Source organism: Sus scrofa, chromosome 11 (genome assembly GCF_054392235.1).
Source record: "Sus scrofa isolate SSC_HxYL_T2T_F1_AM1 chromosome 11, Sscrofa_HxYL_maternal_Yorkshire_Landrace_v2.0, whole genome shotgun sequence".
Lineage (NCBI taxonomy): Eukaryota > Metazoa > Chordata > Mammalia > Artiodactyla > Suidae > Sus > Sus scrofa.
The window spans coordinates 47,623,236-47,695,324 of record NC_139393.1 but is presented as its reverse complement, the minus strand read 5'-3'; positions in this window follow the sequence as shown (position 1 = coordinate 47,695,324).

Genomic DNA, 72,089 nt, shown 5'->3' with positions numbered 1-72,089 from the left:
CCACAGTAGCAGTGATAATAGTTTGATGTCCTGCCATCTATCACAGTATTTGTATCATGCTGATGTTAGTGCTCTGTGTCAAACATTTTTATAGCATCTATGATAAATGCAAGGTTCAAACACAATAGATTTGTCTTTTTGCTTTATGGAAATTAACATACTGAATATTCCTAGTGTCTTAGATCATAGAATAGCTCTATTTATTTAAGTTACTGGCTTACATTCTTTGTAAAAGTAAATAATTATTGACATTAAATACTCTGCCAAGTTAAAAGTCCTACTGGAGTGTTAGAAGGGGGCTTTATTGATCAGCACTATAGTGACAGCTGGCTACATAGTGACATAACCCTGTCAGTCAGATAATTAATGTGCACTGAAGCAAATTGACAAAATTATTGAAGAATGTTACCAAGGAAAAATTCAGATATCTTGCCTAAAGAAACTTTAATATAATTAAGCTAGGTTTGCAAATGCCAAAAGATTTACTGAAAGCTTGTTATAAACTCTTACATTCACAAAACCAAGTGCAAAGGTATTTTATTGTTCCAAGATGCCTTAGAACGGATTGTATTAGTCATAACTATAATACCTTAATGTCATGTTCTAGAATTTTATAGATCTTCATGCTTGCAGTTTTAGAATACAGAGGGAAAAACTTTCTCTTCTCTTCTTTGAGAACACAGTGCCCATTAACCCATTACAGAAAAATTAGATTGAAGAAGTGGTGATTAATAAAAACAACATAATATTGAAAAAGATATAAAATATTTTACATTCTTTCATAAGTTGAAACAGGAAATATCTTTCAGTAAATATGAAATACATGATAAATATTCATGTATAGTTATATATGCATATGCAAATGCATGTATAATTATACATGTTCATATCATTTTATCTGTTAAATTTTTCTACTTTCAGAGCGCTTGCTGTGGTTCAGTGTGTTAATTCTCCAGGATTGCTGCCACTGTGGCATAGGTAGCAGCTGGAGCTTAGATTTAATCTCCGGCCCTCAGATTCCATAATGCCATGGCTGCAGCCAAAAAAAAGAGAAGTAAAATTTTCTACTCTCAATAATATTATCTCGCATTTCTTCTTACCCAAACTAAATTATCTTTTATTCATAGCATTTTCATACATATCTTTTCAACTGCTTTGCCCTTTATTCATGTCAGTTAACTTCAATCCTAGTTGATGCCAACCTCAGCCTACTCCATGCACAAATTCATGCATATGAATGAAACTGTAGTATAAGTCACCTTGTTGACTTGCCTCTTTTTAATTTCATGATCACTATCTTCAAGTGTGATCTTAATGTTTCCAGGCAATCTGTCATATTTCTTCCATGTGAATCTCTTAATTTTATTCTTTTTTTTCAACTTGTATGAGAAAACTTCCACTTTAAAACTAGTAAATATTATTTTTAGATTATTAACAAAATAAAAGAATGAACTTAAAATAGTAGTCTCAGAGGAATTATGGATTCTCGAATATACTTTCTTATGTCTCAGGTTAAGAAATACCATAACAAATAAACTGTAATGCTGCCAAATAAATTCATCCCATTTGAGGGGTCAGAAGAAAGATGATGTTTACTGTGAGTTCTTTAAAGATGGAAAGAGAGAGTAAAGGGAATAAATATGGTGGGATGAGGGAACAGCCATCACTTGTAATAGCAGCCATTTTTGAGAGAATATTATGTGCTGTAGCAGGAGCTTATCTGCAGGTCCATATTTTATATCACGGCATGTTCTAGGAAGTATGAGTAGTGCAGTCCAGCATGGCTGGCCTGTAATGTGTATTACTAGAGAAGTAACTGAAGAAGAGCTTGAAATAAGGGATTAGCTTTGATTCAAGCACTAGCTTGAATGTAACTAAGGAATTAGGATAGTCTAGATCAGTGTTTCTCAAACTATCTCTTTTCTCTCTCTATCAAATATTTATGAACAAGATCTCATTCAGAAGACAACTGTGTGACAAATAACAGGGGGTGTGCCCCAGGGGAAGCCAGAGAGATGGAAGCCAGGGTGATGGCTAGGAGCCCTACCTCTTTTTCCCATTCCACCTGCTCCTTCTTATACAAAGGTCCTTGAAGGCATACCTGCCTAGGATTTAATAAAGCATGGCCTGAAAACCTGCTCTAGGTAATGGGAAATCACTAGATCTATGCTTAAGAATTATCACAGTTCTCTGGAGAGAGATGGAAGACCAAATAGACTATTGGAGTCAGAAAAGGGAGAAGTTATGAGAGCTAGTATTAAAAATATGATGATCAAAGTAAAGAAGAGGTACAAGTGTATAGTTAGGACTGAGCTAGAGCTGGTAAAATGTTGTGACTTCTTAAAAACGGGCTGTGAGGGAAGTGAGAGTACCAAGACTGTGTGGGGTTTTCTAGTCAGCCTAAATTGGTTAGGGCATTCTGGGCGACACTAGGAAACAAACATAAATAATTATATTCCACTCATTTCAGAGCATGGGGTCCACCACACTGAAAATAGAGGACAGTCCTCAAGAAAGAAGAAAGGCACTTGGAAAGAGAAAGGTGATGATAAAAGAGCATCTAAAATAGAATATAGTCCCATTACCCAATTAACCAAACATAATTGCCACAAAACCTAATGACTTACCATGGAGAGCTCTAAAATTCATATGGTTTGGAAAGGGTGAAGAGAAGACTTCATATTACTATGGACCTGCGCTGGGTATGTGGTGATTGTGAGTTAAGAATAAAAAGCCAAACAACAAAAAAGTATCCATTCCCAAACTGATACATAGATTCTGAACAATACCATAGACAACAACTGGAAACAAATCAGGAAGTTAATAGAAACCACTTATGTAAAGGGACTTGCTAAATGAACAAAAATTACTCACCATTGTCCACACCCTGAACACACCAAACACATAATCATATATGTTCCTCTTTCTGAGTAACTTTCCTTTATTCTTATATTGTTGCCTGCTCCCTCTTCAAACTTTTAAAACTCTGCCACTCTGTTCACAGTTCATGACTTTGCTCTCTATTTCACATATAGAAGTAATTCACAGGAGTCTTGCTGATATTTATTTCATCTTAAAAAGAAAAACAAAAACAAAAACAAAAAACAGCTCTCCTCTTAAAATCATATCCATTATATCAAAACAAATTTTGTTAAATTTAACATATATATATTGATAAATTCAACGGTCAGTATTTGCTATCTCACTTAAATTAACATTAGTTTTTATTTTGTTGTTATTTTTGCTTTGTACACATCCAAAGCATGCAGAAGTTCATGGGCCAGGGATGGAACCTACACCACAGCAGTCACCTGAGCCATGGCACTGACAAGGCTGGATCATTAACCCACTGAGCCACCAGGCAACTACAACATTAGTTTTTAATATATGTGATTTCATGTCCTCCTTCAAACAACTTCCTTATGTAGCTTTCAGAAATCATATACTCCAGGCTGTCCTGCTGTCCCAGAGTACATTCCTTTTCAGTATTTTTTCCTAATCCTTGTTCATTTATTGAACTGTTAAACTAAATAATTATATACATAAAGTTAAAAAAAATTCACTTTCTGTAATGGTAAATTGTATGTGTCAAATTTGACTGGCAAGGAAGTACCAAGATATTTAGTTAAATATTATCCTGAGTGTGTCTGTGAGGTGTTAAATGGATGAAATTAACTTTTGACTCAGTGGACTGGGTACAGCATATTGCCTTCCCCAATATTTCCCAATATTGCCTTTATACAAGCTGTTGAAGGCTTGACTAGAACAACAAAAGGAGAATTTACTCTCTGGGTCTGACTGTCTTCCAGCCAGAACATTAGTCTTGTCCTGCTCTCTGAATCTGATTTGGACTTGAGCTTACACCATTGGCTCCTATAGCATTCTCTCTTGAGATAATTTTTTTTAATTGCTTTAAAGTAATCAAGCGACAACCCAAGTGATACATTAGCTGGGCTTCTTTTAATAAAGGGAATCCTTAGACAAATTGAAATATATAATAAATTATTTGGGGAAGATATTACAGACAATTGAGGTGGAAAAATTTGGTGTGTTTTAACAAAAAATGAGAATCAATCCAAATTTGCTTATTTGAGCTGGTTATCACAGCAAACGTCTGATGTTCAATCCTGCTGGGGACCATATAAGGATATGTTTTTTTGTTTGTTTGTTTGTTTTGTTTTGTTTTGTTTTTTTTGTCTTTTTGCCTTTTCTAGGGCCACTCCTGTGGCATATGGAGGTTCCCAGGCTAGGGGTTGAATCGGAGCTGTAGCGGCCGGCTTACACCACAGCCACAGCAACACCAGATCTGAGCCGCATCTGCGACCCACACCACAGCTCACAGCAATGCTGGATATTTAACCCACTGAGCAAGGCCAGGGATTGAACCAACAAACTCGTGGTTCCTAGACAGATTTGTTAATCACTGAGATACTATGGGAACTCTATTTTTTTTTTTTCTTTAACTGTAGAGTTTTTGCGTTTTTAGATTTATTTGTATATATTACAGTCCTTTACCAGATTTTTTTTTTGTTTTGCAAATATTTTTTTCCCAGTCTGTGGCTTCTATTATAATTATCTTGATATTGTCTTTTTTTTTGTCTTTTGTCTTTTCAAGGCCACACCCACAGCACATGGTGGGTCTCAGGCTAGGGGTCTAATTGGAGCTACAGGTGCTGGCCCACACCACAGCCACAGCTATGCCAGATCTGAGGTGCATCTGCGACCTACATCACAGCTCACAGCAATGCTGGATCCTTAACCCACTGAGCGAGGCCAAGGATCAAACCCTCAACCTCATGGCTCCTAGTTGGATTTGTTTCCACTGCGCATGATGGGAACTCTGATATTGTCTTTTAGTAAGCAGATGTATTTAATTTCAATAAATTCCATGTTATCAATTCCTTCTTTTGTGGTTGTGTTATTGGTGTTGTACCTAAAGTATATCACCACATCCAATGTCACCAAGTTCTTTTCCGAGATATCTTCTAGGAGTTTTATAATTTTGCATTTTATTTTGAGTCTGTGATCCATTTTGAGTTATTGTTTGTTAAAAGTATAAGGTCTATACCTGGATTCATTTTTTTTCATGTGTAAATCTCCAGTTGTTCCCACACCACTTGTTGAAGAAACCATCTTTGCCCATTGTATTGCCCTTGTTCCTTTGTCAAAAATCAGTTCGCTATATTTATGGGGCTCTATTTCAGGGACCTCTGTTCTGTTCCATTGACACATTTTCCTTTTATTTTGTAAGCACTATACTGTCTTAATTACTGTAGCTCTATAGTAATTATTGGCATCTAGTAGCATCAGTCCTTCACCTTTGGCCCTCTTCAAAATTGCATGGCTACCTTGTGTCTTTTGTCTTTCCACAAAAATTTTTTTAGTTTGTCTATATCCATAAAATCTGTGGTGGGAATTTCATTGAAATTGCTTTGAGTCTATATATCAAGTAAGGAAAAATTGACATCTTGAGATTCTTGAAACTTTTTATCCTTGAACACACATACAAAAATCTCTCCATTTATTTAGTTCTTCTTTGATTTTATTCATCAGAGTAAATAATGCTTTTCTTATTTTAAAGAAAAGACACCAATGCAAAGACACCTTCAAGGTTTCTGGTCATTAAAACATGTACTTCTATGTTTCTGTGAAGTAATGATTAAAGGATAGGTGTTCTTCTAATGTCAGATGAATGGTCTGGCTAAATTCTGATGATATTGCAATAGTAAGCCAAAAATCTGTGCTTCAGGCCAGTTCAATTGTCTTTGATTTTAGTTGATATTATTTTTATGTCTGACAATTTATTGACTATCTACTGCATATTTTAGTGTTAATGTCATCTTTCATCATTTTTTAATGACTCTTCATCATATACAGTGAGAACATGAGGATATTATGTTAGAAATGTGATATTGCACGCTAAATAATTATGTCTCATTTTTATGGTATTAAAAGATGGTTTCTTCTGGAGATTAGAAAGATTGCATTTAATTTATTAAGAAATAATTTTATCTTGAAATTACAAAACCATGTTCTGCCTCAAACACAGATTTAAAGAAATCTTTAAACAAATTTATTGTTTCTTTGTAACTTTAGCATGCACAATGCTACTGAATGTAGCAATGGAATGGAATGATATTTTTCTTTGTCTTTATCTTATGATACTGCCCAGCTCATGTCACAACTAAGCACTTAAATTTACTTAGTATCCAAAAAGGCTCTTGAAGCAGTGTAGAATATGGCTAAGACGGGAAATAGTTAGAATATTTTATCTAATAGGCTACTAACTTTTTAATTTAAAAGAATAACTGTTTATTGGCCCCTCTCAAAAAAAAAAAAAGTCAACCTTGTATTTGTAGCAATTAGGAAGGGAAGACAGGGATTAGGTTGCCATGTTGCTCTTATTATTGCTTGTGGTAGAATAAGACAAAAGAGCTGGCCTGCCTTAAGCCCAAGGAAGATAATTCAAAGCAATAAGATTTGTGAAGTTCGTTGAAATACAGGTATACCTGGAGATACCAGATTTTCAGCTCCAGACCACCACAATAAAGCGAATACCCCAACAAAGTAAGCCACACAAATATTTTAGTTTCCCAGTGCATACAAAAATTATGTTTTTACTATAGCTTATAAAGTGTGCAATAGTATTATTTTAAAAAAACATTCATACCTTAAATTAAAAAAAGCCTTATTGCTAAAAAAATGTTAACTGTCATCTGAGTCTTCAGTGAGTCATAATCTTTTTGCTTTTTGCCTCAATGTTCATGGCTGATTACTGATCAGGGTGGTAGTTGCTGAAGATTGGGATGATTGTGTCAATTTTGTAAAATAAGACAATAAGGAAGTTTGCCACTTTGATGAGCTCTTCCTTTCACAGTTTTCTGTAGCCTGCAATGCTGTTTGATACCTTCTTTTTTTTTCCTTTTTTTTTATTACTCAAATGAATGTATCACATCTGTAGTTATATAATGATCATAACAATCTGATTTCACAGGATTTCCATCCCACAGCCCAAGCACATCCCCCCACCCCTCAAACTGTCTCCTCTGGAGACTATAAGTTTTTCAGTGTTCGTGAGTCAGCATCTGTTCTGCAAAGTTCAGTCTGTCCTTTTTTCAGATTCCACTTGTCAGTGAAAGCATTTGATGTTGGTGTCTCATTGTATGGCTGACTTCACTTACTTTGATACCTTTTTGCCTGCAATGGAATTACTTTCATTTCAAACTCCACTGCTGCTTTATCAACTATGTTCATGTAACATTCTAAATCTTTTGCTGTTACTTCAACAATCTTGACAGCATTTTCACCAGGAGCAGATTCCACCTTCAAGAAACCACTTCCTTTGCTCATCTGTGAGAAACAATGTCTCATTCATGAAACCTTTTTTTTTTTTTTTTTTGTCTTTTTGCTATTTCTTGGGCCGATCCCTCGGCATATGGAGGTTCCCAGGCTAGGGGTCGAATCGGAGCTGTAGCCACCGGCCTATGCCAGAGCCACAGCAACGCGGGATCCGAGCCGCGTCTGCAACCTACACCACAGCTCACGGCAACGCCGGATCGTTAATCCACTGAGCAAGGGCAGGGACCGAACCCGCAACCTCATGGTTCCTAGTCGGATTCGTTAACCACTGTGCCACGACGGGAACTCCTCGTTCATGAAACCTTTATCATGAGGTTGCAACAATTCAGTCATGTCTTCTGGCATCAGTTCTAACTATAGTTCTTTTTCTATTCCCACCAGTTACTGACTCCGTGGCCATCTTGAACCCTCAAAATCATTCACGAAGACTAGAAACAAACTCTAGTTAAGTTGATATATTGATATCTTCTTGTGAATCATGACTATTCTTAATGGCATGTAGAATGCTGAATCCTTTCAAGAAAGTTTTCCTATTTTTTTAGGGCCACCCTCATGGCATGTGGAAGTCCCCCAGGCTAGGGGTCAAAATCTGAGCTACATCTGCCTGCCTACACCACAGTCACAGCTACAAAAGATCCAAGGAGAGTCTGTGACCTACACCACAGCCCATCACAATGCTGGATCCCTGACCTGCTGAGGGATCGAACCTATATCTTCATGATACTAGTCAGATTCATTTCTACTGAGCCCCAGTGGAAACTCCCCAGAAAGTTTTCAATAACACTTTGTCTAGATCTATTAGAGGAATCATAAGGTAGTTACAGACTTAAAATATATTCCTTAAATAATAAGACTTGAATGTTGAAATTACTCTTTGATTCATGGCTTACAAAATGAATTTTGTTTTAGCAGGCATGAAAATAACATAAATGTCATTGGTCATCTCCATTAGAGCTCTTAGGTGACTAGGTGCATTTTCAAGAGCAGTGCTATTTTGAAAGGAATCTTTTTTCTAAGTAACGGATCCCAACAGTGGGCTTTAAATATTCAGTAAGTCATACTGTAAAGAGATGTATTTTATTCAGGGTTTGTTTTTCCATTTATAGAGCACAGAGAGAGTAAACTTAGCATAATTCTTAAGGGAACTTGAGTTTTCAGAATGGTTAATGAGCATTGGCTTGAACAGCTGCATTAGCCCCTAACAAGAGAGTCAGCCTGTATTTTGAAGTTTTGAAGCCAGGCATTGACTTCTCCTTTCTAACCATGAAAATTTTAGATGACATATATGCTCTACTGTCCAAAATAGATGATTAACAAGAACCTACTGCATGTCATAGGAAAATCTACTCTATAGTTTTTAATAACCTATATGGGAAAATATTTATATGTTGCTGTACACTGGAAACTAATACAAGATTGTAAGTCAATATACGCCAATGAAATTAAATTAAAAATAAAGAACTGGAGTTCCTGTTGTGGCGCAGTGGTTAATGAATCCGACTAGGAACCATGAGGTTGAGGGTTCAATCCCTGGCCTTGCCGTGAGCTGTGGTGTAGGTCGCAGATGCAGCTCGGATCCCGTGTTGCTGTGGCTCTGGCGTAGGCCGGCAGCTACAGCTCTGATTAGACCCCTAGCCTGGGAACCTCCATATGCCAAGGGAGCGGCCCAAGAAATGGCAAAAAGACAAAAAAAAAAAAAAAAAAAAAAAAAAACTGTAAAAAGACGTCTTCTAATAGAAGGCTATTTTATCTACATTGAAACTCTTTTGTGTAGTGTAATCACCTTTATTTATTGTCTTAGTTAGATCTTCTGGATACCTTACAGCAACTTCTATATCAGCACTTGCACATTGCATTTTTTGGTTAAGGAGAAAGCCTCTACAAGGTGATGCCACAGCCCAACTCAATTCTGGATCCCTGACCAGGTAATGCTGTGGCTGGTTTGGTGTTCTACCCAGAACACAACAAATTTCTCCTAATCACCATTAAAGGCTTTTTTCTTTGTTTGTTTTTTCTTTTACTTATCATTCCTGTGTTCAATGAGATAGCATTTTTAATCTCCTTCAAGGACTCTTTTTACTTATATTCATTATGAAATGATTATAATAACATATCTAATGAACATCATCCTTATAGATACAAAATTAAAGAAATAGAAAAAAATTCCTTACGATGAGAACTCAGAGTTAACTATCAACTTTCATATATAACAGACAGCTGTACAAATTGTATTAATCATTCTGTACATTACATCCCTATATCAATCATATATAACTGGGATTTGTATCTTTTGACTGCCTTCATCCAATTCGCCATTTTCCCCCACACCCTGCTTCTGGTAAACACAAATCTGATCTGATATCTGTTTCTATTTGTTTGCTTTTGAAGTATAATTCACCTAGAACACTATGTTAGTTCATGTTACATGAGCTAGTTATTCAATTCTTCTATATATTTCTGCTTCATTTTAAAGGTTCAATATGTTAGAAACAAGAGACCCTTCTTTTGTTTTTTGGTGGGTATTGCAATAGCTCAAGTTTTTGGTTTGTCTTACCTGAGTTGCCTTTGGTTATATTTGAGAGTAGTCATTTTCCACCCTCCATCAAAGGTTTCACCCCATATCCTTGTTATTGCTTCTTGGGTATCCAGGGTCATGAATCCCCTGCTATTGCCAGTGTCCTTGGCATCAAAGCCTGGGGTGCCAGGATAATGTGCTCTTCCACCACATCTGGGAAGCCCTGATTCACAGACTCTGTCCCTACAGCATGGTGGAAAGTGGGGGCCAGATGTAGCCATGGGCACCTCTGCTATGTCTGCCAATGTAAGATTCAAGGGCTCTGCTGCAGTTGGTGAGGGATCAGGCGGCCAGAGTCATTTATGGCTGGAAGGATCAGGTCTCAGGCATCATTGCTGCCCATTTACCTCTATCCACATGTGCCACTGTTGCCATAAGACATTACATCCCTTCCACTTATGCTACCAGATTCTCTGAGGCTGTAGATGCACCTGCCAAAGAAAGTCAGGATTACAGGCAACATCGTCATGGTCTCCCCAGTTCCACCTCCTCTATTAGTTTCAGCCCACCCACCTTTAGATGTGCAGATATGTGGAATTTTCTGGCATTTGGTATGTTTGGCAGAAGTATCTTTGTTAAGTTGTGGGCTTTTATTGGCTGTACATTAAGGGGGAGAGACAAGTGGAATGTTTCAACTCTCCCATGATTCTGACATAACATTGCATTTAAAACTTGGTTAATTGGTGCAAGAGGCCTAGCTTTCATCCTGTCTCAGCTTTTGATACACCTTCCTTGCTAAACAATCATTTCTAGCTTTCAATTGTTCAAAGTGAGGAACAAAGATCACTGATTACAGATTGCTATAATAAATATAATGGTAATGAAAAAGTTTGACGTACTGTGAGGCTTAGAAAAATGTGAAACAGAGAAATACAGTGAGGAAATGTTGTTGGAAAAATGGTGCCAATTGACTTGTTTGAATCCACAAACTTTCAAATTGTAAAAAAAAAAAAAATGCAATATCTGAAAAAGCACAATTAAGTGAAGCACAGTAAAACAAGGTATGCCTATAGATTAATTATAAGTTTTTCCAGGCTTTGAGATATTGATTTTCAAAAGAAGATTATGCTTTAAATAAAAATGTCTGCTAATGAGTATGCCTAAATATTTTTGTCACATAAGTAAACAAATCAACCATGGGAATGGTTTAAAATACAGCTAAATGTAATTCAACTAAGGAAAACAAATAGGCATATAAATACAACTCTATATAAAACAGAATTCTACTTTTTTTTTATTCTGTTTGTCTCATTTTTCTCCTCAAAAATTCTAAATTCTTACTTTATGATGAAGCAATTCATATCTCTATGTGTAAAACCATGGTCTAATTCTTCTAACAAAGGAAAAGGGCACTCTAATTTTATAAATAATTGGGAACAAAACTATGTTTCCATGAAATAAGTCAATTATCCAGACAAGAATTAATCCAAATCCTCTAAAACTTAGATGAGGCAGTCTGGTACTGATTTTAAAAAGATACGTTTCATCTTCATCTTCCACTACTTGCTTCCCTGTTTATAACTTTGGGATGATAGTATTATATCTATAATATCAGGAGGTATTAAACACATACTCCTACGATGTATGGCTAAATCACAGTCTTATTGAACTATTGTTTTTCGTACTCCACATACACACACACACATACACGTAAGTAAATTCTTTTATTCTTTTTTTAAATTTTTTTTAAATTTTTTAGGCTGAATCCATGGCATGTGGAAATTCCTAGCCAACAGCTGAATCTGAGCCTCAGCTGTGATCTACACCACAGCTGCGGCAATGTCAGAAATTTTAACCCACCTGTGCAGGCTGGGGATTGAACCCACACCTCTGCAGCTACCCAAGCTACTGTAGTCAGATTCTTAACCCACTGCACCACAGCAGGAATTTCCTATATAAATACTTAATTAATAAGGCAAATATTTCCTACACAATCTATCAAGAGCAACTCACATTCAGAGTAAGCAAATTTGGAATATTCTAAATTTCAGATCTCATCTGATCATTTATTATATTGTTAAGTTTTCAAAAAGATAAATTGTCAACACATCATCCCCTGTGGACTGTAGCATACCTACATGACATTGTCACTGCTATGACCCTAGTTCAATAACTGGCCCTGGGACTTCCACATGCCATGTGTGTGGCCAACTAGTTTCATAATATTGTAAATTAATTATACTTCAGTAAAACTATGATTCCACCACCTTAAGAAGTAGCAAATGTATGGAGTTCCTGTCGTAGTTCAGTGGAAACAAATCTGACTAGCATCCTTGAGGATGCAGGTGCGATCCCTAGCCTTGCCCAGTGAGTTAAGGATCCAGTGTTGCCCTGAGCTGTGGTGTAGGTCGCAGACACAGCTTGGATCCCGTGGTTGCTATGGCTGTGGTATAGGCCAGCAACTAGAGCTCCAATTTGACCCCTAGCCTGAGAACTTCCATATGTCATGGGGTGTGGCTTTAAAAAGCGCCCCCCCCAAAAAAAGTGGCAAATGTATCTAAAGTGCCAAACACAAAAAGAAAATATAACTCCAGTGCCATGGCTAAATGACAAAATGCCATTGGTACAGCATACTGTAGATTCAGGCATAAGGTCCCTGAATGAACCATACCCAAATCTGAGAAGTCAGCTTTTGCAGTATCAAGTTTATCTTAAATAATGGAATAATTAGTCACTAAATTTTATTCTGGTTACAAAAAGACACTGTGCATGTGTGTGTGTATATGTACTTATTTCCAAATATTTTGAAATGTTTTCCTAGCATATATTTCTATTCTACATGTTAACTTAGACACTAACAATCATGTTGAAGAAAATGTACTGAAACTTGGCCCTAAACTTATTTAAGTTTTCATGTCACTCTCATTTCAAATTAAAGACCTCAGTGGGGAGGAATGATTATGATTCAGCATAATTTTATATTCACCATAGTTAATATAATATAGTATACATTTATTCTGAGGTAGTAGTTACAGTTTTAAACTAATTTTTAGAAAATTCTATATCATGCAGTCTTTTAACTTACTCTAACATATTAAGGATACAGTTAGTCAGTTTATTCAGAGAATGTAATTTTATTTTAAGGTCAATTTAAAACAAGACAATTAGGTAAATAAATCTTAACAGATATCAATTAATGTATTACGACCACATACTGATGACTCTGGAAATGATCATACTGCTATAGGCATGTTTAATTTATTTTTTTGTTTGTTTGTTTTTTATATTTACTATAACATCATTTCAATTTTCTATTACATTCTAATTGATTGTGTGGCACCCTAAAGAGATTTATATTCCTCCTTTGGAAAGAAATAAAAAGAATAGGATGGGTGTGGGGCAACTAGTAGTTACATGGGACTTGAAAAAAATAACCAGTAAAATGAGCAATGCACTCCTCCTCAGGGTCATTCTGTAAAATTTAATTTTCTTCACTTATGTTTATTGGACTTCTATAAAATATGATAAAATGAAATTCTTGTGTGAAAAATTTTAGATCTAATAACTAATAAATAAATAAACTAATCCACCAGGTTTACGAATGACTTCCTGGACACTACTTAATAAATATTTTTATTTTTCAACTTTTTCTTATCTAAATCTGTAAAGCATTTAACATAAGTAATACATTTTAATATGTCAATATGCAGTCTGTGGTATTTGAGAACCAGTTAGCATTTTTATTGAACTCCTGTGTTAACATTTTCAGAAATGGATTATTATTAATTACCAATTTAAATCCATACTTTGATACCATGGGTCACTATTAAATGGGTCATTTCAGAAGTAATAGTGCTTACTAAGAGCAATGCTTCAATTTCAGCAATTTTCAGTGTTAATAATTAAAGTGTGCATGTACCACAACCTATTTGTCAAGGTAACTAGACAGCATAAGACATTAACATGATTCTGTTCTTGATGAAAGACACCATTCCATTCCACTGCTATTTTCCAAAGCATTTCACTTGTCTTAATCTAGTCTAATTAAAGGAAGCTGGTTATTTACCTGTCATGTAAAAATAATAATTTCATATCTTAACAGTAATCTGGGGAGGTATGATTGCTAAATTGCTAGTAGGAAATATTGCATATAATTTATTGTCATTTCATTAGTTCTGCAAAACCTGCGATCACTGGCATCATTAAGGACTAAGAGCATTCCTCTGTGCATATTCATCTTCAAGAAATCTCCAGTGGAAAATCTTGTGCAAATTTCTTTCTCTCCAGCTCTTATTTTTCTGCAGCCTACTTTGTACTCCAAAGAGATAACCAGTAAATTTGTGCAGCAGGTTATGGGATAGCAGCTCTAAGATTACAGTTTTATCTCAATTAGTCTAGCTGTGGGATCTAGAAAAAATTACTTATACTCCCTGAGCCACGGTTTTCACTTGAGTTTTGCTTAAACTTTTCTCCTTCTGGCTTTGAAATTCTATGGTATTTTTTAATCTAAGATAAAAGCCAGAATAACCCTAGAATTAAACAAAAAAAAAAGTAGTCTCAACTCTAGAAAATGTACTTTGACTTTTATGATTAACATATTATAAATATATTAACAAAATGTATTTTAACCTCATGCATAACACTATTCTAGATTATTTAAAAGGAAATATAGAATACTTCAAATCTCCTTTACTCATAAACAATTTTATATTTTATATGAAAAGCACAGAAAATCTGTGAAGAGTGGTAAGAGGTTTAACAATAAGAAAGGTCCATTTCCTCAAAAAGTTCATACCCCAGGCTCTTTGTAGAGAAGAACTATTTTCTTTTAAGTTCATACATATCCACACATCCACACATAGTTTTTTATATGAAAATATTTTTGTGTTATAAAATGATAAAGAAAATTATTGTTATTTTCTAACCCAATTGTCAATACTTTATTAGAACTATGAAGAAAACACTATATTTTAATGGTATTCTAAATGTACTTGAAAATTATTTTTATCATCAAGCAATCAGCCATGACTAAAATATCATGAGGTCAGTTATCATGACATTTTTAAATCAGATCCCTGAAGGAAGAAAGTCTTATCTCTACTGGAAGGAAAATATAAGACTGTGAAATTGTGCCTATCACTAGAAAGTGAGGGTTAACAGCATTGTTGCCTATCTGGTTTCATTACCTGGCTTTGTTCCTAAAAGGACTATAATTTTCTTTATGTATTGATTCTTCCTTCACTGATCCATGAGCCTCACCAGCAGCTGATGTCCACCCTAGCTTGAGCATGGGCCTGATTAAGACAGGATTTCTTAGCCTCAGCAATATTGACATTTTGGACTGTCCTGTAGCTTTTAAGTTGTTCTCACTCTTTCTGGCCTCTACCCACTAGGTGCCAGCAGGGCTGCTCTCATTGTCACAAACGAAAAATGGCTCAGATATTGATAAAGGTCCTCTCAAGGGCAAAATCACCCTAAAAAACACACTACCTGAACAATTAATTGTTCAGAAATACTCAGTCAGAATAAGATGGCTTCTTGAAAGATTCTGGGAAAAAAAAGTTATAGTGCTTCTAACAGGGCACAATAGAGAGAGAGGCCATTTTTCTTCCTCCTCTGAATGTTGTAATGTCTGGAGATGGTGCCTGCTTCTTATAAATCTGAAGATGAAGCCAAGGTTAAAGATGGTAAGGGAAGAGATGGAAGATCCTGATATACTAAAGCCACCAGGTAGTTAATGAATCAGCCTTTATTCAAGCACACATTTGAAATTTTACTGATGTGATGGAAGTTACTTTCTCAGTCTATAAGCCATCATGAATGTCTGTTTTGTTATTTAGAGAAAATATTTTATATATTAACACAAGAAAATATTATAAAATATATATTGGGTTCTACGGACTTTTTTTAATTGTTATTTCTTCAATACAATTTTTTTTTTTCTACTGTATAGATCTTCTTTTTTGGCTTTCCCGCACCAACTCCCATGCTCCTGATGGTTTACAAATTTTAAAAATTTTAACCAAAAGTATCCCTTTTTGGCTCATTTTATTTTTTTTAAGATTTAACAAAATGAAAAAATACTCTTTTGTTACCAAAAATTAAGTGGATAAACATTAACTTGAAAATTCATGACTCAGGTACAAAACTAATTTAAAAATATGTCTTCTCCATAATGTCTGAGGAGCAACATATATTAGTTTCAGTGAAAGCCAATTACGTAACAATGTAGTATTTACTTGTGGCATAGAGGTGATTTTTTTCCCTATAGCTTTGACTTTTTTTTTTTTTTTTTTTTTTTTTTTTTTTTTTTTTTTTTGGCAAATGACAGCTGTTTTCAGTCTGCTTTGAGCTTTGTAATGTATTTTTCTGGATTAGTTCTAAAATACTTTGTTGAAATTCAGATACATCACAAGCCACTGTACCGTAGCAACATGAATCATAGCTCTTCATGGTCTCTAAGCTCAAAAAAAGAGTTTTGAGGAAGAAGAAACTCCCTTGTCTATTGAGTAAATTGTGACCTTTAACTTAAAATAAGTGCTGTCCTCCATATTAATATCATCTTCTTGATTCCAAATTGAATAAAGAATAGGAAAATTTACTTTTCTATTCCAGGCCTATACAAGCCTATTTTTTTGTTTTGTTTTTCAATAAAATAGTTTAATTTTATTGCTTCAACAAATTATCCCTTTTCGAAGAGAGAGCCGATTCCTCATCTTAGTGTTGCAGAAATCTAACATAAAATCTCAGGAATGTGGGTATCAATATGCATGATCTCTTCGTCTTTATGACTCACCTTCATCAAATATGCGTGTGCAAACCCAGGTATGTTCACAAATATAGTCACAAAAGAGACCAACAAAAACCTAGTATTTACTTTATTATTACTATATTGCTGAAAAGCTCCTCTAAATGATAATCACTTTTAAGAATCAGTGTAGATCTATAGATTGAAAATTGCTGGGTACTGAATTGTTATCATTTCTCTGAATGCAGCTCCTATCCTTCCATAAAATAACCTTTAGTGCCTCAACACCAAGACAATGTTTAACACATAGGACTTTTATGTATAGATTTTTACATTTTTTTTACTGTCTCTCCCCTCTTTGAAAATCTCTTTTCTCTCATACCTAGTAGATATTCTGATCATTAGTTACAAAAATTTCCTTTAAATATGGCAAATAGAAGTTCCCTTTGTGGCTCAGCTGGTTAAGAATCTAACATAGTGTCCTTGAGGATGCAATTTCAATCCTTGGTTTCACTCAGTGGCTTAAGGATCCAGCATTGTCACGTGGGTCACAGATGCAGCTCAGATCTGGGGTTGCTGTGGCTGTGGCATAGGCTAGCAGCTGTACCTCTGATTCGACCTCTAGCCTGGGAACTTCCATGTACTGCAGGTAAGGCCATAAAATAGAAAAAAAATGGCAAATATTTATTTTTATTAATTACTAAATCTTTCCTGAATAGATAGTATGTGCCAGAATAGCACTAAATTCTGAGAATATATTGGTTTACAGTACAAAGCTTCTGATCTCAAGGAAAATTTTATGAAAGAGATAATATAATAATTATGGTAGAATATATCAAAAGTATTTAAATGCATGTATTTCAGTGGAGGTAATGAATTGGTTTTGAAAGCTTCTAAAATATATTCTTTTGATTCCACACTACAGAATGACTGACTTCTTTGGGCAGACAGAGGAAGAAGAAGAGGAAGGGCATCACCAGCAGGCAGCAAACAAATGAATCTATTTGGAGATGATGACACAGTATATAGGGGAGAGACAGGGCCTGAGATGAGAGAAGCAGGCTGCTCCAGCTCATATCTATTCTCTAGCAACCATCCAAGACTAAACAGGATAATGGAAACTCTTCTTTCACTGTTTCCTATCTAATTTCTTTATTGTTTTCAGAGATAATAGCCCACATTTCTTCTCTATGAATATTTTTGGTTATCTATTACATGATACATCCATTTGTTTCAGATTACAGCTATAACAGTGGTTTTCTACTTTCACAGTGAAACACATTGTTCTTCCCATAATCTTTACTGTTAATGCTTATAATTAGTCACTTTCTTCTTAATGGATTCACTGAAAACTAGCACTTTAATCACTGCAAAAGAAGTGCCTACAAATAGCCCAAAGCAAAGGGGAAGAATAGTAATTTACAACCATTTTAACTGATACAGAGGCCACAAGGGAAATACAATCCTTACAATTGTGAATAGCTTATATTTCTCATATTGCCTTTTATTATTATTTACTCAATACATATTAATGACTAAATGATTATATTTATATCATATCATAATTGCATGCTATGTTATTATGCCACATCTTACTACTACATATAAACTACATATAAAACCTCCACTTATTCAAGAAAGCGAAACCACCATTTCTTGCACGAAATAAATCCTTAGAAGAGAATATTGCATCACATAATTTTTTTTCTACTCTGCATATTCTGAAATGTGAGGGTCAGATATAGTGCCTTATAAAATACGCACTAAGAAACAAGAGACAAGATCCTATACTGTTCACTGGAAAGTGACCAAAAAGCTTGGGTTCAGTTTCTGATTCTCTGATTACATGTATTAGCTTTGATGATCCCCTTGCATTTATGAATGTTTTGAATTTGTAAATAATAATAATAAATCTATCATGGTGTTTTATACAATCCCTCATTTACTTTGTTGCACATATTTTTCTTTTATGGTCATGTGGACCCATTCCACTTGCTTTTACCTCTTCTTCTGTTCACTAAATAAATTTGATAGAGTTTGTCAGGTGAAACAAATATATCAATTACTGTTTTCCAGAAAAATTAGCATAAAACACATTTGGTTCATATCCAAAAATATATTTTGGTAATTTTTTCTTATAAAGGAAAGTAAAATATTTGCACATCTTTCTTTGAAATGCATATTTTGACATGTTATATCTTTTGTTATTTAGCATCTCTAGGACTTATGGAACAAATATTACTATAATAACCTCTAAATTCTGATAAAGAAAAATATATCTTGGATTTCTAATGAAGAAGTTTGATTATGTAAGCCAAGTAGCATTTATTCTTGACATTATTACATAAGGAATATGTATATATTGATCAATATTTTGAACATCATGTTGCATATTCTCAAATTTTTTAAGCAATTTCAATATCAAATATTATTGGGTCCTTCTTTGTATAATCTTAATAAAAACTAATGTTGGTTCTTTCTCAACAGTATTTATTGAATGTATTATGATTACGAATTATCTAAAAATGTCATGTACCACTTGAATGATAAAAAATGGCACTGAGAAGTGATAATGCATTTTAACTTGGATGCTCTTAAGCATATTCTTAAAACAGCTCTTTCATTAGCAATTTTAGTTAACATATTTTAAGAGAAATACTCAGAAAAAAAAGTTGTAAAAGTCTTAAAATTAATATATCTTATTAACCATAAACTTTGGAGTAATACAGAGCCCAATGTTAGTCATAAGACCTATAACCAAGGCAGAATATTTTTATTAAGATGTGTTAGCTGAGGGTCCATGCAGATGCATAATCAACATTCTTTTTGCTTTTAATTCTCAATTTACTGAAGCAAAAATATGTCTGCTAATGTTTGAAGATGTACTCATTTAAACTCCTGTTTTCATGTAAAGCAGTCTGAAGGGAAAAAAGCAACAAAAAATTGTGACAGGTTCTTGGGACATCACTTCTGTCTACCTAATATTTTATAGAGATTTAGTGAAATGACACTTCTGTATTTTCCTTTTTCTTTTTCCCTTGTGATTGCTCTTTAACTTTTATCCTTTAAGGAGTCTTGTATGAATCAAAGTGAGATCAAATTGAAAATCCAATTTGAATGATTGGCACCATTATAATTTCAAAACTGCTCTTCTCAAATGATACTTAGTGCTCTTGGATTGGGTCAAGATGATCATGTCTGGCTCCAGAATCTTTACAAGTCTTATCTCAGTACTCATACAGTGAAAGTTGAGTGTACCTTGTGATATTATTATTGTTATTACTATTATTAGAACTGCATAGAGGTATTGAACTATGAATTGCTTCTTGGATGTGACTACTAATATAATCTGATTAAGAGTGTAAGAATTGTTATGCATATCTTTTTAAAATGTTTTTAATAGAACATTTTAATAGAACATTTCTCTTAAGAAATATAATCTCACTTAAACACAACTTAATTCACACAGAAAAGGAAAATAAATTTAAAAATAATTTGTAGTAGATAGCAAAGTAGGCATTACCAACCCACTATAAGTAGGTACCTGCTACCAAGTCCAAGTTGGTCACTACAAGATAGGCCAATACATCGAGAGATGAGATGTTGGGGCAAGGAATAGGGACTTTATTCAGAAAGTCCAAGAATACGATGGATTAATGTCCCAAAGAATCATCTTACTCAAGTTAGATTTCAGGCTTCTTTTATACTAAAAAATGTAGAGGTTGTTGCAAACCTCTTAGTGCCACCTAGACTCCAGAGAGGGTATGATAATCCTTTGGTTTTGCAGCTATCCACCTAGGTCTGGTCATGACATTCCTGTGAACCTCAAATAAGACAAATGTTATTCTCTGTTCTGTGACTTTTTATATCTATATGAGTGAAAAATGTTATACCCTTAAAGGTCAAGTATCAGAGGTAGAGCCTTCAGAAAGAGCTATTATGTACACTTTAGGCTATAGGCAACATTCATGCAAGCCCGCATGACTAAGCACAGACAACAGGGCACAAAGTTTAGGACTAAAATAATAGACCCAATATGGAGTTAGTTTTATTTCTCTCTGTTACACACTTATTCCAAAAAGTGGGATCTTATTTTAATTTCTCAAATTTCCTTCACAACTGAAACTTGGAGATATTAAATATTCCATAAATATCAGGAAAATTAGAAGAGGATAATGAAAATAGAAATCACTGACCAGATTGCCATAGGTCGATACTAATATGAGAATGTCAGAAATAATAGTTGTAAACATGATTTCAATATTTGCTCTGAATATTAGCTACATTGACCAAAATATTTTTGAGCAAATTTCTCAACCTTTACACTATTGAGATTTTTAATGTCATAAAACACATAACATTTAACCTATCCTCAATATATTTCTAAGTGTGCATGAACAGTACAGTATTGTAGATTATAGACATAATATTGTATAGCAGATCACTAGAATTTATTCATTTCATATAACTGAAATTTTATATACATGGAACAGCAACTCCTTCCTTCCAGCGCCTAGAAACCACCATTCTACTGTCTGTTTCTACAGTTTGACTATCTTAGATAACTCAAATAAATGGAATTGTGTAGTATTTCTCCAACTGTGACCAAATTATTTCACTTTGCTGAATGTTCTCTAGTTGCATTCATGTTGTTGTATATGACAGCATTTCTTATTTTTTAAGACTGATTAATAGTCCACTATATGTATATATCAAATTTTCTTTATGCATTCATCTACTGATGAACATTAGTTCTTTCCATATCTTTGCTGCTAAAACTGTTCTGAACATGGATGTACAGACGTCTCTTCATGATCCTGATTTCAGTTCTTTTGAGTATACGACCTAAAGTGGAATTACTCGATCATATGCCAGTTTTATTTTTAATTTTTGAGAAAACTTCATATTATTTTCCATAATGAGTGCACTGTTTCACATTCCCACCAATAGTATGCAAGCATTCAGAATTTTCTACATCCTCCTCAACACTTTTTTAAAAATTGTGTGTGTGTGTGTTTTTATAAAGTCATCCTATGACTGAGCAGAACCTTGTGAGGCCTTCACAGAGTGGATCTTCCCACTCATGTCCTCTACCTGCCTTTTTATCTATAGAAAAATTTTAGTCAAATCACCAAGTTTATCAGAGAAATGAAAAAAATACAGAAGGAAAAAAACACAGAAGGAAAAAAACAGTAATAATAATTCAGCCATTCAACAAAGTCAAGAAGCTTCAGTTCTTCAAAGACTATAGATAATATTCTGAACCATGTTCTTGATGCTATTTTGCAGTTGCTAAATCCCCCACTGGTGGAAGAAGTCAACTGTATGATGCCCACAAGCACAAACAACCCAGACCAGTTGGCACAAAAAGGTTGGTGACGCTGACTCCCAGTTACCTCCAATCAGGAAAATGTTCATGAGCTGATCACACCCTGTTCCTCACACCCTAAAAGATTTCTCACTACCCTCTCCAGGGAGGGGACACAATCCTTGAGGTACTTGAAACACTAGCCTGCTGGGTTTACCTCTTTGCCTGTCAGTTAAAGCTGCTTTTTTCTGTTTCCCCCAACTCTGTCTGCACATTTCTATTTGGGATCCGTATACAGAGGCAGTCGATATTTTGGCAACAATCCTGACAGATATGAAATGATATATCATTATGGTTTTCATTTGCACTTCCCTGGCAAATTAGTAATATTTTGCATCTTTTCATATAGCTGGTGGTCATCTGTATATCTTGTTCGGAGAAATTTCTCTCCATATCCTTTGCCTGGCCCATTTTTAATCAGGTTGATTTTGCTGTTGAGTTGTGAATTCCTTATATATTTTGGGTATTAATCCCTTATCAGAGATGTGATGTGCAAATATTTTATCCCATTCCATAGATTGCCTTTTCACTTTATTGATTGCCTCTTTTGTTGTGCAGAAGTTTTTAATTTGATATGGTTCCACATATTTTTGTTTTTGTGGCCTGTGTATTTTTCCTTTGTTCTTGGATGTTGTAGGCATGAAACTCTGCCTGACCCTTCAGCACTCTATGAGGAAAGACAGAAACCATCCCATTGGGTAACTCATTAGGAGGCCAGGATGTTGGATGCATGTTCCACTCTCTTCTTTTCCAAGAGAATTTGGGGGCTAAGGTGATTTCTTTTCATGCTCAACACTGCTAATCTGGCATATGGGCTGACACAGTAAAGTGAAAAAAATTCTCCTTATTCATTTCTATAAAGCTATTCTTGGGTTTGTACTGAAACTCCTTAACTAGATCCTGGACTTCTCAGAAGGTAATTTGGCCCCTATATTGTTGCTAAATCCATGTTTCTGCAAGAAACTATGGCTGGGATTTCCTACTTGGCCATTTTACTGACATAATTCTTATAGATCTTTGTTTTCTCCTTTGAGATATGCATATTCACTCATGTGAATTTTTGTGTACTTGACCATATAATGTATTGTTAAAAGATAAACTGAAGCATGTTAAATTTTTAAGATTTTATTTGAACATTTATCTATTTAATGGGATAGCACCAAACCTAAAGTGGTTAAGAATTTTCCACCCATAGGAGCTAGGAGAAAGACATATAGAGAAAATGCCAGATCACAAAAAGGAAATTATTTGATTGGCTATAACTTAAAACCTAATTGGCTGTTTGTGATTGGTTGCTCTTGGACCTTGAGGATTTACAGTCTTAGATTTTGGTTTGGATATGGAAGCCACTAGGGCATCAGAGCCACTTCAGTTTAGTGGTCTCATTGTTTAATTAACTTAGCAATAGAAATATATGTAAATGGCATGCTCTTTAAAATTAAATGTACCTAAAAGAAAAAATTGTTTGAAATGATGCACACATTTTCTAGTTCATTTAGTACAACTCATTGATTAGATTTTCATCCAAATGAAATCAATGTGAATTTCCAATTGTCATAGTCATTTGAATATTCATATATTATATCAGATTTTTACAATAATAATAAATTTTCACAAGACTGGGAATATTCATACAAAGTGCATTCCCTCTTTAAATAAAATATATTGCTTATGTCTAAAAAGGAACTTCAATTGCTTATACTATTTTGTACTATTGTTTAAATGTATGATGTTTTAGACATTTAGAAAATAGTAATTTAAATGTGAGTATCAAAATATAAAGTTATATCTACCGATTATAATAAAGGCTTTTACTACATGCATAATTAATCTATTTTTGACATGAAATTAGAATTCAAAATGTAAAACAATTAATAACTAATAGATTCTAGGACCTTTATCTTTAGCTTGGACATACAAAATGTATTGACTTTTCTCCAGGGCTTATTAAAAATGATTTTCAATTAAACTGTTTTGAAGGATTAACTGAAAATCAAATTTTTTTCTCACAGTAAACTTTTCCTAATTATCTAACTTTAAACTACTCACTTCTTTTCATATTTACATAAAATACTTTTATTTTTCAAGAGATTTAAGAAAACAGTTCAGTAGTTTGAGGGTGTCTGGGTAATATAAAAAGGCATGAAGTAGAACATGGTGTCTGATTTTGTTGGACAACTTTAAAAATAAGAATTTTCTCTAAGTATTATTAAGTGTGCCAACTTATAATTTATGTTTTCTTATAAATTCACAGATAACTTCATAAGCAGCATTAAATTTTTTGTGTTTTGCCTTTTTAGAACCACACCCACTGCATGTGGAGCTTCCCAGGCTAGGGGTTAAATCAGAGCTGCAGCTTCTGGCCTATACCACAGCCACAGCAACTCAGGATCTGAGCCATGTCTGAGACCTACACCACAGCTCACCACAACGCCAGATCCTTAACCCACTGAGCAAGGCCAGGGATCAAACCCACATCCTCATGGATACCAGTCAGGCCCATCAACCACTGAGCCACAACAGGAATTCCCAGTATTAATTTTTAGTTTAATTTTCTTTATATGTGACTAACTTGTAGAATGTTACTGCAATGATAGCATAAACTGATTTATCTATCTATCTAAATTTGAAATATAAAACATAATATAATGAATCAAAAATGAGAATAAATTTGATTAGGTCCCATTTGTTTATTTTTGTTTTTACTGTTAGTACTCTAGGAGGTGGATCTAAGAAGATGTTGCTATCATTTATGTCAGAGAGTGTTGGCCTATGTTTTCCTCTAAGAGTTTGAGAGTGTCTTGTCATATCTAGGTCTTTAATCCATTTAGAGTTTATTTTTGTGTATGGTGTTAGGGAGTGTTCTAATTTCATTCTTTTCCATGTGGCTGTCCAGTTTTCCCAGCACAACTTATTGAACAAGCTGTCCTTTCTCCATTGTATATTCTTGCCTCCTTTGTCATAGATGAGTTGGCTGTAGGTGCGTGGGTTTAATTCTGGGCTTTCTATCCTGTTAGACTTAAAAGTTTCTGCATAGCAAAGGAAACCCTAAACAACACGAAAAGGCAACCCACAGAAGGGGAGAAAATCTTTCAAATGAATCAATGGACAAGGGATTAATCTCCAAAATTTATATACATCTTCTGCAGCTCCATACCAAAAAAAACAAACAACCCCATCACAAAATGGCAGAAGACCTAAACAGAGAGTTCTCCAAAGAAGACATACAGATGGCCAAAAAACACATGAAAAGATGTTCAACATCACTCATTATTAGAGAGATGCAAATCAAAACCATGATGAGGTACCACCTTACATCAGCCAGAATGGCCATCATCAAAAAGTCTACAAACAATAAGTGCTGGAGAGGGTGTGGAGAAAAAGGAACCCTAGTACGCTGTTGGTGGGACTGTAAATTGGTACAACAACAGTGGAAAGCAGTATGGCGATTCCTCAGAAAACTAAACATAGAACTACCATTGAATCCAGCAATCCCATTCCTGGGCATCTATCCAGAGAAAACCATGACTTGCAAAGACACATGAATGCCAGTGTTCATTGCAGTGCTATTTACAATAGCCAAAACAGGGAAACAACCTAAATGTCCATTGACAGAGGAGTGGATCCAGAAGTGGTACATATACACAATGGAATATTACTCATCCATTAAAAAGAACGAAATACCAGCATTTTTAGCAACATGGATGGACCTCGAAATTATCATGCTAAGTGAAGTTAGCCATACAATGAGACACCAACATCAAATGCTTTCACTGACATGTGGAATCTGGAAAAAGGACAGACTGAACTTCTTTGCAGAACAGATGCTGACTCACGGACATTGAAAGATTTATGGTCTCCAGAGGAGAGAGTTTGGGGGGTGGAGGGATGTGCTTGGGCTGTGGGATGGAAATCCTGTGAAATCAGATTGTTATAATCATTATACAACTACAGATGTGATAAATTCATTTGAGTAATAAAAAAATGAGAATAATAATAATTTCTGAAAACAATGTTTAGGATATTACTGTTATGTTGGGCATTAACAGCTAACTCATACATTAGTTACTACTGTACCTCTGGCAGGATATTCTCAGTATTTTTATGAGTTATAAATTTATTTAATATAATATATAAAATATGAAGTTCTGATGAATTTAATCTGCAAAAAGGGATACAAAAATATTTTTGTATGCCCTGGTTTATTCATGCACCTGTTCATTCACAAAATATTTATTGGCAGCCACTCTATGCCAGAAACTATAAATTAATAATATCTATTGAGGAAGATATCAAAAAAGTTCTATTGAATTATTATTTTCTCTTTTCTTAAAAATCTATTCTACATTTTTTTTTCTTTTTCAGAGTCTTACCCCATGGATCATAATCCTCTGCCTTTCCTCTCCAAGTATCTGGACATTCTTTAAATACTGGAAAAAGAAAGAATAGCAAGGTATTATATAGTTCATTGGGCAAGTAATTGCTCTGTCTTCTCTTGGCCTCATGCCTGTCTTACAGTTATCTTCTATGTTTGACAACCTTATCAACTATTTGTTTTCAAGACTGATGACTCTTTTCAAACATATTAGGAATTCTTAATGAGGCTCCTCTCTGGGGAATAAATTGTTGTGATGACAAAATAGAGACATGATCTTCTACGTTCACTGACCATTGGTGAACTTTAATAACTGCATTACCCACCTCATTTCATTCTAGACTCATTAAGCTCAGTGTGTTTTATCTAATACATCACTTTCCATAGATTTTAGCAATTCATTTATTTGATAAGGATGTTAAGTACCTACTCCAAGCTCTAGTTGACTAATTGACTAACCAGCATAGGCTGATTATTTCGTTTAGTTGAGGCCTAGAATTACAATGCATGCTTAATGATAAAACTCATAAACATTGTAAAAGAACTAGTAAAATTTAAAGGAAAAATATTACATTTAGAAAGTAATTAAAATTGGTTAGCTGTGTGTTTAAAAATATTTTTAATAAAATTAAACTTGATAGAGCACTTTTATATACTGCATCTAATTCAATAAATATAAACAATTGTTTCAATTAAATAATTATAAATATTTTTTAAGAAACAATTTTGGGGGCCATTAATATATGTATTCAATATGAATGAATGTCTTCTATGTGCCCAGCAGCTTTCTCCAAACTTCATATATATTAGTGAAAAAAAAATCCTACTTCTTGGAGCTTATATTCTAGCCATGGTAGATACATAATAAATAATACATGTAACAATTTTTATATCTTATGTAAAAAGTTAGTGAATACTGTAAAAATAAGGAAAATAATTCTAAGGAGAATGAGAAGACTTTGGAAAGAAGATTTAAATATGGTGAAATAGATAAATAAAATTAAAATAAATATATTTATGACCATCCTACACATAAATGGGAAATATCTTATTTTTCCTGCCTTTCCCTAAAAGAAAAAAAAATCAATTTCCCCCTCATTCTGTATAGATGTCTCCAGAAATTGATTTTCCTTTATTTTGACCTAAATATCTCAGGAAGTATAAGGCAACTTCTACCCTATAATCCTCCCAAATTTAGCTCAGACATATCTTCCAATAAACTAAAGAATCATGAAAATAATGTGTATCTTGACTCTAAGTGAATTTCACTCATTTACCTCTTTTTTTCTTTATTTTTTTTTCTAATACTTCTCTCCCTGTATATTTACATTACCCACTGACTAAAAAAATCCCTTGAATGGCAATTTTAGAACTTCTCTGAAGCATTTTGTCTCCTGGAAAAACTAGAAGAAACTCCAAATACCAAAGACTAACATATAAATATAATCTTTTTTCTTTGTTTTATCACTTTATTCGTTGCCTAACACACATGAAGTGATAATTTTAGGATTTGTGTGGCAGAAACACTACTGTATATAATGTGAGGCAATGGGAAATCATACCCTACATACTTTATGCAATGTATAAAATGTGTATGTAATGTATGTTATATATATATTCTCATAGTTTTTAAACTATTTTATATGTTAGTGGAGGGTAATGAAACATTTCATAGCCACAGATGCATGCTTTTAGCTAGGGGAATTGAAGAAAAATGGAAAATTACTGACACTTCACTTAAAGAACATACCTCTCCTTCTCTCTTTTTTTTTTTTTTTTTTTTTTTTTTTTTGGTCTTTTTGTCTTTTGTTGTCTTTTGTTGTTGTTGTTGTTGTTGCTATCTCTTCGGCCGCTCCCGCGGCATATGGAGGTTCCCAGGCTAGGAGTCCAATCGGAGCTGTAGCCACCGGCCTACGCCAGAGCCACAGCAACGCGGGATCCGAGCCGCGTCTGCAACCTACACCACAGCTCACAGCAACGCCGGATCGTTAACCCACTGAGCAAAGGCAGGGACCGAACCCGCAACCTCATGGTTCCTAGTCGGATTCGTTAACCACTGCGCCACGACGGGAACTCCTCTCTTTTTTTTTTCCTTCTAAAATGATTCAGAAATGACACTGAATTAGGGTTAGTGAGAGTTAATTCTCCACAGTGGCACTGCCATCTACCGAAAGAGAATGAAATGAAAATCTGACACTTGTTTCCCCTATTCAGATTTTTTTTGGTGGTGGTTGGCAGTGGCTGGGGGAGTGAGAGGAGTGTTAATGAAGCACTATATATTATTTTTATGAGTCCTCGCTTAATTTTAAAAATATATTTTTGTTGCTTTGATGACAGTTGACCAATTCTGAGGTCTTAAAATGTATACTTAGATTTTTCTTAGAATAAAAATTATTCTAGAAAAGTTGCCAGAACTAAATGCCTCTGGATCCTAACATGATCCTCAGTGACAGTGGTGTGTATTTGTCATCATCCCAGAAATACCTTCCTTTTAACACAAGAATTTTACTGAGAGAAAAATTCACCCCAAAGAACCCCTAAACTAGAATTTTATTATATTTCTGTGAACATCTGTATATGTTCCTTCAGAATCCTATAATACTCAATAATCATATGATAAATATTTATGCTTATGTTTTTTGCTACTAAAACCTAATGTATTAGATGTGTATATTACATTAAAAATAAACAATCAGGAGTTCCCATCGTGGCTCAGCAGTAATGAATCCAACTAGTATCCATGAGGACATGGGGTAATTTCCTGGCTTTGCTCAGTGGGTTAAGGATCTGGCATTGCTGTGGCTCTGGTGCAGGCCAGAGCTTCTGCTTGGATTCATTCTCTTGGTGGGGAACTGCCATATGCCATCGGTGTACCCCTAAAAAGCCAAAATAAATAAATAAATAAAAAATAAACAATCATATAGGCAACAAAAAAATCATACAGTATTCGTGTAGGTTATGTTTTATTTTTAAAACCATAATATATTTTGCTATTGGTCATTGTATTTAAGATCAGAAGCAGCATATGTTTAATTGGGCTGGCATCATCTCATATGTAAATTTTAATATATAATATTATCCATTAAAGTAACTGGAGAATTTTAGTCAGATATAGCAAGTTTCCAGTATTAACAGTTGTCAATGCAAATGTGTTATTAGTTAGTGTGGAAAAGCCAAAGAAACAATCTATGAAAATGCAAAATTATTATGGTGACAATTTTTAAAATCTTTGACTATGATTATGTCAAGTCTGGTAGCAGAAGATTGTTTAGAATGTCAAGTCCCTCTGCATTATTTCTCTCAATTCTTTCACGCACAACAATGATGTGGGGTGCAGGTGGTCTGGCCAGGGATTGTTTGACTGGGAGTGCTGCAGCAGCCCCAGGATGGAGCCAGCAGTATTTCTGTGCAGGGTTGGAGGCAAGCAGTCTCCCCAGGCAAGGGCCCTTGTTTCAGGACAGGAGTGGCTCTGGACCTGGAAATGACCCCTCTTAGTTTGAAAGTTACAGGTTTTTGAAAGGGTGGTAATGGGCCATTTTTGGTCTGTATCCCTGAACAAGTGAAAAATGCTCCTGCTGCTCTTTGCCTCTTGATCACAATCAGGAGTCAATTTTGTAGAAGTGTACAGCAGATTTTATTTATGCCCTCAGAAAGAGCAGGCCGTGCTGGGGTAGGGATTGGCCCTGGGTACAGCTAGGTTTTTCTTTATGTCTCCATACAGCAGATGTGTTTGGGGACCTCAACTCTTCTGTTCCAGGCCCACCAATTATCCTGTCCCAGACCCCTGCACTGTACTAAGGGCTGAGTATTGTTTCATGTCTGTATGGTTGTATGGGGGTGAATTTTTACCCTTTGATTGGTTCCTCCCAGTAATGATGACTTATTTGCATAGGAAACAGATTATTTAGAGCAAGTGAGGAATGGGTGACATTCCTTCTTTAGTAGGGAGTGAGCAGGCTGCTCAAGGTGGGGGAAGGGGCATTACAATGAGACATAGCCGGAGGCTTTGGGGTTTTAATCTCCTTGAAGCGTACTTGAAACCTATAATTCCATATAATATGTATTTATTTTCAGTGCATAGAACCATTAAACTATTATTTCATAAACATGTTGAAAATTTAAAATGCCTATAATGAAGAAATCTTAAAAAATCCAATGTTGGGTAGTAGCAATTGTTGTACTTAGTACCATTGACCTATAAATAGTACCTAAAAATGATGAAAATGGTAAATTTAATATTATGCACATTTTAACATATTAAAAAGTTCAATTCCCCCCAAAAAAAAATTTTGGGAAGATTGTTTTCCAAACACTATGTAATTTTGAGTTGTGGATGTCCTTAGAAAAATTTTCCTGGAAGGTATGTTTTATATTATCTTGACATTGCCTATGGCCAGGGGCTTCTATGTGCAATCATGTCATTCTATTCTAGAAAACTAACACATTTGTAGACTCTAAAGCATGTTTATATTTCTTATTTGATAGCTTGAAAATATCCTTAGGAAGCAGTACAAGTTTTATTATATTTTCCTCCTGCACCTCATTTTCTCTTTCTTTCTCTCTCTCTTTTATTTATTTATTTTTTTTGTTTAACCCCTGATGAAATCAAGGCCCAAGAATTTAAGTCAATGCCAACAGAATTGTTTCTTTATTGCTACTGCCAAATGAGACCCTTCTGTATTATGTTTTATACCATAATACCCAAACTTTTGAAAGCAGTCCTTAGGTGATACACGAAGGTTGTATTAAATGTTCAAGAAATGTAATTTAAAAAATACTGTTATTTTTTAGTTTTCATAATAAAGGGGATTCATTTCATCGACTGGCTAATATTACACTCTCTGAACAGCCTATTAACAGTATCCTAGATGTCAGTAAGGGTTTATTTAATGTCAATATTCATAAATATAAATGTGTCACTGAGATTTTTTGTGATGTCTGACCACTACAAAATTTGGCAGTATTGTAAAGTTGTACATGTCTGTATACAAGATGTATGCCTGATCATAAAAGAATTTCTTCAAGTTGGGAATAGGTCACGTGATTGTCTTGAATTGGACATAGTTTATCATCTTTCAAGTAGCAAAGAAATTTATTAACAAGATATTGGATAGCTCATAGATTCATTAGGTAGCATGAAGAAGCAGCTTTAGAAAGAGACAAAACCAAGTTATCTCTGGTTGAGGGTAGGAGGAAATGTTTCACAGTTTAAGCAAAGGGTTGCCATTGAAATGATCATCTTCAATTATTGCTGTGTTTTTATGTCGCTGTATAGGCTGGTAGTTTCATATCAGTGAGTGTTTCTCCTTTTTAGCTGATTTTTTTTTTTTTTTTCGCAAAAACGTTTAGACCTGGAAGAAATTCAACATTTTCCAGCCTCTCTTGTACTCATTGTAACCATGTATCTATTTTTTTATGTAATTAGAAATTATCATCTAAAAAAATGCGCAACATTAAACTTGAGAATTATGTTTTATTTGGTGGACTTTCCAAGGACTCAATCCTGGCAGACAGTCTCTCATAATTCTGAGGGACTGTTCTGAAGAGGTTAAAGGAAGACCCAGGATATACAGGAGTTTTGCAACAAAAACAAGGAGTCAAAGCAACAAAAGATTAACGTTGAATAAAACTAGATAGCTTAAGTTAATGATTTCAGTTTTTTTCTCTGTATGAGAAGATGCAAGATTCTAGGCTCATTGAGATAATTCCTTTGATAGACACCTTAACTATGCAAGGACAGTATCCTGTTTTTCTCCACCCTGAATTCCCTCAGGGTACACATTTGGGGTGGTTACAGTGGCTGATGGCTTGATGGGCAAAGCATCCTATGTTTACTGATATGGAAGGTGACATTCTTTATCCACAATAGCAAAGGAAGTGGCATAAAGGACATTCCAGAAAAACTAAAATATTCTATCCCATCTACCTACTATACGCTCTTGTCCTGTGTTTTTAGCAATTGTGCTGTGTTTTTAGCTGTTGTGGCCATTGGCAGAAATAAAATCCAATTTTATTCCTACTGCATGGAATGCAAATGGGTGCATGGAGCAATATCCATCTCCCATTTTAAATTACACTTGAGAATGGAAGACCATGGTAAGGAGGGAGGAACAGGAAGAGAAATAATCCTATTCCTTGGATTTGGGGTATTCTTAGATTGCTAAGTAGGAGCAGAGAAAGGGGGCATGGGCCAGATGGCGGGAAATCTCGCATCCTTTGTGTGTGTATGTGTGTCTTTTTTAGATCCCCACTCACGGCATATGGAAGTTCCCAGGCTAGGGGTCAAAACAGAGCTGTATCTGCTGCCCAGCACCACAGCCACAGTAACACAGTATTTGAGCCATGTCTGCAACATACACCACAGCTCATGGCAACACTGGATCCTTAACCCCTGAGCAAGGCCAGGAATTGTACCTGCATCTTCAAGGATCCTAGTCAAGTTCATTACTGCTGAGTCACAATGGGAACTCCCACTTTTCCTTATTTTAGATTGATGCAAAATCCAAACTATATCCTGCTCAGAATTCAAAATTCCAAGAGAAAGTATCCAATTCTTAGAGCTTTTAAGTGTCCACACTTCACCTTGCATATGATAGGATTGCTTCATGTATAGTCTCATTTAGAATGAACATAAACAAGAAGAGATAATATCTCAAGTGAAATGATGAAGTTGGATGCTCTTAACATAATGTGGGAATGGATATTTCACAAGCCAAATAACAATCAACATCCACCATAGGCAGAAATGTAGATAGATCATCTCCCTCAAGGGTCCTTACAAAATAATAATATTTAAGTAATAAATAAGATGTGCAGCAAAAGCATTCTTGAATTGACATTGAGAAAGCTTCTTCTTAAACCAGCTCTCAGTGAAGGCAGGCATCATTACCACAAAGTACCATCAGTAAAAGTAACTCCAAGGAAGATAGTAGTATAATGTTGCCTGGAGAGGCAGATCTGAGAAATCGCTTTAATTCAGTAAAGACTTTAAAGGACCCCTATTTTTTAGGAAATGTATAAGAACACATTTACCTAAACTGAGAGTTCTAATTTATTCTCATTGCCCAACATCAAGAATAGGATCATTCTACACTGGCATAAAATCTTTAAAGAAAACTACATGGAAATCCATTTAACATTATTTAGTGAAAATATTATTTAATGATGAGTGACTTATCAGGCATTACCCTTATATTCTTATGTATACTTTGACATTAGATCTACTTTAGGCAATTTATGTACACTTTCTAGTTAAGAAAGCAGAGCAAAATAGGTTATAAATAGGTTTCCAAAACAAAAGAGGTTTCCCAAATCACAGAATTGGTAAGTGGAAGAACTGAAATTCCGACTTAGATCTCTCTTATTACAAAAATTCAACTCTCTTTATTAAAAAGTCTCCCTGCTCCCTCAGTTTTTTTAAAAGACAATATGAGAAAATACTTGAAAATATACAAGGACTACAGTATTTCTCAGGAATATATTTGTGAATGGAACTAAAGTTGCATTGTATGTAAATGAAATCAGATGTCTATCCTACATCAGAGAGAACAGACTCTCTCACCATATACAGAGAGCCATGGAAAAGCTGGAGTCCCGAATTCACTACCCCTGTACACAAGCACCCTCTACCATTTACCAAACTCAGTTGGACATAGGTCATTTTCTCTAGGTCATGTGAAAACATTTGGGAGACACTGTGTTATATAACTGGGACGAATTTCTTAGATATTCTCACTATGGTTGGTTGCCAGATTTAGAAATTATAAATACAAAATACCAAATTAAATTTTAATTGTATATAAAACCCAAATAACTTTTTTATGTTACATGTCATATAACTCATGACATATTATGAAGGGCATATTAAAACCAAAAATTGCATTTGCTCTTACTGGACACCCTGTATTTTATCTGGCAGTCCTGATTTGTATAGGTTTTTCTTATCCCATAATGATACTCACATAGTTGTTTCTATATTCATCAGTAATAGTGACCTCAATTTCTAAACCATTTCTGCAACACAGGTGGAAAAACAGGGGAGGAGACTATAATGAAAATGGATATTGCTGAGAAGAAGCATTTCATTAATGCCAAGATGAAATACAGTTGTAAATGTCTTGATCATTAGCCTTGCGAGCACACTAAGGTCTCATCACAGTATGATTTTCAAATTCTAAATGCTCAGGGATATACTCCTTAATTACTGGAAAGTTATCAATCTGGATATGTTTCTGAGTGTTTAAGAAAGTGACCCTGTGTTTTAGCTTATGTTTGCTCAGAACAGGAACTTGAAGTTGTTATGCTCTAAGAGGCCTTCCTGACACCAGGCTTCTGCCTGTGCTATTATCACCCTGTGAGCTGAAGCAGGTCATCCTTTGCTGGTGTGTGTCCCACTCTGACTTGGGAGATGAAAATACCTTCCATTTTCTATCCTATACTCAGCATGAGATTTTTCCCTCATTCTTGAAGAATGTGATTTTTCCTTTACCCTCTTCAAAACACAAGAACATCATAAAGCACTTTCAGTCTGTGCCAAGGTCTGGATTACTTTATTTGAAATAGTAGCCCCCCCTCCCAGGCCATGTAAATCATATCTCCTTTCAGCTGCATCCAGCTCATTTAATTCATTTTTCTTCTTCTCTTCAGTAAAAAAGTGAAAGGATAGCACTTTCAGATCTTACTTCAAGCATCAGGAGTCTGTGCTTTTGGTTTTTGAAAATCTGAATTATGAAAAAATGATATACAAGCACAATGTTGTTTTAATTCCTATTTTAAAACTTGTTGAGATGAAACAGCATATAATTATTACAATCTATTATATGTTTATGCAGAAAAAAATAACTCCTTTAGGCAAACTTTTTGTTAACGATATTTTTAGTTTTATTTTCACATTAATAAAGATCATCCACATTTTTTTTCCCTGGAACAAAGATAAAGGCTATGTTGGAGGTAAATTGTTTTCCAACTTTTCAGAAATTGAAAACACAAATCATGCATCATGTTTTTCCCCAATTTCTTCTCTCGTAAACTGAGAAAAATTTTGTTTCATTATCATTCAAAGCTATTTGCCATGCCTATAACATAGTGATATCATGTATTTGACATCTTTTTCTAATATATTAATTCCTAATATATATATATTAATTTCTAATATAATTAATTTTTATTAATTTCTGTTTTTAAAATTATCTATATTAAACTATTTTCATTAAGTATTGTGCCATTTAATAATCCTTCATCCTTTAAGTTTTCTAAGATACAAATAACTCTATGTTAATATTCAGTGTTGTGCAGAAATAATCTTTTGTAACAACTGAATTCATTAATATTTCTTTATTTTTCAGTGTTAGTTAAAAAACTCAGTACTTCTCTCAAGAATTGGTTAGTGTATCTTAGGTGTGTAGGAAAGATCATTTTCCTATGAACATATCTTTGTAGTCCAAAACTCCCTTTATTAAAAAAAAATGGCTAGTGTTTCTCATAAAATTCCAAAGCAGGGGAATAGGAAAAGTAGGAAAAAAATCTTGCCAGAATGATTTAAATTTTTAAAAATTTATATATATAGATATATATACACACACATACACTATACACATATATAAATTATATAGCATTACATATGTTATGCACATATAAATGTATTTATAATTATATACCATTGAAATTTTCAATATTATAAACTGAAAAATGTTATGACTTTCATTCATATTCTCCATAAAAACACATGCCTATGACTTATCACATATTTCTAGGCTTTTTGTACAAAATAGCACATATAATAATCATGTTGCTCAGTGAGAATAGTGTCTTGAGGAGAAGATAAAATTAAATAAAAAGTTCCAGGTGTTTTGGCAGAACAAAACAGACTACCATGAAGAGCCCAAGACATAGGGGCAATTTCACTCTAGAGACACTAGATCTAAGAAATATATGCTAATGGTGAGACAAATAGACCAGGCAGGCAAACAGTGTTCCAGGGAAATGGATAAAAATAGGAACTTGCAAATGTTCTGATAGTAGAAATGAGTTCCTTGGATTACTGTTATGTTGGGCATTAACAGCTAACTCATACATTAGTTACTATTGTACCTCTGGCAGGATATTCTCAGTATTTTTATGATTTAGTCTAAATGTGAATATATAAAACATTTTATGCTTATATATCTCTATTTATGCATTCCAACCTGACATAAACTCTCTCTACTAACTTGTTAGTGAAGAATTCATGTTTCATGAATGTGGCCTGCATTATTCTCAATTTAGCTATTTTCTTACTAGAATCCTTTTTGACTAATCTCCAAAGTGCTTTTCTCAGTATATCTTATTTTGTTTATTTTATACAGATGACTTCTGTGATGATGTATGTTTCAACTCTTCAGCTATAAGTGTAGAATTGGAGGATACTTTGTTTTTAAAATTTAGTTACACATAAAAATATACTTCTGTCAACACATTTTGATGTTTGGTTTTTTAAAATATTAAATAAGCTTAAAATAATTTGCATATTTGGTACAATAACAGTTCTATTGCTATGACCCTGCTTGCCATTTGGTGAAATTAATCTATTTGTCTGTTAATGTAAACCACCTTGTTATGAAGGTATTTGCAGTTTTCTTGGTCATAATTGTGACTAGAATGCTGTTCTTTTGATGGGCTTGTACGACTTCTGCATGAATAATCTGATGCTCCTATGAACTGAAGAAAGGCACTTCTGTTGTGCATCCCCTTTATAAATCTTCCAGCTACAGTGGCTTGTAAGGTCCTATACTCATCAAACTAAGCACTGAAGTCTTCGTTGTGATGCTGGTATTGTTCATGGGGGACAATAGAAATATATTTCATCAAATACTCTGGAAGTTCAATTTTTCATGCCCTTTTTGGAGCTTTAAGTTCTTCTGCCAACATTCAGTGGATGTTCTATGTAAATCATTCTATATGGAGATGTGTTATTTTGATGTGTTTGTGGGTGAAGGTGAACGCAATGTCTTATTTCTCCTTCATCTTGATCTTTCTCCCTGGAAGTTCAGTTTTTGATGAAAGTTCCATGATCCCTCTTTAACTTCTCCTTTGTGATTCAGACTGTAGTCATTTAGCTTGGCAATCTCCTGTCCTTTTTAAAGTCTTCCTCCTTTTCCTCAGTAATCTCAAAAGCCTATTATTTTAATTGGTCCTTTTATTTATTTATTTTTTTAGTATTTATTTTAGAATTTATGTGAGATATTCAATAATGTTGTTATACACACATCATACATTTTACTAGAACCTAACCCAAGGATAATTTCCAGAGATGTCCTACAGATATGCCTTGCTGGTTCTCATAGATGACACTGTTTTGATTAAAACAGGCAGGGGTCTCCTGGCCAAGTGGACAGCTGGGGGAACTGGATTGACAATTTAAAACTGAAGGAAGATTTGTTATGGGCATGTGGGGGAAGGCAGAGGTGGGAGGGTGGGGATCGCAGCAGCTGTGGTGGGCAGTGAGAGACCTAGTATAGAGATTCTATATACTAGGTTCATGAGATTCACATGACCATTTAATGTGAGCTGTGCTATATTTGTCAGGTGAGATATTCAAGCTTGTTATTTATTAATGTACCAATTAAATTGGAATCCAAAGGCAATTTCTGTGAAGAAGATAAAACATCTCTACTAGAACATATAGAAACCCTTAAATGGCCATTTCCTGCATCACTCTAAGATGGATTTAGTTTTCTAGAAAGCAGGAACTTCTATGACTGCTTCATTTGATTGAATTTAGGCCAGTATGTGAATATTTTTAATAGTGTAATTCTTTAAAGTATATATAACTGATATCCTTAAGATTCCAAGTGGCAGCTTATTGCAGAGTTGTTCTGAGGGAGTTCTTGTCTTTTGGAATGATGCCATCTTTCTGCAATGGAGCAAGCAGGTCAGGCATATTCTAGGCTTTCTGTGCCAGTAACCCATCCACCTTTATTGTTATGACTACTGAGAAACACTCCTATACACTTATGTCTTTCATGTTGTATTGGCAGGGTTCATGGGTATGAACTTTTTTCTCTTCAGGGACTGAATCTATAATAGGTGCTTTGAATTTTCACCCTGCTGTGGTCTGAATGTTTGTGTTCCCCCAAAATTCATAAGTTGAAATCCTGATGCCTTTATGTGAAGGTATTAAGAGGTGGGGCTTTGGGAGGTAATTAGGTCATGAGGGTGGAGCTCTCATGAATGGGATCAGTACTCTAATAAAAGAGACCCTAAAAGAGCTCTCTTCCTCCAGGTGAGGATCAGCAAAAAGTCTATCATCCAGAAAAAGAACTCTCCCTTGACCATGCTGGCACCCTTGATTTTAGACTTCCAGCCTCCAGAACTGTTAGAAAAATATTTCTGTTACATAAAAGCCCCCAGTCTGTGGTCACTTATAATAGAAGTCTGAAGAGACTAAAACACATTTATTTATTTACTTATTTATTTTTGTCTTTTTGCTATTTCTTGAGCGGTCCCGAGGCATGCGGAGGTTCCCGGGCTAGGGGTCAAATCGATCGGAGCTGTAGTCACCGGCCTGCACAGAGCCACAGCAACACTGGATCTGAGCCGCGTCTGCAACCTACACCACAGCTCAAGGCAATGCCCGATCGTTAACCCACTGAGCAAGGGCAGGGACCGAACCCGCAACCTCATGGTTCCTAGTCGGATTCGTTAACCACTGCACCACAACGGGAACTCCTAAAATACATTTCTTAGCTTCTTAAAACTGAGTTGAAGGTCAGTTTATTTGAATTATGGTCTTCTTCCTTAGAATTATATTCTGTGGGTCTGGTCAGTCCCCAGTGCCAATAAGTTCATCTGGATGAACTTCACCAGCAGGTCAGAGATACTGACAAGACTCCATTACCAGTGGGATTGTTCCTCCCCAGACCATGTCCACTCCCCCCAAACTCTCCCTCATCCTAATCTCCCACCCTACCTTCTCCTGCTTGTGCAGCCACTGTCATAGCTACAACCAGGACATTCTGGTCTGTATAATTTTGAGAAAGGAAATAAATCTGAAAACCTTCAGGATAATTTCCTTCTGAAATACAGTCACTGAAATAAGAATAAACATTTATAGATCACAATTACTTTAACAAAACTATTGTTTCTAGAAAGAATTTAAATCTTTCTTAAATCAAATGGGTGTTAGCATTTATGATTCAATTAACCTGAATATATTTATTTTACAGAAATAATTCCAGTTGGATTGGAAGCTGGAGAATTAAGCATTCTGTAATGCCTTTAAATCACCTAAGTCATGTAATAGGAAGTATAGAACTACCCTTTCTGTCGTACAACTTACGTAAATCACAAGCAGAAATTCCCTGAAATCCTACTCAATAGCAAGTTTCTCTTTCCGTAATGGTTTATCTTACTCCATTTTTTAATAAGGACAGCATATTCCTAGAAACACGAATACTGTTTACTAATATACATTGTTATTATTATTTTCTTTAATATTTCTGCTTTGATTTAGCTTCCATATTAGACAATAGTCTATTCTTGGATTATTTCAAGGCTTGAATTCAATAGACTTTCATTTTTTTAAAAATTAGGTAAACTTAAACTCAATGAGAACATTTTCTAGTACTAGTGCTAGTACCAAACTTTTAAATAATGTCATTTTTCTGGCAGCATTTGGCACCTATCACTCAATAGCTTTCATGGCATCCAGTCTTCTACCCTCCATGAAGTAGTTTAAAAGTTGAATTTAGTTATCTTTCATTATATTTTGGGGGGGTTAATCGGTCCCTTATATACTCTTGGTGAAGGAATTTTTTCAGTTTTAATGATGTCATTAACTTGGATAAATGCTAACATTTACTCAGGATAAAATAAGTTGTATTAAATGCATTTCTTCTTATTTAATAATATAATGAATAATTCCACAATGTTTTCTGTAACGGCCATATGGTCTCTGTTTTTGCTACTCAACTCTGCTATTGCAGCTTAAAAGTAGCAGTAGACAATAAATAAATGAATTAGAATGATCATGACTTTGTTCCAATAATACTTCATTTATAACAATAGTCCAAAGACTGTAGTTTTTCTACCCTTGATGCAGGTGGGAGCAGTCTAGGACTGGTAGGGCAGCTCTGCCATGCTTATCACAAGGGTTTTGCAGTTTCTCCTGACATCACCATATTTCAGGAAATCGCTCAAGTACTTATCTCTATTAGAGAAGGGGGGAAGTAAGTGTTTAGAATGTAAGTTCTTAGACATTGTATGTAAGAAGACTGCAGTTTCACTCACTAACTCCTGCTCATATGAAGCCAGAGGTACAACAAAATGAGACTGTTATACTCATGGACATGAGAAAACACAGGGACTCTATTCTATAAGAAAGAATTGAGCTATGGATACTGGGAGACTTGCAAGTTTCCATCATATTCCACATCTCCTCTATTTTAAGAACATTCATTCCTTCCCTAATGGTGACAATCAAAAATCAAATCAAATACTGGTAAAATAAAAAACACAACAATCAGGCTTTCACAGAAGTTGTAAAATGTTACCGGTAAGGAATTTTGAATACTACTTGAAATGGTGTAAACACATCCTTAAAATCTGTGGGATCTGGGCCAAGAGTACAAAAGGAGGACCACAAAAAATACATCTAATTTCTTTAAATTCACACATAATGTCAACTATTAAAGTATGTTCTGTTGTCCAATATGAAAAAAACATACTTTCTTACAACAACAACAAAATTTAAATGTAGATCTATAGCCTTCATAAGATTTAAAGTTAGCTAAATATTTTAAAAACTAAAAAAAATAAAAGTATTAATAAATATTTTAGTGTTCTGCTAATCAGACATCAATGTCTAGAGGAGCTACCAAATATAAATTATGATTTGTTGACAATATGTTTTGTTAGACAACTCTTCTTAAATCATTATAGTTTGTAGTTTTTGCTTCAATACAATTTGGAAAAAATCTCTCTGCTGAGTCATGGCAACTGGAATTATTAGTAAAAATGGTAAAGAAATATTTAAATTCAGAAATCAACCATGAATTTTCCATATGATATTTACATGTTGTCTTATAATTGCATGAAATTTTACAACAGTATTCTAAGTCTGTCATATAAATTAGTATTAGTTATATCCTGAATATTCAGAATATATGAATATTCAGAGTCAAGCAATATTTTCTATATTTTTTGAGTCTGTTCACTATTGATATATTATTTTAAAACTGAGAAGAATCATACATTGCTTAACTTCTTCAATATTCTCTTCAATTAAGACATGGTAAACTACAGAGGCCCCCAAATACTAGTCATAGAATTTAATTTGGAGCTTCCTTTTTGATGAATTTTTCCATTTATGCATTTTATTTCCTTATTCTTAGCCTCATATTTTCTTGAGATACCAATTTTGTTGCATACTTCATATACACTTTCTTTCAAATCACATAAATCAAGTTTTTAATTTTTTTAAAGACTATTTTAAAGTGGAATTGCATGAATCTATTTTATAAGCTTTTCAGTATTATAATTAATAATTAACAATTTGTGTTGAATAGCTGTAAAGATCATTCAAAAATTGAATTTTATATCTGTCCATGGCCACAATATCCTCTTTATATAAGAATGTTTTCCTATTTTTTTTCCCCTCTTCTCCTGTATCTTATAAAATTTCAAATAGTTTCAGTGAAATCTAATCATTTTACAGAATTTAGTTGTTTTCCCCATAATTCGTTCCTCAGTGACTTTAAAATGTGATAAACATCAGCAAGAATTTCTATTTGGGGCAAATCCAAAAAAGGTAAAATTTGTTTTTTGATTTATTCCAAATAATGTCCCTGCTAACAGGACATTTGCAACCATGTCTCCTCATTCCAACACTAAGCTATGTATTCTATTTTTATTAACCAAAAAGTTTCAAAATTAAAAGAAGGGACTTTCACACTTTGTAGGAAGAAGGCTTATACCCATATTTATTTATTTTTAATTTTTTTAATTGTTATTTGCCCAATACAATTTTTTTTTCTACTCTACCGCATGGTGACCAGTTAGACATACAGGTATACATTCATTTTTCTCCCAATATCATGCTCCATCATAAGTGACTAGGCATAGTTTCCAGTGATACATAGCAGGATCTCATTGCTAATCCATTCCAAAGGCAATTGTTTGCATCTATTAACCCCAAGCTCCCAATCCATCCCTCTTCGTCCCCCTCCCCCTTGGCAACCAAAAGTCTGTTCTCCAAGTCCATGATTTTATTTTCTATGGAAAGGTTCATCTGTGCCATATATTAGATTCCAGATATAAGTGATATCATATGGTATTTGTCTTTCTCTTTCTGACTTACTTCACTTAGTATGAGAGTCTCTAGTTTCATCCATGATGCTAAAAATGGCATGATGTTTTTTTAATGGCTGAGTAGTATTCCACTGTGTATATATACCACATCTTCCTAATCCAATCATCTGTCAGTGGACAATTGGGTTATTTCCATGTCTTGGCTGTTGTGAATAGAGCTGCAATGAACATGCAGGTGCATGTATCTTTTTTAGGGAAAGTTTTGTTCAGATATATGCCCAAGAGTGGGGCTGCTGGGTCCTATGGTAGTTCTATGTTTAGATTTCTAAGGTACCTCCATACTGATCTCCATAGTGACTGTACCAGCTTACATGCCCACCAACAGTGTAGGAGGGTTCCCTTTTCTCCACACCCCCTCCAGCACTTGTTATTTGTGGACTTATTAATGATGGCCATTCTGACTGGTTTGAGGTGGTATCTCATGGTAGTTTTGATTTGCATTTTCTCAATTAATCAGGGATATTGAGAATTTTTTAACGTACTTGTTGACCATCTGTATTTCTGAGGAACAAAAACCAAGCAGGAGGCATGACTCTCCTAGACTTCAGGCAATATTCCAAAGCCATAGTCATCAAGAAAGTGTGGTACTGGTACCAAAACAGACAGACCCATGTAACCGAATAGAGAACCCAGAAATAAACCCAGTCACCTATGGTCAATTAATCTTTAACAAAGCAGGCAAGAACATAAAATGGGAAAAATAAAGTCTTTTCAGCAGATATTATTGGGAAATCTGGACAGATGCATGCAAATCACACCCTCACACCATGCATGGAAATAAACTCAAAATGGCTTAAAGCCTTAAATATAAGACAAAACACCATCAAACTCCTGGAAGAGAACATAGGCAAAACATTCTCTGACATCAACCTTACAAATATTTTCTCAGGTCAGTCTCCCAAAGCAACAGAAATAAAAGCAAAAATAAACCAATGGGACCTAGTCAAACTGACAAGCTTTTGCACAGCAAAGGAAACCAAAAAGAAAACAAAAAGACAATTTACAGAATGGGAGAAAATACTTTCAAATGATGTAATTGACAAGGGCTTAATCTCTAAAATACACAAGCAACTTATGCAACTCAACACCAAAAAAGCCAACAACCCAATGGAAAAATGGGCAGAAGACCTGAACAGACATTTCTCCAAGGAAGTTATACCTATATAAATTTAAATTAAAATAATACAAATTATTTAATATTGAGAAATGCACTCTAGCTAACGTGTGAAACTGTTGGAAATACTGTCCTAATATGCATGCAGTTCCAGGAATATGCAGAAGTATATTACAAAGAGGCAAGAAATTATAGATCAAGCACTATTCAAAAATTACAAGTTGTTATAATTCCTAATACCTTTTAGGATATGGAAATAACCTTAATGTGTTTTTTTTCTTTCACTTATGTTCTTCCAATCTTCATTTCCTCCTTTTTCTCAGAACAAATGTGCTCTCATGACAGTACCATCCACCAAAAAATCAAAGTGTTCAGGTGCAGATGTGGTCTACTGAGTGAAGCACCCTGAGTCATAAGGGTACCCATGTTTGTGGTATTTTTGGATGTGTATATTCTGAGATACATGGGGTTTATGCAGCCCCAGGGCAATACCCTTCTATAACTAGATCAAAGGATGGAATTGACTGGTAGTGGGGTTGTTTTGTTGTTGTCCATTTGGCTGTCCTGCGCCTGCTTCATAACTATCCCTATATGCATCTCATCATTTGTAGTCTTTGAATGTGCTCTTTCTGTCTTCCTTATTGACTGTCCTTCATAATATTATGTCAGAGGCTGTTAGGAAGTATGCATTCATGTGGATTCATAGCTTTTACAACCCACTCCTGCTTCTATATGTCTAGGGAACTGAGGAAATTTAACAACCCCAGGACTGAAAATTAAACAATTCCAGGTTTCTATTACCCATATTTGTAATTTCTTTGGCAATGCAATTTCCTCAAAATTCATTAAGCCCTTGTTATTATTTAATTTCAATCAATCATGTGAAAGTACTAATACTCAAAGATCCTTTCTGAGCATAATTCTAATTTGAAAAGTTTTCACTTTTATTTACTGTCCTTCAGCTTGTGACAGCTGCTTCCTTGCCACATGCTGTTTAAACACTAAACACTATGCATTTTAGGATTTGAGTTACAGCAATACCAAACTGCCATTGGTATGGGCTATGCCAATGTAATAAAAATAAACCCATCTATAATAGCCTTTCAAAAAGTAAAAACTTACCTCTCTTGCCTATAACAGTCTAGATTAATTAGTTCAGGGCTGATGGGGTGACTATTCTAGCCCAACATGTGAGCCCAAGGTTTATTTTATTTGTTGCTATTTTCCTGCCAGTAACAATGGAGAAAGGAATCCAAAGACGGCATTGGATTTTCAACTTAATTTGGAGATATATGTTTCAGTATGGTTTATTTTTATTGTATTTATTCTTGGTGTTATTGTTTGGAAATTTAAATGCAAAAAATGGCAGATGTCTTCATTTAAGGGCCAAGGAATATATAGTTGTGGTCATTGTCTACATCTTTTGGACAAACAGCACCTTTGATTTGCCACATTTTTTGCTCTGCTTCCTTAAGAAACTAAAACCCATTCTTCCAGCTTTCTTTGAGGCTAACATTCAGAAATACGACTGAAATTTTACCAGTTGCATGTGTTCATGTTGTGTAGAAGAGGCACATGAAGAGGTGTTCAATAATTAAGCACTTACCTCTTTAAGTGTAATGTAAAAGGAGAGGCATTCTCCTTTGGAGGCAGTAGTATCAGAGGTTATGGAAGAATCAGTTTATTCCCATTTGGTGGTACAAGCTGAAAATCCTTGCTCTATCCCCCTACTGATCAAATATTTTGAAGCTGTTTATGTGTATTTGATGAAATTATGTTTTGAAATTTTTTGGGAAATATAATTAAAAAGAAAATTTTTTTTCAAGCCAGAAAATCTCTTCACAAAGGTAACAGAGAAAGAAGATGCTTTTATTATTTAATAAGTATTAAATAAAAATAGGATGCCCATCACAATCAAAATCCATTAAAGAAGTGGTAAAAATAGAAAGAAATCTCACCCTTTTGTATAGACAAGCAGATAAAATTCATTATTTATTTATTCACTCTCAAGATAAATAATGATGAGTCCTCAAAGTGAGAGGATTTGAGGGCACTATTTGTTACCCAGAGTTCATCCTAGATACATCTAGACCGAAGGTGACCATCTGTGTTGGCTAATTGGCTTTAAGGAGAGGAAGACTAAGCTTCTCATATCTTTACCACAAAAAGTAGTTTTGCATCCTAGAGTAAGGTGTCCACTGAAATTAACTTTCTTATCCTCTCACAGAAACTGGGATATAGGGCTGCTCTTTTCCTTAATATTTGCATTTCAATTAGATGTTTCAAGAGTCCCTAAAAAGGAACTCATGCCTTAATAAGAGCTGAAAAAAGCTGTATTTACATTCAAAAGAGTGTATGTTCATTCAAAGGAGGAGGAAGTACTTAATAATTACATGTATCTAAGGTAAATTCTCTAAGAAAAAGGGAGGAGTTAATTCTCTTGTATCATTTTCAACGTAGAGATTTAAGCCTATTGTTTTAAATTTTATTCCTGTTTATAATCTATAGTCTGTGGTCCTGATTCTCTTGTCATCCTAGGGTTCCTAAGAATTAACTAATATATAATATAGTACTTTTTGGAATAAACTTTTTTTATGAATGTGTCTTCTTTTATTTGGAAGTGATTACACTAATGGATGACCCCATATCTTCATAGTAACTCTAATTTATATAAACTTATTTCTAGAGATTATAATATTTAAAATCAGAAATACCTAGATTAAATATTTTACTCAGTGTCTAAATAGTCAGTATTTGACCTGGGATGTGAAATAAATTCTATTCAATTCTAGATTTTTGTTCATAATCCCTACACTCTATAGTAGGTGTTGTTCTTGAACCTATTGATTACAGACCACTTAGGAAACCAAATTATGTTGAGGCTTTCCTATATAATCAGTTTCCTCTCTTCCATTTAAAAATAACTTAGTGATAATAATAAAATGCTGATCTTTAATTATGGTTAGATGAAAAGACAATATGGATGTATGGATGAATATATATATGATAGATGACAGATAGATAGACAGAAATAGATCATAATACCAGGAGGAATTATGTTCATTCATCTACATATTTCCTTTATCCAGAGTGTAAATCACATAACTACATGTCCCTTCAACTTTTAATTGGCATTTAAAAAGCACAGAGAATATGAATACATGTAGATGGTGGGAGAAATTGAAAGTGAAGCCCCAACGTATATTCATCTTTCATCTGTATTAATAGCATCTTTCCTACCAAAATCAGTATTACATTTCTTTCCTAGCTCACTGCCAGTTGCATGTAGTCGTGTAATTCAAGTGAATGTGATAAGAGGGCTAAGAGAAACATTTCTGAAAGAGAATATCCTTGAGGACCCTTTGCTGCTTCTTCACCTCTATTATCTACTTGCAAAATGGATGCTGTAATCTCAGTTTATAAACATAAAGGCCATAACCTAAAGGTTATGGAATAATGAGAAGGAAGGAGCCAGTTACCCTCCCTGCATTGAGGGATAGAGTTGTTATAGTTGCCATGGACTACATGCCTCCAGAAAACCTCCAAACAGAGATCTATACTTTCATCTTGTTTACTGTCATTGAGTGAGTTTATTCAAGTTCAACATAGGATTATACTCCTAAGTGATTCTGGAGAAATATTTCCTCTTCCTCTCTCTCTCCACATCAAACTGCATATCTCTCCCAATATCAGTATTTTGCAACAGAGTAGTGCAATTCATCTTTTATAATTAATGAAACTACAAGGACACGTTATCACCCAAAATTCATGTTAAGCATTCACTCATGGTATTTTATGTTCTCTGAGTTTGGGGAAATATATAATGAATTGTATCCACCATTATAGTATCATACAGAATAGTTTCACTGCTCTAAACTCTATGCTTTACCTATTCATCCTTCTCTAGCCCTTAACCCCTGACAGCCATTGATCTTTTCACTGTTTCCGTAGTTTACTTTCACAGAATGTCATAGAGTTGGATTCAAACAGTATATAGCCTTTTCAGATTGGCTTCTATCACTTAGTAATATGCTTTTAAGATTCTTCTATGTCTTTTCATGGCTTGATAGCTCATTTCTTTTCAGTGCTAAAATAATATTTCATTGTCTGAGTGTACCACAGTTTACTTGTCCTTTAAAGTACTTGAGAACAACTTGATTGCCTCCAAATTTTAGCAATTATGAATAAAGCTGGTATAAATAGACCTGTATAGGTTATTTTGTGAACAGATTTTCAAAGAAGGTTGTGATGGCTGATTTTATTGACCATATTATTGACTGAGCTAAAGAATGCCTGAATAGCTGTTAAAACATTATTCCTGGGTGTGTCTGTGAGGTGGTTTCTGGAAAGAATTAGCATCGTATTCCAAGGGAAAGCTGATAGAATGGAAAAGTGAAGGAAGAACAAGTTTTCAACTGGGACATGCATCTTTTACTGCCTCTGGATATTGGAGCTACTGGTTCTCTGGCCTTGAGAGGACGGTCCCCTGATTCTCAAGCATTCAGACTTGAACTGAATTTACCACTGATTTTTCTTGTTCTCCAAGTTCTAAAGGGGAGATTGTGGGACTCTCAGCCTCCATAATCACATGTACCAATATCTATAATAAATTATATACATATATATATAAATTTTTAGCTCTGTTTCCTCTGGAAAACCCTAATACAATTGTGATTGATAGATGCTTAATTTTCTAAGAAACTGCCAAACTGCCTTCCAAAGTGGCTGTACCATTTTCTATTTCCACCAGCAGTGATAATGTATCTGTTGTTCCACATACTCACTGATATTTTGTGTTGTTAGTGCTTTGAGATTTTGTCATTCTGATAGGTGTGTGGTGGAATCTAATGATAGTTTTTTTTTGTTTTTTTTTTTTATTTTTTATTTTTGTCTTTTTGCTGTTGTTGTTGTTGCTATTTCTTGGGCCGCTCCCGCGGCATATGGAGGTTCCCAGTCTAGGGGTTGAATCGGAGCTGTAGCCACCGGCCTACGCCAGAGCCACAGCAATGCGGGATCCGAGCCGCGTCTGCAACCTACACCACAGCTCATGGCAACGCCGGATCGTTAACCCACTGAGCAAGGACAGGGACCGAACCCGCAACCTCATGGTTCCTAGTCGGATTCGTTAACCACTGCGCCACGACGGGAACTCCTAATTATAGTTTTAATTAGTATTTCTCCAATGACATAATATTGAGCACTTTTCCTATGATTATTTGCCATATGCGCATCTTCTTTTGTGAGGTGTTTTGTCCATTTCTAATTGAGTTGTTTGTTTCTTATTGTTGTGTCTTAAGAGTTCTTTGTGTTTTTTTGAATAACAGTCCTTCATGAGATAAATCTTTTACAAATATTTTCTCTGAGTCTATGGTTTATCATCTCATTTTCTGAAGGAGATATTTTTAAATGTTGAATAAAAAAATCCACCTGTATTTACAAATTATGCTCATAAATCTAAGAAAAAAGAAACACTGACTATATCAGTAAATAAAAAGCAAAAAATTGTATACTGTATTAATTTAGATAAATTATCTTTAATGCACAAAATGTAAATTTAAGAAGATCATGATGTGATGAATGATAACTATTTACCAGAAAGCTATACTACCCCTAAGACTATTTGAAGATAATTCTATACTTCAGTGACCTTAAGAATCTGTTAATTGTAATATCCACTAGCTTTTAATATAAAGTTAAAAATACTGTCAATAAAATATAAACCAATATTCTTTTATCACTCAGAATTTGTATTTAGTAATCATTAGATGTAATTTTTATATTTTCAGACACTTTTATTAAATCTTATTTTATTCTTACATTCAAAATATAGTTAAATATAAATACATTGGCATAGTGTTTTTCATATATTTTTAATTACTATTTTTTGTCTATAGAGTCTATAATAAAAATACTTAGAGTCTATAATAAAAATACTTTTCTTCATTGATATCCATAGTATGCTTTCTCTCTTTCTCCTGTAATCAATATGGCTAGAATTTAATTGTTTACTTTTTTAAATTTCCCTTGTTTTGTTATGTGTTTATCATCTTTTCAAAGATATAATTTTAGGCTTCATTAATTTAAATTTTTGTCAATTTTTCTTTTAGTTTATCTTCTTGTCTTTATTAACTTAATCCTTCATTTTAGCTTATGATTTTTGCTAGCTTTGAAAGAAATTTATGTAACTTATCTAAGATTTATTTTAACATAAATTTAGTCCATTAAAATTTTCACAATTTATTGATTTACCCACTGCTGACATTTTAAAATATGCTGTATTTTCATTTTTACTCACTTTGAAATATACTTTAGTTTTGTATTTGTCAGGGTTCTCCAAAGCAGAAGAAATAGAAGATATCTGCGATATATATGTGTATGTGGTGTGTGTGTGTGTGCATGTATGTGTACACATAATTATTAAAAGAAATTGGCTTACATAATTATGAAGTGTGAAAATTCTCTAGATCTGAAGGGTGAGTTGCCAAGCTGAAGACCAAAGAGAGCTGACAGGATGTTCTAGTAATTCCAAACACTTGAGTACCAGGAAACCTAATGGTAGGTATAATTTCAACTGAAGGCTGGCAGGGTCAAGTCCCAGGGAGAACTCATGTTTCGTTTTGAGTCTGAAAGCAAGAAAAAGTCAACTACTCAGTTTGAAGGCTGTCAGGAAGACTTCTCTTTCACTTGGAGGAGGGTCAGAGACCATGCAGTCCTCCAATTGATTGGGTAGGACACATTCACTTTAAGAAAGGCAATCTGGGGAGTTCCCATCGTGGCTCAGTGGAATCTAACTAACATCAATGAGGATGCAGGTTCAGTCCCTGGCCTGGCTCAGTGGGTTAAGGATCTGGTGTCGCTGTGAGCTGTTGCGTAGATTGCAGATGTGGCTCAGATATGATGTTGCTGTGTCTGTTGCATAGGCTAGCAGCTACAGCTCCAATTTGACCCCTAGCCCAGGATCCTTGATATGCCATGGGTACAGTCCTAAAAAAAAATAAAGAAAAGGCAATCTGCTTTACTCACTCTACCAACCTAAATGTTAATATCATCCTAGGATACTCTCACAAAACACCCAGAAAAACATTTGGTCAAATATCTGGACAACTTTTGGCCCAGTCTATTTGCCACATAAAATTAACCATCAGAAATTTCAGGTTGCATTTTTTTCCTTGATATATGAATTCTTTAGATATGTGTGGATTATGTGCTTTTAAATTTATTTAGATTGTTTTTTGGTACTGCTATGGTTAATACTGGTGATCATACCATATACTGATCATACCATATACAAAATTGCATCCTACATTTATCAGATTTAATCTTCTAAATTACTGTTTGCCTGGCATTGCCATTCAGTTACCTTATACCTCTTGGTCCATTTTTAAAGGATTGCCTCTGGTAGCGAGTATATAGTCGAGTTTTATTTTATAGACTTCTGTCTTTTGATTGGAATGGTGAATCCATTTTTATTTATTGTTTTCTATTTTTCCTCCCATTTTATTTTGTTCTTCTTTTTGCCCCTACCTTCCTTTTTTTGGCATTATTTGAAATTTACTTTTATTTATTTCTTCCTTTTTTGATTTTTTTATGGCTGCACCTGTGGCATATGGAATCTCCCTAGCTAGGGGTCCAATTGGAGCTTCAGCTTCAGGTCCACACCACAGTCATGGCAACACTGGATCCAAGCTGCATCTGTGACCTATGCCACAGCTGGTGGCAATGCTGGATCATTAACATACTGAGCAAAGTGAGGTATGGAACCCACATCCTCACAAACACTGAGTAGGATTCTAAACTCACTGTGCCTCAACAGGAACTCTTGAAATTTGCTTTTAGAGTTCCCTTTTATCTATTTGATTCTTAACTACACTTTTTTGTATTTTTTTTTTTTTTTAGTGTTTTCTCTAGCAGTTACAATACAAAAGGCAAGTCATTTTCAAAATTAATTTGGTTTAATTTTATGCCTTTTCTCCTTGCAATCATTTATGTCCATATGTGCTCTCATCTACCATTATTCTTTTCTTTAAAATATTATATATATAGTTCCGGAGTTCCCATCATGGATCAGCAGAAACAAATCTGGCTAGCATCCATGAGGATGCAGGTTCAATCCCTGGCCTTGCTCCGTGGATTAAGGATCGGTGTTGCCATGAGCTGCAGTGTAGGCCAGCAGCCACAGCTCTGATTCGGCCCCTAGGCTGGAAACCTCCATACTCCACTGGTGCAGCCCTAAAAAAGACTATATATATCTATTACATATAGTCCAACTACATACCATTTAAAAAAAGCTTTATAAGATGATGCTATATTTTTTGCTTTAGAGTGTCATATGTATTTCAAACAAGTTAAGATGTTATATAATATTTTATATGAATACAGACATACATCCTTCTTTTTTAAAATTAGGAGTAAGATGAATAGGATAAAAAAATATAATGGTTTGAAATAAGGGAACATTTTTCCCATTGATATAACTTATCCATAGATAATATTTTCTACCTTCAAAGAAATTTATAGTCTAATCATGAGCATTAGCAAGAGAGCTTGACAAGGCTGCTGGATCTGTAGTCAATTTATAAAAATCATGTTCATTTCTATATATTCTCACAAGAAACAGAAAATTTAATTTTAAGAAATATATACTTTACAGAAGAAATAAGAATATAAAATATTGGGGAATAAATAGAAGACAACTGTGTAGAGTATTTTGAATTAACCTGTAAAATTTATTGAAAGATACTAAAAAAATTAATGAAATAAAGTAATACATAAAATATCATTGGCTAAAGATACTTAATAGAATAAGGATGTTAATCCTCCCAAATTATTCAATATAACATACAATTCTAACAAAAATCCCAATGATAGGTTTTTTTTCTTAATTCCAGTGAGGACTTGGCAGTTAATACTAAATTTTTTCAGAAATATGGATATTCAAGTGCCAACAAGATTTTTTTGATGCACATTACACTATGAGGATTTGCCACACAGTAGATCAAAAGTTACTTTCAAATATGAATGAAATAGTTTGTCATTTGCACAAAACTAAACTATTTTTTTTTTTGTCTTTTTGCTATTTCTTGGGCCGCTCCCGCTGCATAAAACTAAACTATTGTGCAAGATAGTGAGTCCTAAATCTATCTGGAAAATTAATATATGACAAAAATGACATTACCAATTTTAGAAAAAGGAATATAATGTGCAAACCAAGGAAGTTCTATTGTTACAAATTGTATGGTTAGTATAGTATTATTTAAAAATTAATTTGAGGAGAAAAATATATTATAAGTAGTTGAAAGGAGAATTAGAAATGAAGAAATAGAGTCAAGAGTAGATTTTTTCAGAGTTCCCACTGTGATGCAATGGGTTAAGAATATGACTGCAGTGGCTCAGGTCGCTGTGGAGTTGTAGGTTTAAACCTTGCCTGGCACAGTGGTTTAAAGGATCCGGCATTTCTGCAGTTTCAGTGTAGATAATAGATGCAGCTTGGATTTGATTCCTGGCCTCGGTACTTCTATATGCCATGGGTGTAGCTAAAAAATAGAGTAGACTTTTTCCTGAAAAAATATTAGAGAGAGAGCTTATGTCAGTTATATGGCATGCGTTATTCCAGATGCTTTCAACACATAATTTTATATTTCCTCTTTTGGTGACAATAAATGTGTTATTTTACAACTCATTTTATTGGTAATAGAAATGGAAACTCTGAAACATGATCAACCTGCTTCATGCAGCTAGTATGTAGTGAGCTGGCACTAGAATCTGATGTTGTAGCTCTTCCTACTCTTGAAATCTTTGTCACACAACTAATTATTTCCTACCTGTCAACTATTTCCTATTTCTTGATCAATAGGAACATCCTATATTGTAGATATTTTTTTTCTTGTCACCGAAGGGAGATCTTTGCACCCAAAACCTAAGAATCATAGCGAATTTACAAGTAAATGTAGTCAAGGGATTTGAGAAGACTTCTCTCAGCAGTGTTTTCACAAAGTGAGTTCTGAACTCTATTCTTTATCCACATCCCTTTATTTCTGCCAAATACCTCACAGTAAAGCTAATGGGAACAAAGCCAATACCTTTCAATGTCCATAGGAATTTATATAGAAAGAAACTGCCTGAGGCAATGCACTTTTGTGAATTTTTTCTAAATCATTCAAAAAGGTTAGATGTAAGAGAGAAATGGTGTCCTTCAAATAGCTCCACAGCATTAGAATTTTTATAGCTTAATGCAGTAATAGCGGTAGAGCTGTTATATCCAAAATTTCAGACTGGAAATAGCAATAAAAAGAGCAGTTCAACCGAAGAATGAAATAAGAAAAAAAAAAAAAAGTGAATGCTTATGAGAATGAAAACAACAAAGAAAACACTGCACATAGGTTGCCTGTCAATGCTCACTGAAACAAACCATTACTCTATATTTAATAACAGAGTAATTTGCAAATAATGGGCACTCGTTAATACAACAAATTCTTTAACGTGTCAAACACTCTGCTAATGCAATGCTTTGCCTATCTGCAAGGAAATTACAGCCTAGTGAGGCAGGTGGACTTGACTGAGCAAAGAAGTAGCACATAACTAATTCTGCTTTGAGAAGACAAGTAAGGCTTCCTGTGACTGGTGCTAAATATTTGAGCCTTGAGGTTAGAATAGAAGAATGCCAGGCAACTGTTAAACAAACAAACAAAAATGTGCAAAAACAAAAAGGTGTAAATGAACTAGTTTTGTTTGTGGAACAATAACAAATTTAGCTTAACATAGTGTCAGATGTGCTTAGAGAAAGAAAGATGGGGAAGTTAGCTAATAATTAAAGTTAGCATTCCACTTTGAATAATTACAAAAGTAGGTAAACCTTACATAGTACCAAGGGTCAGACAATGTTTTAAACATTTTTCATAGATTAGTGCACTTAATATTCATAAAAATGGTCTAAAATATATCAAATAAAATTGAAGTCAAACACGTAAGACCTTATTCAATACTCCTGCAATAGGGGAGAGAAATTGAGCTTTGCTAAAACAAAAGGCAGGGGGTTTTGAAGCAGCTGAGTGAGATGGTGAGATAGTGAAAAAGTACTGGAGGACTTTAATGAAAAGATTGGTCAGTATGATTAAGACATATGTTTTCTAATTGGTACTAATTAAAATTTGACTTTCACCATCCTATATACTAGAAACAGAGGGGCATTATTATTATTATTATTATTATTTTGTCTTTTTGCCATTTCTAGGGCCGCTTCTGTGGCATGTGAATATTCCCAGGCTAGGGGATGAATCAGAGCTGTAGGCACAGGCCTACGCCAGAGCCACAGCAATGCGGCACCCGACCCACATCTACAACCTACACCATAGCTCATGACAATGCTGGATCCTTAACCCATTGAGCAAGTCCAGGGATTGAACCTGCAACCTCATGGTTCCTAGTTGGATTCGTTAACCACTGAGCCATGACAGGAACTCTGGGGTATTATTTTTCTTGATGATTGTATTTCCAATGTCTGACTCCCAGATCCTTGAGAAAGATATTTCTAGGTTGTAAAATTAGCAAGAGAAAACCAGCAAGAGAAAAATCTACATCTCAAAAGGACAAAGAAAGAATTTACAAGTGCAATTTACTAAAGTAAATGCTCTAATAAAAGAGAGGCCAGAGGTATAGTCAGGAAATAACCTATCTAAAGTTTGATCAAGTTGACAAGAAACATTAAGGCTATTTTGTCAGAGTAATGCTATTATTTTACCATTTTATAAGTGAGAAAAATGAGGCATAAAGAAGATAACCAGATTGCCCAATGCTATATGTTTTACTTAACGAATTAGGATTAAGACCCACACAGTGTGGAGAAGGTTCAAGATGTTAGCAAGGTCCATCTTCCAAGGACCCAAACAATTTCTAACATTTAATATGAAATAATGGACCTGAAAACTAGATAAACACCCTCCAGAAGAAAGTAAAAGGTTACCATTGAAATAAGTAGAAGAGTCATGGACAGAGTCTTGCCAAGGTGAAACACACACACACACACACACACACACACACACATCTCAGACACAGATATTCACATTTTGGAGGGATCACAAAGGTATGAATCTTTTCCTTCAGAAGCAAGGGAATCAAGCTCCACATCAAACACCCCAATCCCTTGATCCTACAAAGGACAGTTGAGCTCCTAAGACATCTAGCTTTGAAAATCAGTGGAGAATATGTCAAGAAAAACTGTAGAACTACAAAGAATGAAAAAGTCATACTTAAAGCCCCTTCTCACACACAGACTCACTTGACATGAAAACTGGTATAAAAATACCAGATTGAAAAGTGCATAAAACATAGGTGAAGAGGATTCACTTACAATTCTTGAAGCATCTACTGAAGTGGCAAGCACCAGCTGGGACACTCCCTGGGGACTAAGAAGACATGGGTGGGGACCACTTTTTAAATTACAGGGGATGGCAATTGTCATTTTGAAATTTTCGGTCTAGTCTATTAGTGCCAATGTGCATGTCCTTCTGAGAGCCCTGCCCATCTCTGAGCCTTGGATGGGCCCCCACAGCTGGTCTGAGGGCCAGCTCTAACTACCAGCACTCTGTAGTAGTCACATCCGGCCCACAGCCAGTCTAGGGGCCAGCCCATCTCTCCAGGACCCCACATCAGTAAACATCCCTTCCACAACAGAAGAATGCCTGTACCTGGATTAGGGGACATTCTGCACCTGACTCTGGTGGCCAGGTGAAACTAAATAGAACCACTCCTTTATGACTGAAAATAATAATAAAAAAGTAAGCCCAGGGAATTGCACAAAATTAAGAGCTGTAATATATTCTAATCAAAACACATGACAAAACCTCAGAAAAAGAGCTAGACAAAATGGAGATAAGAAATCTACCTAATAAAAAATTCAAAACAGTTATTATAAAAATACCAACCAAACTTGAGACAAAAATGAGCACAGCGAGAACTTCAGCAAAGATAGGAAATATAAGAAAGTACAAAACAGGAGCTCTAGTTGAACTTAAGAGTACACTAGCAAGGTTCAAGAGCAGATTTGAAGAGATAGCATAAGGAATGAGCAAATTGGAATTTAAAATGATGAAACTCATCCAGACACAGTGGGGAAAAAAAAATGCAAAAATACCTTAAAGGAACATATGGGACAACATTGAGCAGAATAACATTCACTATATAGGGATTGCAAAAGGAGAAGAGAAAGAAGGTTAGGGAAATTATTTAAAGAAACAGTGGCAGAAAACTTCCCTAATCTAGGAAGGGAAACAGACATCCAAGTCTAGAAAGCACAGAGAATTCCAAATAATAGGAACCCAAAGAGCTATACACTGAGATACATTATAAATAAAATGGTAAAAATTAAGGATTAAAGAGAGAATTTTAAAAGCAGTAAGAGTAAAACAATTTGGCACATACAAAGCTTGTAAGGCTATCAGCTGATTTTTCAGCAGAAACTCTATGGGCCAGGAGGGAATGATAGAACATATTCAAAGTGCTGAAAGGAAAAACTTCCAACCCAGAATTCTTTATCCAGCATGATTATCATTCAGAATTGAAAGGGATCAATCCAGATTTTCCCAGATAGGTAAAAGGTAAAGGAGTTCATTACCACTAGACTGTCCTTACCAGAAATACTAAAGTTACTTCTTTTCTTTCTTGCTTTTTTTTTTTGGCCACACCCATGACCTATTAAATTTCCTTGGACAAGTATTAAATCTGAGTCCAGAGCTGTGACCTATGCTATAGAAGTGCCAGATCCTTTAGCTCACTGTGCCAGGCTGGGAATAAAAATCTGCCCCTCCACAGCCACCTGAGGCACTGCAGTTAATTCTTAACCCACTGCATGACAGCAGGAACTCCTTAAAGTTATTCTTTAAGGTGAAAAAAATTGGCACTAAGTAACAATAAGAAGATGTATGAAAATAAAAAATCTCACTAGAAAATGTAAATATATCATAAAGGTATTGGCTTAATCAATTACAAAACAAACATCAAGATTAAAAGAAAAATATTAAAGTTAACTAAAATAACAATAATTATTAGGGGCTGCATAATATAAAAAGTTGCAAAATATTCATTGAAAGGAAAAAACCTAGGATGGGAAAGTAAGAAATAAAGCCTTGGAGTGTTCAAATTTAAGTTGCTACCAATTTAAAATAGGCTACTCTTTATACTGGAAGTTGTAAGTGAACCTCACAGAAGATCATGGGAAAAAAAGACTTTGGTTAACACATAAAAGGAAATGAGAAAGTCATCTCAACGTAACAGTAAAGAAAACTACCAGAACACAAGGGAAGAAAATAAAAAGAAGAAGATAACAGAGAGGAACTACAAAAACAACCAGAAAACAATTAACAAAAAGGCAATAAGTACATACTTATCAATAATTACTTTAAATGTAAATTTGTCAATCAAAAAACGTTTAAGTGTCTGAATGATTTTTAAAAAGACTAATTTAGGAGTTCCCGTCGTGGCGCAGTGGTTAACGAATCCAACTAGGAACCATGAGGTTGCGGGTTCGGTCCCTGCCCTTGCTCAGTGGGTTAACGATTCGGCGTTGCCTTGAGCTGTGGGGTAGGTTGCAGACGCAGCTCGGATCCTGCGTTGCTGTGGCTCTGGCATAGGCCGGTGGCTACAGCTCCGATTCGACCCCTAGCCTGGGAACCTCCATATGCTGCGGGAGCGGCCCAAGAAATAGCAAAAAGACAAAAAAAAAATAAAAATAAAAAAATAAATAAATAAAAAAGACTAATTTAAATGCTGCCTTCAAGAGACTCACTACAGAAGAAAGGACACACAGAGTCAGAATGTGAAGGGATGAAAAAGCTATTCAATGCAAATAGAAGCAAAAAAGAAAGCTAGAGTAGCTATACTTATATCACATGAAATAAACTTCAAAACACAGACAACAATAAATACAAAGAAAGGCATTGTGTAATGATAAAAGGGATCAATCCAGCAAGATTTATAACATTTATAAAAGTATATGTACCAAAAAGAGGAGTGACAAGATGCCTGAAGCAAATATTAGTAGACTTAAAGGGAGAAATTGAAACCAATACAATAATAGAAGACTTTAACACCAAACTGCATAAATGTATAGATCATCCAGAAAGAAAAATCAGTATGGAAACATTGGACTTAAATGACATATTGAATCTTAAATGACATAATTTGCTTGGTGCTCTGCAGTAAATGTTGCATTTTCCTTCAACACAACCTGATGTAAGTACGTTGGCTTTACTGCACATTAGAAGGTAGACCCAAGTTTGATTCAGTAACATTAGGTCACAAAACAAGTCTCAATGAATTTAAGAAGATTCAAATCATATCACACATATTCTCTGAAAACAGTGGAAATAAACTAGAAATAAACTACAACTTAAAAAATGGGAAAAACACAAAAACATGAAGATTAAACAACATGCTATGGAAAAAACAATGCTCATCAATGAAATCAAAGGATAAATTTAAAAAATCTAGAGACAATTGAAAACAAATATTATCTAGCAAAATCTATGGAATGCAACAAAAGCAGTTCTAGGAGGGATATTAATAGAACTACAGATTTAAGAAACAACAAAATTCCTAAATAAAAGATACAAGTTTATACCTAGATACAATTTTAAAAAGAAAAAAATGAAACTCAAAATTAGTAGGAAAAAGGGAAACAATAAAGATCAGAGGAGAAATAAATGAAATTGAGACTGTAAAACAATCAAAAAAGATCAATGAAATGAAGAGCTGCTCCTTGGAAAAGATTAACAAAATAGACAAAACTTCAATTAGACTAAGAAAAAAGAGAGGACTTAAAAAAAAATCAGAAATGAAAGAGAAGTAACAACTGATACCAGAGAAATACAAAGGGTTGTATATACCAACAAACTACAACCCAGAAAAACATGGATAAATTCCTAGAAAGCTATAGTCTTCCAAGAATGAATCATGAAGAATTAGAAACTCTGAATAGACCAATTATCTGTAGGGAAAGTAAAATACCAATCAAAATTACCCACCAGACAAAAGTCAGAACCAGATGCTTCACTGGCAAAATTCTGAAAAGATTAAAAGAATATTTAATACCTACCCTTTGAAAACTCTTCCCCAAAAAATTTAAAGATAGGAAATTTTCCAAATTCATTCGATGAAGCCAGCATTACCCTGATACCAAACCAGACAAAAATACCAAAAAAGGAAAATAATAGGCCAATATCCTTGATTGAAGATTGATGTAAAAATACTCAACAAAATAATAGCAAACTGAATCCAATAATATTTTTAAAAAGATCATAAACCATAACCAAGTGGAATTTATTCCAGACATACATAAATGATTTAATATCCACAAATCAACAATGTGATACATTACATTAACAAAAAGGATAAAAATGCATGATCATATCAATAAATACAGGAAAAGCATTTGACAAAAATCAGGATCCATATGATAAAAACAAATCTCTCAAAGTGGATATAGAGGGAACATATCTCAACAAAAGTCATATATGACACACGTACAGCTAACATCATACTCAACAGTGAAATCTGAAAGTTTTTCCTCTATGATCAAGAAAAAGACAAGCTTATCCCTTCTCTCCATTTTATTTTATTTTATTTCACTTCACTGTGGCCACACCCACAGGATGTAGAGATTCCCAGGGCCAGGGATCAAACTTGAGACAAAGCAGCGACATTGACCACAGCAGTGACAATACCAAATCCTTTACCACTATGCCGCCAGAGAACTCATCATTCTTTCCATTTTAATCAACACATTCTTGAAATTCCTAGCCACAGAAATTGGGCAGAAGAAAGACATAATAAAAGTCATTTGGGGCAGTCCCGTCGTGGCTCAGCAGTTAGCAAACCCAACTAGCATCCATGAGGATGTGGGTTTGACCCCTAGCCTCACTCAGTGGGTTAAGGATCTGGTGTTGCTGTGAGCTGTGGTGTAGGTCGCAGACATGGCTCGGATCCCACATTGGTGAAGGCTGGCAGCTGCAGCTCCGATTGGCCCCCTAGCCTGGGAACCCCCCATACGCCTTGGGTGTGGCCCTAAAAAGACAGACCAAAAAACAAAAGTCATTCAAGTCAAAAAGAAAGAAGTAAAACTGCCACTGTTTGCAGACGACATGATCCCATATAGAGAGAACCCTAATGACTCCACCAAAAAACTGTTGGAATTAATAAATAAACTCAGTAAAATTGCAAGATTTACAGAAACCTGTGATGTTTCTATACACTAATAATGAACAATCTGAAAGAATTTTTAAAAAAAATCCTATTTATAATTGCAGCAAAAAGAATAAAATATTTGAACAAGCATTTAACCTCAGAGGTAAAAGATCTATATATTTAAAACTATAAGACACCAAAGCAAAACTTGAAGTTGACACAAATAAATGGAAAGATACTTCATGTTCTTGAGTTGGAAGAATTAATATTATTAAAATATACGTGTTACCCAAGGCAATCTACAGATTCAGTGCAATTCCTTCCAAAATTCCAGGGGCATATTCTGCAAAACTAGTACAAATAAATCTAAATTTCATATGGAACCACAAAAACTGACAAATAGTCAAAGCAATCTTGAGAAAGAAGAACAAAACTGGAGGTATCACACTTCTTAATTTCAGACTACACTACAAAGGTAGAGTATCAAAACAGTATTTACTGGAACAAACACACACACACAGATGAATGGAAAGGAATTACCACCAAAATACAAACCTACACATATATGGATAGTTAATTAATGACAAAGTAACAAAGAAAAAACAATGGAGAAAAAATAGTCTCATCAATAAATGGTATTGGGAAAACTGGACAGCCACATGCAAAAGAAACTAGATCACTATCTTATACCATACACACATACATGAAATAACTTGAAGTGAGTTAAAGACTTGAATGTAAGATTCAAAACCATAAAATGCCTGGAAGAAAACATATATGGTAACCTTCATTGTCATTAGTCTGAGCAAAGTGTTTATGAATCTGACTCCAAAGGTAAGGGAAATAAAAACAAAAACTTAACAAATATGACAACTTTAAACTAAAAGTTGCTACACAGTGAAAAACAAACAAAAAAATGTTATCAAAGGAAAAGGAAGGAGTTCCCATCATGGCTCAGCAAAAATAGATCTGACTAGTATCCATGAAGACACAAGTTTGATCCCTAGCCTCACTCAGTGGGTTAAGGATATGTTGCTGTGAGCTGTGGTATAGTTTGCAGTCACAGCTTGGATCTGGCATTGCTGTGGCTGTGGTATAGACCAGAAGCTGTAGCACTGATTTGACCCCTAGCCTGGGAACCTCCATATGACATGGATGTAGCCCTACAAAGACCAAAAAAAAAAAAAAAAAAAAAAAAAAAAAAAAAGGGACCTACTGAATAGGCTGAATAGGAGACAGTATTTGCAGATCATACAACTGGTGAGTTAAAACCCAAAATAAATAAACTACTTATATAACTCAACAACAATGAACAATCTGATTAAAAATGGGCAGAGATACTGAATACAAAAGAGCAATTTTTTTCACAAGTAATTTGGGAAACATAAATTTTACTTGCTTTGTAGAATGACAGAGAGGGTTAAATCATATATGAGAACAAATTGAAACTAAATCAAAACAAATAAGCAAAAAACAAGCTCAAAAAATTCTCAACAGATATTTTCTCTTCAAGTATTTTCAGGCGCCAGACACAGGGTTACTTCTTGGACTGATACTCCTCTCATGAAGCATCTACATCTTTTCTGGCCTCTGTCTTTAGAAATACGATCTCACATTTATGTCTTCAGCACTTTTTATTTTTTCTATTTATCTATCACTCCTCTCAGCAAACAAAGGATCTATAACAAGCTACACATTTTGGAGTGGGGACAGAAGCCTACAAATATTATCATTTGTATTTTTTCAGACACACTTCTGCATATTTTGTTTTTCCTTAGAAGAATGTTACTGACTTAAAGAAAGAATGTGTCTTTCTTTTCTATCCTATTTACTTTGAATACATACTAAGTATTGAATGCATCTTATTTAAGTAAATAAGGTAATTAATGAGCACAAAATACAAAATTATTAAGTAATTCAAGACATGAGAAAAATCAGTACAGAAAAGCGTTTGAAGAAGGGGAAGCTGCTAGTATTGGCTGGCAGAAAGTTTCACTTGGGTTGTATGGACATTGCTATAACTTTGTTAATTTCACAGAGAAGGTTGGCAAATAGTATTTGTTTAGACAGATAAAATTAAACAGCTTCAAAGTTTCCATTGTTTAAATAACTGAATTTGTACACTGGAACCACTTGTTTCTTTAGAAAATAGCTATTAACATGCTAGATTGAAGGAAATATTCAGTACAAGACAGACTGAAATTCAATACAGGAGGGACTTCAGAATGAGCATAACATTAACATAACACCATTGTAGAACTGAGATTGGTTTTCCTAACTCTAGGAATTTCTGTCATAATGAACTTTCAAATTCCCTTTGGTAACTCACTACTAGAGATTATTTGCATCTATGCAAGTTGTTTCACAATAATTCTCCAGCCACTTGCTGGAGTTGTTTGTTTTGTTTTTATTCTTAACAAACTCTTTTGCTGCCTGTTCATACAATATAAAAAAATACTGTCTGGAGTCCCACTGTTGCTCAGTGGTTAAGGAACCTGACTAGCATCCATGAGGACATGGGTTCAATCCCTGGCCTCTCTTACTGGGCTAAAGGATCTGGCATTGCTGTAAGCTGTGGTAGATTACAGCAGATGTAGGTTGCAGATGTGACTTGGATCTGGCATTGCTCTGGTGTAGGCCGGTAGCTCCAGCTCTGATTAGACCCCTAGCATGGGAACCTCCATATGCCGTGGGTGTGGCCCTAAAAAGAGAATATATATATTGGACTATATATAGTCTAATTCTATAAAAGCCAAAAGTATTTTTTTTATTTTGAGCATTATTTTAGAAATTTCTTTTTTGTCATTGGCAACGGTTTTCAATCTTCAGTGTTTATCAAGAAATTTATATAGACTGAAATGCAATGAGAGGGTAAATATTATAATTTGCTTTGATTTATTTACAATATATTCTAAGATTTACGCATGGAACAAGACAGATCTTACAAAGGAATGGGTGTTAATACTTTCTGTGAAGAATGCCCAACATATCATACCTTGACACGTATACCACATCTATTGAATAGAGGCCCCTAAACTGGGTTCTAAGAATGTTTAATCATAGAAAGTTTAACAGATTATTCTCATATAAATCCTTGATTAAAAATCAGTGTTCTGAAACTAGACTTTAATGGAGAAAGAAGAGTGTAATGGCATTAATTGTTTGCTTCCTATATGGCAGCGTTCATGTGAAATAATGAGTGATAACATATAATCTTTACAAGCACTATGTAAGGCAAGTAATATTTTATCTTTAGAATTCAGGAATGTCAACTGATTTACTCAGTTGTTTCTCAGAGCCTCAGAAACACTGGATGATATTTTTTAGTTCCCTTTATATTTCATAGCATGTGACAAAGCAAGTAATTATCACCTGTTTTCACATAACTTTACATTGTTAATAGTGATATCTTTTGGGGGGAGGGTTTTATTCTTCCATTAGAAAATGCCTCTAGGATTTCCCACTGTGGCTCAGTGGGTTAAGAATCCACTCCATAAGAGTATGGGTTCAATCCCTGGCCTTGCTCAGTGGGTTAAGGATACAGCTTTGCCACAAGCTGCAGGATAGGTCTCAGACGTGTCTTGAATCTAGTGTTGCTGTGGCTGTGGCTTCGGCATAAGGCCACAGCTGCAGCTCTGATTTGATCCCTAGCCCCCGGGGAATTTCCACAAGTGTAACTGTAAAATAAGAAAGAAAAGAAGGAAGGAAGAAGGGGGAGAGAGAGAGAAAGAAAAAGAGAGAAAGAGAGAAAGCAAGAAAGGAAGGAAGGAAGGAAGGAAGGAAAAGAAGGAAAGAAAGAAAAGGAAGGAAGGGAAGGAAGGAAGGGAAAGAAAGGAAGGAATAAATAAAGAAAGAAAATGCCTCTGCATATCAGAGATTCTGTGCTAGCCTATGTGCTAAGCATGGTATTAATACAAGACAGGCTGACTGGTAGGGGAGATGGACACATGGCAAACAGATGGACCAACATTAGTGACCAAGTGTGATTATCAAAACCCAGGGGAGAGAGAGAGGCATGTGTTGAGAGCATCACATTTCAAGAAACTTGCACACATCCTTACAGCCCCATAACCTGCAGTAATAAATCAGTAGGAATGAAAATCCTACTTTTATTTCTCCTGTGTCTGTCTCTTACTTGACTCTCAATTGCTTAAACCCAACCTGAGGCCACAGGAGTAGCAAGTCTGTTTGCCTGCTCCCAGAGCAAGAAGGGTAGAAATTCACCAGGGAAGGGCAAACAAACTTTACCATATAAATTTTCAGCATTACAGTCCCAGCCATATACTAGAATTCACTAATTAGTATTTTGAGAAAGGAAAAGAAGGTTATGATAATGGAAAAATAGACCCAGGACTTCAGCATTCCTTGAGTCAAAACCTGTTTGGGTCACAAAAAGCTAAATGTGTTCCTCTGTGCAAACATTTTTTCTGTGCTCTCCTCTAAAAGAAAATATTTGTGTGATATAAGGTAAACAAATATGTGACAGGTATTAGATAATTCATCAAGGAAAAGATAATGTGAACATGGGAATATATGAAATCTAACATAAATTTAGAATTTAAAATGTATATTTAAAAATATATTTGTTCAAAAAGTAACAGTGCTTTAAGACAGGTAAGATACTTAACTAAAAATAAAAGGGTGTAAACTCTTAGAAGAAAGCAAAGGGGAAAACATTCATAATTTCAGAGTTCTCAGTTTCTTAGACATGACATCAAAAACACAAGAAATAAGAAAAAATTGATAAATTGGATGTCAAAATTAAAAGCCCATTATCAAAAAAGTGGAAAGACTACCCATAATATAGAAGAAAATTAATTTGGAAACTATACATCTGATAAGGCCCTAGTACCTAGAACACATAAAAAGAACTCTGGCAACATAGCAACAAAAAGGTAAACAACTCAATTAAAAAGTGGACAGAAGACACAGGTAGACATTTCTCCCAAAAAATGTAAAAAAAGCTAACAATCACATGAATAACAGTCAATTTTATTAGTCATTGGGGGAACATAAAACAATACCATAATTAGATACCACTTTATACCCCGTAGGAAGGCTAATTATCTACAAAACAGAAAATAACAAGTGTTGGGGAGGATGTAGAAAAATTGAAACCATAAGACTTTGACTTTGCTGAAAATGGTAAACATATAATTACTATATGACCCAGAAATTCTACTCATAGTTTTATACCCAAAAGAGCTGAAAACAAGAATTCAAACCAAAACTAGTACAAAAATATTTATTGTACTATCAGTATAATAGTTTAAGGTGGAAAGAATACAATTGTTCAACTGATGAGAGGATAAACAAAAGGTGGTATATCTATACAATGGAACATTTGAATGAACTGATGCAGGCTATAAAATAGCTGAATCTCAAAAAAAATATGCTAAGTAGAAGTCAGACACAAAAGATCACAGATTGTATGATTCATGTATATGAAATATCCAGAACAGATTCATAGAGACAGACATAATAGGTTCATATGAGACAGACAAAAAGCAGATCAATGATTATTTGAAGAAAGGGGAGACTAGGAAATGACTACTTAATTGGCATGGGGTTTTCTTTTATAGAGGTGGTGATTTACACAAAAATTGAAACATATTAAATGAATCATACCCTTTAAAATGTTAATTTTATGATATGACTTTTCTTAAGTAAAAAACTTAAAATGATGTATTGGATAAACAAATTTTAAATTAGAATTAATAAAGTCACATTATGATGTAAATAAGATGTCATCCACTACAACAATCAAAACAGTAAATTGAAATAAACTAAATATTATATCTGTCTTAATTTATCTTAAACTTTTTCCCAATAAACATATCTTTAAAAATATATATTAAAAAAAGCTCCAAATAGCATATATATCAAAAGATCTTCTGAGCAGAGTACTATGAAAACATTAAGCAATGTATAGAGAGTTCCTGCTGTAGCTCAGAAGGTTAAGAATCTGACTAGTAACCATGAAGATGTGGGTTTGATCCCTGACCTTGCTGAGTGGGTTAAACTATCCAGAGTTGCCCTGAGCTGAAGTGTAGGTCACAGACGAGGCTCAGATATGGAATTACTGTGGCTGTGGCCTAGGCTAGGCATTTCCATATGCTGCGGGTGCAGCTCTAAAAATACAGAAAAAAAATAATGCAATGTATAGAGAAAATGAAGAAGTATATATTCCACTTATAGGAATGTTTGATTTATATTGATCTACATTTATTTTCATCACAGCCCTAAAACAAATTATTCAACTCTTTACTTATTGAATCTTACTTACATAAAAAAAATGTCAAACCCTTCATCAAATTGTGAGTGCTACTCTACCACTGTAATCCATTTCTCCACTGAAGGATGCTAGATTTTCAAATGTCATAATAAGAATGTCAACTCTGTCACAGGCTTGCCTGATATATATAACTTATGCACTTTTCTTTAATTACTGCATAAAATACTAGATTTAATGAAAGCTCTCAATGAAGTAAGCCATGACACAAAGCTGGCCTTTGATCAAAACTTGCTTGAAATATTTGATAGCTCACAAAATTAGTGTAAGTTCCAAAAGTCTTAAACATTATTTATACAAGAGCTTATTTATCCAAAAGATCATTTTTGGACAATATCATCTCTGAATCTACAGCAGTGACTTTACCAAATTATTTAATAACATGCCCTCATCTTTTACTGAGGGTAGCCAGGAAGAAATTTTCATTAAAAAGTATTTTCAAAACTATATTCACATGTTTTGCTCAAAGTTATTTTTTATGAATATTCCTAAAATAAATGGTGGATAAAATCTGCTCCTGATGAAAAATTTCCCACTCCAGAGAAAAGTATTTTCTTTCATCCTTCACTACATCAGTAAAAACACAAAAACATTATTATATTAGTATGAAATTTAGAACCATCAAACATCTGTTATTCATGATTTTCCAATCAATTGATTTTTTGGAGATGTTTTCTGTGTTTTCATATTAATTTCATGAGTAAAACAATTATTTTAGAAATAATACATTAATCTAACATTTTAACAGTTTTATTGAACTAAAGTTGTTATATAATCATACAGATTTTCATACAGATTTACATACAGTTTTAAGAAATAATACAGAGAGAACCCACATAAATTTTACCCAGTTTTCCCATGAGTAACATCTTACAAAACTCTACTACAGTATTATCGGGACATTGACATTTTTAAATCCACTTACTTATTTCAGATATCCCCAGGTTCATTTGTCCTCATTTGTGTGCATGTATTTAATTCTATGCAACTTTACTACAAGTGTAGGTTTGCGTATCCACTACCTGAGTCAAGATACAAAACAATGCCATAGTCAGAAGCTTCCCTCTTATAGCTATTTTATAACCAGCTCATCTCTGTCTCAACCCTTCTGCCTAACCTGTAAAAAACATTAATCTAATAATCTGTTCTCTGCTTCTATAATTTTTAAAATATCATTTAAATAGTATCACACAGTATATAACATTTTTGGAATGGCTTCTTTTTTTTTTTTTTTTTTTTTTTTTTGCTTTTTAGAGCTGCACCTGTGGCATATAGACGTTCCCAGGCTAGAGGTTGAATCAGAGCTATAGCTGCCAGCCTACACCAGAGCCACAGCAATGCAGGATCCGAGCCGCATCTATGACGTACACCACAGTTTACAGCAATGCAGATCCTCACCCCACTGAGCAAGGCCAGGAATTGTACCTGCAACCTCATAATTCCTAGTTGGATTCATTTCTGCAGCACCATAATGGGAACTCCTAGATTAGCTTCTTTTCACTCAGAATAATTTCCTGGAGTTTCATCCAAGCTGCTTATATATCAATCATCTGTATCTTTCATTTTTGTGTATGTACCAGAATTTGTTTAGCCATTCACTTATTAAAAATCATCTGTATTGTTTCCATTGAGAATACTATGAATAATGCTTCTGTGAGCATTCGTGTACAGGTTTTGTATGAACATAAGTTTTTACTTGTCTGTGATAAATGCCCAAGAGTAACATTCTAGGTCATATAATAATTTCTTATTAATTTTATGAGAAACTTTAAAACTCTTTTCCAGAGGGGCTGTAGCATTTTATATTTCCACCAGCAATCTGCGAGTGATCCAGTTTCTCCATGTCCTCTATAGCATGTGGTGTTGTCATTTAAAAGAAAGTAGCCATTTTATGGGTTTGTAGTGATATCTACTATGGTTTTAATTTACAGTTCCCTATTGTTTAATGATGTTGAATATATTTTTATGTTGCCATCTGTGTAAACTCTGGCAAAATGTCTGCTGAGGTATTTTCCTATTTTCTAACCTATAGGTGTATCTGGTTTTTTGAATTTAGGAAGTTATCAGTCATTACTTTTTCAATCCTGTTGTCCCTATTTTTTTTTTTTTTCTTTTAATGGACACACCTGCGGCATATGGATGTTCCCAGGCTAGAGGTCAAATGGGAGCTGCAGCTGAAGGCCTATGCCACAGCCACAACCACAATGGGATCAGAGCCATATCTACAAGCTACTCTGTGGCTTGTGGCATTGCCGGATCCTTAACCCACTGAGCCAGGCAGGGATTGAATCCACAACCTCATGGAGCCTATGTTGGGTTTTTAACCAACTAAGCCGCAATGGGAACCCCTTAATCTTTTTTCTTTCTTTCCTTTTGGAACTTGATAATACAAACATTGGATATTTTATTATTTTATTGTTGCATACATCCTTGAATACCTTTTCATTTTTTTTTCACTCTAATTTCCCTGTTTTCCATCTTGGATTAATTTTATTGCTCTTAAACTCACAGCTTCTATTTTCTGCCATCTTCACTACACTAGTGAGTCTATTTAGTAATATATAACTTAAAAAATTTAGTTGTTATTTTTATCTTCTATAATTTCATTTGGTTCCTTTTCATAACTTCTCAGTATTTACTGAAATTATCTATTTTAAAGATTTGTTTGGAAAGTAATTTCTTGTTGAAGCATTTTAATGACCATTGCATGAAACTCCCTGTCAGATAATTCCAATATCTGATTCATATTCACATTGATGCTGGTTGATTGTCCTTTTAAGTTGCTATTTTCCTGGTTCTTGATATGATGGGTAATTTTTTACTGAATTGTGGGCAGTTTATTATGTTGGGATATTCTAGGTACAATTTAAATCTTTCATTTTTTTCAGGCAGCCACTTTTTAGTTTGAAAATGCATATTCTGACCTATTTTCATGTTCTGTGTTTCCAAAGAAAATTTAATTTGATGTGCTATTTTGGTGAGTTCCTTCAATCTGGTCTCACTGGGCACCTACGTATTCATGCAGGGGCTGTCTGTGGGAATAGAAGACTGTTCCCCAGGTCAGGCCACTAGCACGTGAACTTATAGGTAGAGAAGGAAGCCTTCAGCCCACCAAGGCAACTAAGAGTATCCCATAGGCTGGGCCACTTAATGTAGTGGGATCTCATTTGCCAGTGGCACCAAGCCATGGGATTTTAGATGGGAGGAAGGGATTCTCTAGCCATAGGCAGGCAGAGGCTTTCTTTTCATCATGGGCCTTTTATGTGGTGTGATTTCCTGCTGGACTTGCTCAGTCATCAAGGGTCTTTCGGTAGAGAGAGGAAATACTCAATGGCATTGTGAGGCCAGTCAGGACCTGCAAGCAGGATTCTACTACAACAGGTGTTAAACCTGGAAAGCACCCTGCTTCCCAGACAGGTTTGAATGCCCCCTCCCTCATTCAGACACACCAGATGCCTGGGGGCACTGACAAAGATTGAACCACAAGATTAACCCAGCTCAGGGAATTTCTTTTCCATGGATCATGGATCCAAGACACCTTTACTCCCCCAAGTAGACACTCGCATGTTTATGTGTGTATATGTGTTTCTAGTAGTTCTGCTTGGCCTCTTTTACACATATGATAGCCACTTAACCATGTCATCAGTTCTCACCTCTAATTTTTGAAGCATAAAAAATTATTTGTTAGTTCCAAAATCTGTAGTTTTCATGTATTGGATTCCACATTTTTTTTTTCCTGTTTTTCATTCATGGTACCTTGATCCCTTGAGTGTTTAGTGATTGGATGGGAGTTTTTCACTTTCTTTAAAATTCAAATTATGGAGTTCCCGTCGTGGCGCAGTGGTTAACGAATCCGACTAGGAACCATGAGGTTTCGGGTTCGGTCCCTGCCCTTGCTCAGTGGGTTAACGATCCGGCGTTGCCATGAGCTGTGGTGTAGGTTGCAGACGCGGCTCGGATCCCGCATTGCTGTGGCTCTGGCGTAGGCCGGTGGCTACAGCTCCGATTCAACCCCTAGCCTGGGAATCTCCATATGCCGCGGGAGCGGCCCAAGAAATAGCAACAACAACAACAACAAAAAAAAGACAAAAAGACCAAAAAAAAAAAAAAAAAAAATTAAAAAAAAAAAAAATTCAAATTATATTGAATTTCCTTGGTGTTAGAGCTTGAAAATTAAATGGTGTGATGTTCCTCAGAAATAGGTTTGCATTTGCTATGTCAGGTGTCTTGTTCTCCTAAAGTTAGATATTACTAAGCTTAATCTTTTTCTGTTTTGTTTTGTTTTTCCTTCTGGTAATAGATGGGTTTGAATTTGAAGTGAAAAATAAAATCAACTTGATTTCAAAATATCAGAGAATCTTGCTATGCCTTCTTCTAAGCACCAAAGTTTTTGCTTGTTTGTTTTTGCTTTTTAGAGCCGCACACATGGCATGGAAGTTCCCAGGTTAGGGACAAATTGGAGCTGCAGCTGCTGGTCTACACCATAGCCACAGCAACACCAGATCTGAGTCATGTCTGTGACCTATACCATAGCTCATGGCAATGCAGGATTCTTGACCCCTTGAGCAAGGCCAGGGATCGAATCTGCATCCTCATAGATACTAGCTGGTTCATTTCCTCTGCCACGATGGGTACTTCAGCCACAAGTTTTAAAGTGGAATTTTTGTTGTTGTCATCCCCAAGGAAGAGCATGATTTTTTTTTTTTTTTTTTTTTCTAGTTCAACTTCAACCCCCTGATTTCTCATCAGAGATTCTAACTTTATGGTAGACTTTTCCCTTTAACACTACCTGGGCTGGG